The sequence below is a fragment of the Colias croceus genome, chromosome 22 (genome assembly GCF_905220415.1).
Source record: "Colias croceus chromosome 22, ilColCroc2.1".
NCBI lineage: Eukaryota > Metazoa > Arthropoda > Insecta > Lepidoptera > Pieridae > Colias > Colias croceus.
In genome coordinates this window covers 4,647,473-4,719,128 of record NC_059558.1, presented here as the reverse complement: position 1 = coordinate 4,719,128, position 71,656 = coordinate 4,647,473, and the positions used below count along the sequence as shown (strand labels likewise).

The 71,656-nt window shown below is 36.4% G+C and overlaps 6 protein-coding genes and 1 long non-coding RNA gene across 10 annotated transcripts in view; 3 read left to right on the top strand and 4 right to left on the bottom strand.

Moving 5' to 3' along the window:
- Positions 1-3,133: 3,133 nt before the first annotated feature.
- LOC123701979 lies at positions 3,134-6,777 on the bottom strand. The gene is made up of 4 exons (XM_045649612.1): positions 6,325-6,777; positions 4,829-6,163; positions 4,371-4,794; positions 3,134-3,345 (listed from the first exon to the last, which is right to left on the bottom strand). The coding sequence occupies exons 2-4, from the start codon at positions 5,261-5,263 to the stop codon at positions 3,134-3,136; spliced, it is 1,071 nt and encodes a 356-aa protein (XP_045505568.1). The 5' UTR covers positions 5,264-6,163; positions 6,325-6,777.
- A 22,612-nt stretch (positions 6,778-29,389) lies between these two features.
- Positions 29,390-32,392, top strand: LOC123701612. Of its 2 annotated transcripts, XM_045649090.1 has the most exons (10): positions 29,390-30,040; positions 30,118-30,187; positions 30,271-30,383; positions 30,605-30,681; positions 31,032-31,100; positions 31,187-31,236; positions 31,267-31,395; positions 31,487-31,680; positions 31,996-32,062; positions 32,330-32,392. In XM_045649090.1, exons 1-9 carry the CDS (start codon positions 29,852-29,854, stop codon positions 32,038-32,040), a joined length of 936 nt encoding a protein of 311 aa, XP_045505046.1. In that variant the 5' UTR covers positions 29,390-29,851; the 3' UTR covers positions 32,041-32,062; positions 32,330-32,392. The 2 variants fall into 2 exon arrangements, with proteins under 2 accessions (XP_045505046.1, XP_045505045.1); XM_045649089.1 differs by having other exon boundaries at positions 31,187-31,395.
- Positions 32,163-40,908, bottom strand: LOC123701610 (putative nuclease HARBI1). Of its 3 annotated transcripts, XR_006752753.1 has the most exons (8): positions 40,307-40,908; positions 40,029-40,219; positions 39,810-39,942; positions 33,490-33,634; positions 33,161-33,308; positions 32,816-32,966; positions 32,299-32,428; positions 32,163-32,212 (listed from the first exon to the last, which is right to left on the bottom strand). XR_006752753.1 is itself a non-coding variant. In XM_045649087.1 (7 exons), exons 1-7 carry the CDS (start codon positions 40,559-40,561, stop codon positions 32,399-32,401), a joined length of 1,053 nt encoding a protein of 350 aa, XP_045505043.1. In that variant the 5' UTR covers positions 40,562-40,908; the 3' UTR covers positions 32,163-32,398. The 3 variants fall into 3 exon arrangements, 1 of the variants encoding a protein (XP_045505043.1); XR_006752754.1 differs by lacking the exon at positions 39,810-39,942 and having other exon boundaries at positions 33,490-33,638; positions 40,062-40,219; XM_045649087.1 differs by having other exon boundaries at positions 32,163-32,428.
- Positions 40,909-43,901: 2,993 nt separating this feature from the next.
- LOC123701611 lies at positions 43,902-46,232 on the bottom strand. Its single transcript, XM_045649088.1, has 3 exons — positions 45,978-46,232; positions 45,484-45,649; positions 43,902-45,329 (listed from the first exon to the last, which is right to left on the bottom strand). Exons 1-3 carry the CDS (start codon positions 46,040-46,042, stop codon positions 44,547-44,549), a joined length of 1,014 nt encoding a protein of 337 aa, XP_045505044.1. The 5' UTR covers positions 46,043-46,232; the 3' UTR covers positions 43,902-44,546.
- A 1,029-nt stretch (positions 46,233-47,261) lies between these two features.
- On the top strand, positions 47,262-48,647 carry LOC123701788. The gene is made up of 2 exons (XM_045649346.1): positions 47,262-47,358; positions 47,449-48,647. Exons 1-2 carry the CDS (start codon positions 47,334-47,336, stop codon positions 48,249-48,251), a joined length of 828 nt encoding a protein of 275 aa, XP_045505302.1. The 5' UTR covers positions 47,262-47,333; the 3' UTR covers positions 48,252-48,647.
- A 20,688-nt stretch (positions 48,648-69,335) lies between these two features.
- LOC123701689 overlaps positions 69,336-71,656 on the top strand; it is a 2,973-nt gene continuing 652 nt past the window's right edge. The window contains exons 1-2 of the mRNA XM_045649190.1: positions 69,336-69,554; positions 71,004-71,656. The exon at positions 71,004-71,656 is cut by the window's right edge and continues 652 nt beyond it. Of these exons, the coding sequence (XP_045505146.1) occupies positions 69,422-69,554; positions 71,004-71,458 (588 nt within the window). The 5' untranslated portion in view covers positions 69,336-69,421 and the 3' untranslated portion in view covers positions 71,459-71,656. The remainder of the gene's footprint in view (positions 69,555-71,003) is intronic.
- LOC123701690 overlaps positions 69,550-71,656 on the bottom strand; it is a 2,866-nt gene continuing 759 nt past the window's right edge. The window contains exon 2 of the long non-coding RNA XR_006752770.1: positions 69,550-70,488. This is a non-coding gene — a long non-coding RNA (uncharacterized LOC123701690). The remainder of the gene's footprint in view (positions 70,489-71,656) is intronic.

Sequence of the window (71,656 nt, the reverse complement as noted above, 5' to 3'; positions counted from 1 at the left end):
GGCTTGAATCTTGATCCAACATTAAACTATTAAGTAACGAAAATCTGTAAAAATCGTATCCAAATCGTTGCAGTTACTGCTAATTATATTTAAGATAAAGTGCATGTTACATAAAATTAGTGAGCGCATTGGCTTAAAATAAACTCTGTACTGTACAGGGTTGTATTGTACGGGCTGTACAATACAATAAATATTTTTAAAATCCATTATTTATTATTTCAATAGACTGTACAAAAACTTTTGTATTTCAATTTTCATTCCCATGTACAAAAATGTTCGTGCCCCGGATGCTGGCGGCTCTGCACTCTGCACTAGTATAGTAACCATTAAATAAAACTAATAACAGTGCATATATAACAATAATAGTTAACAAATAATAGCAAATACTATACTCATAACTTAGTTAATTACTTACCATCGTCACTTGAGTCACTGTCGTTTCTTATTGTGGAGGTAGATGCGCCGAGATTCTTTTTCGTTGACCTATAATCTAGACATTTTGCTAGATGCGCCCTCATACGAGCGATTAGGCCCACCATAAAACAGAGCTGCAATTCCCAAAAAACCAACGAAAATTTGAATTTGGCGGGCTACCTGTGTGAATGCACCTTAAGCAAATTAGGTATATTTACCCTATTATGTAGGTATGTGTGTAAATTGATTCCTATAATGTATGGAGATAGAAATAAAAGACTGAAGTACGTTATTTATAATTATGTATTTAGGTAAGTTGGATAAAAACGAAAAAGAAAAACAATATTATGTTTGGTATTTAAACATCGTCATTAAATGTTTCGTAAAATTGACGAGTTTGAGACGGTGGCGACGTGACGATGGTCGAGTGTACTGGAGATGGTAAAATTGAAGCAGAATATGAAGAGTTCGAGGGGGAGGGGGAAGTCGTTAAAGCAATTTCATCGGCAATTAAATTTTGTAATTTACTCTTTAATCTCAATTTTTGTACTGGAAATACGGAGCAAGTGACTTTAAAACTGTTTGTTTGTGTGACTTTTGTCTTCTTCAATTTTAAGCATTTTGATTTCAAATTCTGAACAAGTAGATTTTTTATGTTTTTTTCCTTGAGATCTATCCAAAGAAGACGTACTTGCACTCTGCGTTACATTTCGCTCCAAAGTAGACGTACTCGCTTCTGGCTTATTACATTGTGCTCCAAAGAGGATGTACTTGCGCTCTGACTGCATACAATGCGCTCTCGGACAATGGATAAGCCTGGGCGCATACATACTGATTCCGGATCAAGAATCCTGATCAGGTTTCCTAATCAAAAATTCCGTGTGGAGAGCGCACACATTCGGCTTTTTGCATTCGGAATTTATACGATCAGTTCGATCATAGACGCTTCTTACAACGCACGAGAGTGGACAACGAAGACGAATAATTATTGATGTTTATTGCTCTTTTATTGGCGCTAGACAAAAAGGGCATAAAGCGTCGTTATTGGGTGCATCCACTGAATACCCAAAGATTAACTGAGAGTCAATTCTATGTCAAAAGAGCAAAGTTACGGGCATTCCCAGAAGAATTCTTTAACTATTACAGGATGTCAACGAAATCCTTCAATGAGCTTCATAATAGCATACGAGATAAAATAAAAAAGCAAAATACGCCCATGAGATTGTGTTTAGATACAGAAGAAAAATTGACCATAACATTAAGGTATGTATGTATTTATTGTAATAAAAATTAAAATATTGTACAAACACTGCGCTTTAAAGAACAATGGCCAAATTTGTATAGGAGCTGGACTTGACTTTTATTTTTCGTGTCCCAACACAAACTATAGTTAGATTAGTTTGTTTTTATGTTGTAAACACTATAGGTACCGTTTGAAAATCACCTCTAAATAGCCACAATTTATTATTTTAACGTTAACAATACTTTTGAGGTTAGGATCAACAACTACCTTTTACCAGACTGCGACCTAGCCTAAAAGTGTGGTTAGCGATAAGCGAGGAGGATAATTAGCGATTTCGTTTCCATTGAATCGAATTCTCTCCGAGAAAAACCAAAAACTTGTCCGTCCATCACACTTACAGTTGGATGTCAAAAAGGGCCGTCTGTCAATCCGTCTCGTGGAGTCTGGTCTGACTGTATTGCTCAGCATGTAGAATATTATTATACCTATTCCATAATACTCGGGTACCATCATAAGGAAGGTACCCGGTCCTTTGGAAGGCTTACGTGGGGACACGGATCCAACACGCAGAGGCCCTTTAGAGAACTTTACTGTGTTGTGGGACACCAGCCGCAGCCTGCCCATGACTGCACTATAGAGATACAGTCCTAGGCAGTCTGCGGCCGATGTAGGACTATTTAGAGATATGGAAAAACAAAATAAACTGGGCTATGGATTGGGATGTTAAATGGGCCGGTATTTGGGGACTATTGGAAACTATGGCACCTGCCTTTCTACTAAAAGAAAGTAAAAATATGTTGGCAGGTGGTGACTCGCCCTCTCACTGTATGGGCCCCCGAAATAAGTCACTGCAATAGTGCGACAAGGGGGCAACATATTGTGAGCAGCTAAGGGTGGAGAGGCGTCCTTGGACTTTAAACGACGATCACGCGCTCCCTGAGGGTCCAGCATCACGTGCCCACTCGCCACTTACACTTCGCATCCACCCTTCGAGCTAAAAGCTCTCGCGACTCCACTCTGGCCGGCCGGTTAAGGCAAGCCAGAGGTGGGGGTCCTGTCCTCGTCAGGCTTCACTCCGACCGGCCGCTGAAGGCAAGCCGGAGATGAAGACAGGGGCCTCCCCCGGGAGCACTCGGTTCCCGCGGGGTCGCTACTCCCCGAGTGACCCCGACACCCCGCCACAAGGTGTCCTGCGGGTTGACTGATTGCACGGGTGGAATATCTACTGTCACGTAGACAATAGATATTCCAACCGTGGGCGATGGGGTCGTCACATCCCTACGCCCTTATACCTATTATTGTTATCATCACACGGACGTATTTCCTGACAGACTAAATACCAATTGTCTTTCAGTCTTCAATACTCAAGTTGTATATGTATTGACAAATCGAGTAATGGTTGCTTATAGGAGTAAATGAATTGTAATTTAGGAGTAGGTACTTAAATGAAAGAAAAAGGCTTGACAAAAACACTTTTTATTCTTCATCCTCTCTTACAACTACAGCATCGAGAAATGCTGCTGGCGCTGATATTGTCGGCTGATGCCTGGCCCACCCAAGATACCACACAAGCGTCATAACATGTGCACAGCACCCAACCGTTCTTCTACCAACTAAACAATTACAGCAATACTCTGGTATAGCTTCCCTTCCAGACACATTATTTTCAATTAATATATAAACATAATCTGGGGGCACGGTAGTGCCCCCGCCAAGACGAGCAAAGCGAACAAGCGAAGCGCACGGGCACTACCTACCTTTTCTCGAAGCGCTTCGACGTTTTTTTGAACCCTCATAACTTGGGTTTGGATTATGCTAGATCAACAAAATTTTCGGGATATATTGCCAATAGCGGACTTATTGAAAATATTAAGTTTTAATTACATTAGCTTTTATACTTCAGATTTTATTTATATCTAAAAAACGCTAATTTCGTCACTGACTCACTGATGATCATCAAAATTCTTAAGGTATTTCCTAATGTCCTAGAAAGCTGAAATTTTGTATGTAAGCTAGTATTAGCACACAAACAACAAAAAAATTATAAAACTTGTAACTTTCATCCCCCAACCCCTTAAACTAGGGGATGGGAGTTTGTATGAGACCTGTAATTTTAAATTAAATTTTGATGACGCTAGAGGTCTAATCTAATAATCTAAAACTTGGTTCCCCTAGATATATATATGTATAGGTACTCCTTGTTAAAAAAAAATTAAAACTTTAATCGACATACTTATAAAATTTTGTTACAAACAACTTACAAAAAGAAATGAAATCCCACCAAAAACATTTTCATGTAAAATGTTGCCAAGACGAGCCCATTTATGACTCGCACTGTCAAAAAGTTATCAGATCTCATGTAGAGCGAAGCTTCTAACACTACACGCCCTAACTCTACAAGGCCTAACTTCACAAACTCTACACCTTAGTCAAAATATGTGGCTTGGCCGTTCGTTACTACAAGAACTATTGTATAACACAAAAGTAATGCACAGTGAATTAATTTTTCACCTTACGCCGATGTGAATGTAGCGAAATGGCCAAGCCACATATTTTGACTAAGGTGTAGAGTTTGTGAAGTTAGGCCTTGTAGAGTTAGGGCGTGTAGTGTTAGAAGCTTCGCTCTACATGAGATCTGATAACTTTTTGACAGTGCGAGTCATAAATGGGCTCGTCTTGGCAACATTTTACATGAAAATGTTTTTGGTGGGATAAACTTTTCTCGAAATGTGTCTGGATTTAATTTTGCCTCTTATGAGTGAATTGTTTCCACTTCCTCTCAAACGATACTGTGTTACATTAATGTTTTCTTTGCTTATTTCAATTCGATACCCTCCGTGAAACCTGACATGTTCACTATAATAGGAGCTTGCTTGTCGGATCTGATATGTTCCTAGGGCAAATAAAATAACTTCACTATATTCTAGACGGGGAAATAAAATATTAGTATTGGAATGAGCTGTAATACTAGTAAAATCGGATGTTCGTCTATTCATATTTATAGTGGTTACAAATTCAATTAAGTTATTATTTAATGGGAATCGTTCCCTAATCACATTTATGATGTGCTCAGCATCATTCCTATTTTTTAACCGAACACCGAATTTATTTAAAAGGCTTGCAGCTATGGAAAACATTTGCATCACAGACATATCTTTGTATGTCTGTGATTTGCATCATATGTGGAACTGTTTTATTAAAAAAATCTTGCCGGAATATTTTAAAGTCTCGTTTAAAGTACCCGTTAACGACTTCTACGACCCAACGGCATATGGTCACACATCGACTCCTGTTAGCTTGCTCGGTGGTGAGCTGATGCTCACCTTCAACCAAGGATTCCGGCATATACGTTTTATAGCTGCAAGCCTCTAACAAACTAATCGAATCTCTAAATCCCCTGTCTAAAATAAAAATATCATTATTTTGAAAGTATTGTCTGAGAGGAGAGTTTTCATCTCTGAAAAGAGATTTCATTATGTCTGCGTCAGATGTGGTAGCTTTGTATGGGCCAAAGCAGTCTACAATGTAGCCATCTGGTGTCACCAGCAAAAATGGTTTTAACAAGTTTTCGTACTTATGCAAGGAGTATGAATCCTTTTGGAACATATAATTGGAACTCTTGTTTATATAAATATATGTCCCATCACATATAATTATTGTATTTTCATTATTTTGATTATAAATTGCATTGGTATCATTAAATTGTGTTGCAACAATTGTTCACGGGATATGTGTTGGAGTCCTAGATTTCTAGGCACAAAATTCTGTACCAATATCTCTCTAACCTTATCCATTAATCTTTCTAATGTTCGTCTCGGAACCATTAATAACTGGGATAACCGGTCGTCTGAGTCACCAGTTCTCATCTTCATTAGAAGAGCACCAAAACCCAAAATGCCTCTATATGTTTCTATAAGACGCGGAACTTCATAAAGTAAAAGTTCAAATTGGTTTTTATTCATTCCAAGCCAATAATGAAACAAACGTTCATCAATTCTTTCAACACTTTCCATACTCGAGAAATCGAGAAATGTGTTAAAAGCATTTATAAAAGAAAGTGCATGTTCCACTTGGTTAGCCGTAAATGTTCCTTAACTATTTTGAGAATCAAACAACATATCCCAATCAGTACTAAATGTATGGTCTACACAAATACGAGCATTTATAGGCAAGTAATATTTGTGTTTGCTAAGAGTTGTTGCTCTTAGAGGGTCAGAAATCCTGTGCAAATCTGTGTTCTGGCAACCAGAAAAAACACAATGTGCTGCAGTGTTAGCCGCTCGTCTATAGTGTGGTAAACTAATCACCCCAGGTACTTCGTCAGCTTGCTGGTCTGTATTTGGAGAGCTTTCAGGTTCTTGGTTGAAGCTCTGGCTCTGATTCCTGCTCCGGCTCAGGCTCTTGCTCCGGCTCTACCTGCTGCTCAATATTTTGCTGCATATTATGTGTATCAGCTCTCTTGAGTCTCAGCCAACAGGGATGACAAACATGGTCTGTTGAAGTTGCCTGAAACAACCATACAGCCTTGTCTTAATATAAATGTTCCAGCTCATTATTATTAAACTCAAGCAAAAAAAATCATTGTTACAAAACAATATTAAATTGCAGTGATAAATTCAGTATAACATTGAAACAAAAGGAAAAAGTAATAAGCAAATCATAATTACCTGCCGTGGGGCAATTCTATTTTCAAGTTCAATATGTATTGCTTGTTGCAACTGAGATGGATTCTCTCTCACAATAAGGTCATGTTTACGGTTCCGCAGAGAGCTTCCACAAAGTATGCAAACATGTATGTGGCCACGGCAAGATGAGGCACCAGATTCATTAGCTAATCCGGAGTTGACACATTGCATTGCCAATTCTTTACAGGCATCACATATTTAATCTTCTTCAGTGATCTAAAATAAGAATTAGAGTTGTATTATGATGTATGATTGCGTGTGACGGTTTATGTTAGTGTAATAAAATAAGAACGTATGTAAATACGTACTATTATTGGAGAACTCCACTCGCAGATCTTAGAAACCACTCTGGTATCCAGTTCAAAAACGAGATGGTGGCGAAGGGTATCAATGCGTATGTTACAATTAACACATCGCAATCGCAGGGCTAATTGTGTAGCGGTAGTCTGCATGATGTCTCTCACAATTATCTGCCTGAGGAGCAGTGGTGGCTCAGTGGTGAGATCTCGGACTTCGAATCGATAAGTCCGTGGTTCGAGACCAGGCGAGCGCGCAGGAAATAAATTGATTTTTCAATTTATCTGCGCATGTTGTAACATCACCACTGCTCGAACGGTGAAGGAAAACATCGTGAGGAAACCGACATGTCGAAGAATTTAAAAAAAAAAAAGTTCGACGACATGTGTCATCCGCCAACCCGCACTTGGCCAGCGTGGTGGATTATGGCCTGTACCCTCATAGGAGGCCCGTGTCCCAGCAGTGGGAACGTATATGGGCTGATGATGATGATGATGATGACAGAACGAATCACAATCCACAACAACGAGAGAAGCGTATAGATGACGCGATGATTGCCGGGTGTCAATCAATGAATCAATGGCGCGGATCGATGACCACAGATTTTATAACTTGTCGATGACAAATGACGTTCCGTTGTACGTAATTCAGCTTACTATGAACCTACATCATTATTTTTATGACAATAATTCAGTGCATAATAAATATAGTAGTTGATTTGATGCCTACAAACTAATTGGATTGAATTACAATTAACAACTATTCAGAAAAACGGAAATAATTATAGTCTTTCAATATTGAGTCAATTTATACGCGAAATGAATCGTCTTTAGGTGCGTTCTGAAACTATTATTTTGGATAATTTCGAAACATTTACAAAAACAAGAATAAACGGATATCTTTTTTTTGTGGCTACTTAGAGAGGTATTTCTTGTGTTTTTTAAGACCTTAAAAAATAGGGGTATTTTTCATATATATGGCATATTGGGACGCCATCGTTTCGTCATCTGGTACGATTTGGCCAACCTCCTTTACTTAAACTTAAAGAATTCTTGCATTGACTGACTAGCCTCATTGTCTTCAACACTAGTATTTGGTATAGATATCTCAACAGGACAATCTTGCTTGGGGCTTTGTTGGGTAGTTGATGCGGGAGGTCTCACACTAGAGATTGAGTGGATAATAATAGGCTTCCTGGTATTCTTACGTGGCACATTTTGCTGCTGCGAAGATGGATAAAAAGTTGGTGGTGATGGACATGGACTCTGCAAATATATTGGTGATATTTTGGGCACGTGCATATTTATATAAGATGGAATGAAAGTCGGTGATGGAGATGAGTTATTTCCAGCCATTGGAAACGACCCTGAAGAATCGTCACTTTGTTGGTAATAGTTATAGTGTACCGGGATGTTGATGGCGATGGTTCGTTTCCCATGGTAATTTTTTTACCAATTGAAGCATACCGACTTTGAAATCAATTTCTTGATGAGCATTCATTGTTTTCATATAGCTTCTGAAACTAAGAAGATATTTAGAGTCGCCATCTTCGTCAATATTAGCAGAAGATATTTTCTGTTTTTGTTGCAACATACTTAGTATTTGATTGGGGACATCTTTCTTTTTTTTTCTGACTAACCATAGGTAAAGTAGGTACGGGTGACTCCACACGATTGATATCTTCCGGTTCAATATCAGTTTCTGATTGTTGTTGTGGTTGAGTAGATTCTGCATCGTCGATCGGATAGTTCCCTTCTGATTTTCTACTAGCAAACACTGGTGCCATAAAGTAAAGCAAGGAACTATAAACAAGTTTTGGGCTTTTTTGCAGCACTGCCAGTAGGAAGATTTTTGGTATTTCTTTGCGATAATAGTCTCGAATGTTGTTCCAATTTTTCTTCAATTCGGCACCTGAAATAAGTTAAAAATAAAACTATATTGCTTTTTATTTCAGATTTCTGGCAACTGGTTGCAATTTTGAAGAGGTTGAAGAGGGTTGAAGAGGTGCACCAACGTTTAGAAATGAGACCACCGTCATCAAATGAACGTTGGATGGAAATTGCGGACAATTATTATAGAAATGCCAACTTCCCAAATTGTGTAGGGGCAGTAGATGGGAAACATATTCGTTTGATTTCTCCGCAGCGCACTGGGTCTGCTTTTTATAATGTAATTTCACACTAAGGTAAGTTAAATGAATTTATTTCGGTAATTAAATAAAACAATTCATAATCATATTATTTTGTTTACTGGCAATATTGACTTTGTTTAAGTAAGTTACGGCCCTGCCTTCATACAAAACTGCTGAATACACCGTTCGCACGGGAATAGAATGTGGGTGCGATTTCCCTTAGTTAGCATCCAAGCTTACGTCTTTATAATTATTATAATGTATAATTTCATTCTTTGACTCCGGTCCGCATCGTGCGGACATGGGTGTAAAGTCTCACTTTAGTAATTAAATGTAGTTTCTAAGTACATCTGAGTTTTCTTTTGGGGCCTCCGGCTGCGGGACATGTAATTGGCGCAGTCGGTAGGATCCTCATAAAACGTGGCATAGATAGTAACCTTGCTATCGCTACGGAGCTGAGGATCCAGAATCTACGGTTTCTGCGGCCTGGAGGTTAAATCAAACATCGATCCCGAAAAGTAACCAGATTAATAATTGGTAAGTACATAGAATAGTTCTGTGTTGCTTCCTTTTACTAGTTTATACCTATTTTTTTAGTCCTAATTTCCTTTCCATGATTTTCCATCCGTGAAAGTCTAATTCCCGAGAGCACTACATTGAGTTAGGCTGTTCGTGGACTAGTTTTAGATAATAGTGGTACTATAAAATTAATTATATTATTAACTAGATTATATACTTATTAACTAGGTTATAAAGTTATATAAGTACTACTGAAGGTAGTGAATAGCTTAATTTCTTAATCAATGATAAATTGAATAAAATTACCTAATTTCATGACTTTCATTTCGCTTCATGATTCAGTAGTAACCACCATAGAGGCAAAACGTACATTTTATATAAAAAATATATAATAATTCTACTTAAGCCTTTATTCGCGGTTTATAGGAGGCCTTAGGTTCAATATATGCGGTCGATTTCAATTGTAAAAGTGTTAAAAATTTGTGAAAAAATAAATTTTTCATTTCATTTAATTGAATAATTAGAATTTGTGTATTAAGAATTAAATGCATCTTATTTACAGAATAAAAATAATTTTAATAATTAGTAAAAATGATAGAAAAGAATTTAATTCGAAACCCATTAGAGATTACCTTTAACACAAAATTACATATTTGAAAATGCATGAAATGAATATGCATGAATTATATCCACCTGAGTACGGCCCTGACTTTTATTCCAAGAATTATTCGTATTACAATATAGTGAATCGCCTTATCGGTATACCACATACATATGATCCAAACTTTACACACTATGCTAGTAATAGCTTTACTGACTCTGAAGATTAAAATCGATCATCATAGGTATTACCGGTATTAATTTGGGTTGCAATGATGCTATAAATTATAAAATATGAAAATTTCATTTAAGATTTTCAAAAAAAAATCAGCATTTAGTTTATATATCATCTAATGATTTAAAATAGCCATCATAGTATTCTTTCTCAGATAGTGGAAAATCAATAGAAAATTAATTTCATATTAATTCAATTCTTTAAAAAAATTAAATGACAATTATTAGATATGTTATCATCATTCAATGTAAGTTATGGAAACAGTTAGGTAGATGATTAAGAAATTAGGTAACATTTTTAATAAGAATAAAATATAAGAATTAAAAGTTACAAGATAGGGAATATTATAATATACTTAAGCCTGGATACTACTTTTCGAATAAGCAAATTTTAATAATTTTTAAATTTCCATTAGTTTCTACAGATATTCTTGATTTATTTCATTTAGCTATTTTTCCAAATAAGAATAGGCAGGCCCTCATCCCTTCCTATCCCTATATTTATAGCAACTAACAGTAACTCATTCTTGTACATAGAGGCTGAATGCCCGAAGTATAATACATTACTTACTATATTTACCACGCTCATTTAAAATCTCACTATAAATGCAACAAGAGGACTTCGTGATACTCCAAGGTACATTCTTATTAACTATACCTACTGGATGTATGTTCGAGTCGGAGAATTTCAACATCTATAATGTAGATGACAAAATTAAGGAACAGCCACTGACTGAAGATACGCGGTACATATATCAAGGACATTAGAAATAAATATACAAGATACGCAATTCTCAACTCAGTTAATTTGGAAGATACCCCTATCGCTATAGAAAAGGATCCTGCAATATATCAAACAACTATCCCTATATACATAATTCTGGTTGGTGCAGTCTTAATTTTGGCGATTTGGTACACAATGTGACGCAGATCGACACATACTTTATAGAGGACCACAGATGAGCAGATGAGGAAGCAGATGAGCCCCAGCTTCCAGCAACATTTTTTCACAATATTCAAAAATGGTCGCTGAACTTCGGCGGGAGGAGTTACGGCCCTGCCTTCATACAAAACTGCTGAATACACCGTTCGCACGGGAATAGAATGTGGGTGCGATTTCCCTTAGTTAGCATCCAAGCTTACGTCTTTATAATTATTATAATGTATAATTTCATTCTTTGACTCCGGTCCGCATCGTGCGGACATGGGTGTAAAGTCTCACTTTAGTAATTAAATGTAGTTTCTAAGTACATCTGAGTTTTCTTTTGGGGCCTCCGGCTGCGGGACATGTAATTAGTAACAAAATAAGGCGGTAAAACTAACGCCGCCACTACATTAAAAATAAGAAATCGACGAGCAAATCGAAATTAATAACACTGGTCTGCAAAAAAATTTTTTTTCGCGCTCCTTCTTATTTTTGCACAAGATTATTATAGAAGTGATACTTCCATAGAAATCTAAATAACAAGATACAGAAGACATAGAAGAAGTGCTACAATGTCATAATTCGTATGAAAACCGCTGTCGCCAAAATCAACACATTTAAACCGATAGCTAAACAGTACACACAAGTAAACTATGCCTTTTATTGGACAGCTTGATTTTAGTGAAAACTAACTTAAATATTAAATTAAGCTTTTCAATATGTATCCTAACGCACGAATTTACGGTTTATTTTAGAATAACACCCCTAAGTATATGAGACGTTTTGTTTCTTTTTGCTCCAATACGAAAAAATTCGGGTTTTCTACAACAGAGGTTGTCAATTTTCAATAGATATAACTTTGAACATAAACTCATAGAAATAAGGTTGAAATTTGTGTTAAACGTGATAATAAGAATGGTCGGCTGTGTCATTCATTGTTATTTCGATTACTATGGTGACACTCGTAATACTTGTAAATATTCTTTAATTTTAAGGAAAAACGGCATTATTTCTAAAAAAATATTTATCGATGAAATGATATTCCTTTATCAGTATAATTACAACTTGTGGAAGTATTTCCGCAATGGGAAATGCTGAAACACACCATGTTTACACACGCACGTCTCTAGAGCAACTGAACAGCGACGAACGCACTTGTGGTATGGTTACCACCTGAGCGGCGAAAATGTCACGCGCGCTTACGACTTCTAGTGTCTTGTTATTTAGATTTCTATGGATACTTCTGAACAGAAATTAAGTTTTAAAAAATTTGTATCACGTCTAGATTATTTGTGGTTTAATTTGAAAGAAACCCATTTTTTGTTCTAAGAAAACATCGTTATTTTAATAATTCGGTTTAAACATTACAAATAATGTCAAGAAAACTATTAAAAACTATAAGATAATATAATTACACATTATTTACATTGTTTCAATTAGTAGTTTTCTTTTCTTTTAATATTTTATAAGGAGTTTCGCGACGAATCGATCAAGTAAATTCGGCAAGCTTTGCTGCCAACTTATTATCTATATTTTACTATATTTTCAGTTAGCTTTTCCGTATCTCCTCTCAAACTTCTGATGAAATGTTTCATAGTGGTCACCAGATACTTTTTTTACAGCTTTAGTCTGCTTAATTTCATAATTTAAATCTTATCTAAGCTCCCGCATTTGCAGTCCCTTAGAGACCACACTAAAGACTCGCGCTTTCGATGTTGCGCCGTTTAAAAATCCATAACACGTGATTCAATTTTGCTTTACGGTTGAAATTATATACAAATTTTCATCAATATATCAGTACAATATAAAAAAAATTACCAAATTATTAGGATACAGTCATCAACCATCACCTTAAAACTTTACTTTGAACTGAGCGCAGCGCAGGAAGCCCATAAATTCCCTACAACTTAGTGTAAAAATAATGTATTCAGTAGATATCGTTCTAGTTTTATAAATTCAAGTCGTTTTTGTGATGAAAAATATCATAAAGACAGAATAAAATAGCATTATTGCAAGAGAGACTATCAAACAATACAGAATTTTGAGGTATTTAAAAACGACAATAAAAAAATTTTTGACGTGATACAAAAAACTGAAAGCAGATCTAGATTTAGCATGTTAAGATCTCCATGTTTATCATATTTTTATTCAAAGGAGGATTTCTTTGCAGACCAGTGTAATCGAAAACAGTAAATCGGTAGGTATAACATAAAAGTATGTTGAATGATTGCTGTGGGGGTTGTGTCTCTCGTTGCGAGTTGTATGCGTGGTTTGTTTGCTGTGGTTGTATTGAATGATTGCTGTGGGGATTGTGTCTCTCGTTGCGCCAAGACCAATAATTCCATTTCAGTAACGATGTTACAAACTTGTGCTCTGATTTGAGCTATTTTGTCTGGAGGAAATTGACAAACTACGTCGGCCATACTCCTAAAGAATATGTGTACTGGAGTATTGCCTTTTTCTGTAATTTGTCTCAACATGTTTGTTCTTTCTAAATTCTTCGACAAGGCTGTCTCTTTTTTTCTTTTTCACTTGTGATGTACCTTGAGTTTTGTTTAGTGTTATTGATTGATTAATATAAAAGTTTGAGAAGACGCGAAGATAATTTTTTTAACTATACGCGAATGTCCACTTCTTCATTTGATTATATTTTGTCAATGATAAGGAATAAAATTTCTGGGAAAATACGAACATGCGTCCTTGTATTTCACCGGAAGAAAAGCTTCTTGTGACCTTGAGTTAAGTAAAGAAAAAAGACACATTTTTCCAGTATAATTTTTTATTTGTTTTAAATAATCAGTCATTATTATTATTGATAAACATCAGTCTTTTTATATTCATTAAAAAAAATGTTTTGTTCCCTCAATTAGGCTAATGAAGTATTCTTTTTTGATTAACATTTAATTATAATTACCAATATTTATTTCTTATTGAGCAATCAAATCACAGTTGTTTTTCTTAATCACAGAACCATTACAAATAATTAATATCTACCTAAAACGAATTTACATAATCATAGCTTTCTATCTTATAAGTTCAAAAACAATGGAAAAATCTCCGATTCATCAGTAACATTTGACACAACTGTGGCTGGTGTTGCCGGTATTCCTTCTGTAATATTATCTGTGTTTTCGAAAGCAGAGGTCCTTTAGACATTTTGTCCGTTGTACTGCATTACTTCATTGCGACTGGAATTATGTGCATACAATGTAGTCCATTGAAATGTTACATTTTTTTAGCCTAAGCTTGCGTTTTTTAGAGGACGCAATTTTATTTTTTGGATGTGTAGGGGGGTTCAATGTGAAGCTAAAACCAAGTTTGTGGGGTCGCCACCCTTGTACCACGGCCGCCATCTTGAAAATAGTGGTTGAAATGGTTTTTACGATATATCTCTTAAACTATTTATCTGATAAAAAAAAATTGTTAACATTATTTGTTGCAAATTAAATTCTCTACAACTTTGGTCCAGTAACTTTTTGTCGTAGAACTATAAATAAAAAATTTATAAGCGAAAATGTTCAGAAATTAGAGCTATTTAAATGTTTCGATAAAATTGTTTTTTATCATTTTACGAAGAAATGAAATCAGACCATTTTTGTAGATTGTTTTTCGAGGAACAACTTTTACATACAACATTTTTTCATTACGTCAACAGCTAAGGTTTTACAGCGCTCTGAAGTGAGTACTATTTTTCAGTACTCTTAACTATACAATATATATTGGCTATTGGCTCTTTTCCCATGCAGCACTGCAAGAACAGAACATTTCAGCCCTGCTTTTCGACGTAAAAAAAAACGTGCTTCCAGACTACCTCCTGGGTGGTGGGGAAAAGAGTCAATAATTAATTATTAATAATATTGCAAAATTAATTATTAAAAATATTATAATAACAAAAAAAAAAAACAATTACTGATGACAAATAATTATTAGTACACACATAATATATGTATAACGTATAGCTAAGAGTACTGAAAAATAGTACTAACTTCGGAGTAAATATATGTATGTAAAAGTTGTTCCTCGCAAAAAAATCAACAAAAATGGTCTGATATAATTTCTTCGTAAAATGATAAAAAACAATTTTAAAATAATTGAAAAATATTAATATCTCTATTATCTGATCATTTTCGCTTATAACTTTTTTATTTATAGTTCTACGACAAAAAGTTACTGGACCAAAATTGTAGAGAATTTAATTTGCAACAAATAATGTTAAAAAAATTTTTATCAGATAAACAGTTTAAGAGATATATTGTATAAACCATATCTTCCGCTATTTTCAAGATGGCGGCCGTGGGACAAGGGTGGCGACCCCACAAACTTGGTGATAGCTTCACACTAACCCCCCCTACACATCAAAAAAATAAAATTGCGTCCTCTTAGAAATGCAACCCCAAATGTAACTTTTCAATGGACTAATGAAGAATTCGTATAATAACCCTGATTTTGGTTACTAGTATAGGACATTTCAGCGTTGCTTGGTTCTTTATAATTGTACGTTTCATCATGAGCTTGTGATATGCATTTAATGATATTTATTTTTACGACTGACCTGTCTTATTGTTTTATGTCTGATGGATCTATCTAAGGGCAAAAGATTAAAAATTACTCGTTAAAAATGACTTTTAAGTGAAGTATATTTTCCTGTGCGCACTAATAAACGCAACCACTATCGCCAGCCAGACAGCCCGGACTCTAACCGAAATAGTGGTCACCAATTAGTTATGCTCGGGGTCCGTTTTAAGAAATGAAATGACCATCGCGGTCCGCACATTTTGTAGAAAAAAAAAATGATTAAAGAAATGTAGTTACGGAAATAACAAAGATAATTTTTTACTTTTCAATGGGAAAAATGATTTTTTCTGTTGTGGACTATCTGTCTGAAGTTTGGAGTATAATTGGTGCACGCTATTGTCATTAAATCCTGGAGATGTTCATTAGTAAGTTGAGATCGAAATTTATTCTTAATGAAATTCATCTTTGAAAATGCTGCTTCACAAATATATGTTGACCCAAACAAAGTAAGAAGTTTCATAGCTATTTTTTTTAGTTCTAGATATTTATTACCACACACAAATTTTATCCAGAACTCTTCACAGGAAACTTCTGCATGTTTGTGTTTTAAAACTGTGTTTTCTTGGAAATCGATCATTTCTATCTGCAGAGTAGCTTTATCACTCCCGAAAACATTTGCAGCTTCGTTGCTCCATTCACCATCAGGATGCAGAGAGTAAATGCTGCTGAGGATTTCTACAACATTCTCAATTTTCTTAAAATCTGCGAACCTGTTTTCAAATTCCGATTCCAGATCTGTAATGAACGTCTTGTATTGGCCGACATCAATCTCGCTATCACTGCTGATTATTTTATTTAAATTAGGGAAGTGTAAGCGTTCACTACCAACATCATTAATAAAGAGATCAAGTTTTCTCGTAAAACTTTTTACTTCCGACATGAGCTCCCATACAAGCTTTCCCTTGCCTTGAAGCTTAAGGTTCAGGTCATTGATATGTTTAAAAATATCCATCAAAAAAACAATGGCAGCTACATTTTCTTTTTCTTTTAGGAAACTTAAATAGGCGTTTGCTGAAGTTTGATCACTATTAAAAAGGTATATTTTTAAGTGCTCTAAAATGCTGAAGAATCTTTCTAAAACGCAGCCTTTGCTTAACCATCTCACATTGGTATGCAACAGTAGATCGTCATATTGTGCATCAACTTCTTCAAGAAATGATTTCAATTGACGATGTTGCAGTGATGATTTCACTCGGAGAAAATTCACTATTTTCATCACTTCTTGCATAATACGCTGCAAGTTACAATTGAGTTTGCATCAAAGCACAGTTTGGTGAATAATACAGTGGTAGGAAATTGCATGTTTGTCGAAATTTGTCGAATTGACGTTAACAAAGATAGTGCGGGAGATACATTTTTATTAAATTTCGTGCTCTGTAGTGCAAGTTGCTGTGTTCTTGCGGTCCGCACAAAATGGGTTGGCTGTCCGGATGCGGACCGCGGTCCGCCATTTGGTGACCCCTGTGCTAGATGATAGCAGTATGTAGGGCTAACCTTTCTTCTGTATTGAATTAACCCACAATACTTTTTACAGGCACAATTACTTAAAATATTCTTTTACGCATGATGTTTTTATTACGAGCACCTTCATATGCTTGGCCTGAATTTTTAAGTTTCTTTTTTTTTATTATCTCTCCATTCACTTGGGTCTCACTTTTTCTACTTAGCTTCTATAGCTCTATATTGGCGTCTAGAATTAATGTTATTTAGTTGTACTGTTTTTCGCTGTACTCTAGTTAAAAACCGAGATAAATACAAAACTTGTTTGTTGTGGTCACCCATTGCCCAAAATAGTGTGAATAAGTTTGTTCGGTGATCATTAGAAACATTTGTGTGACATTTTCTTATGCAATCTTTATCAGTTTTACATCCGGGTCCCAACGCTCTCTTTTCAACTAATTTTCCTTTTTTGTTAGTATATTCTAATCCCAAATTTCGAAGTGTTTTTAACTTATTCATTTTGCATTTTTTTGGATCTCTTTGCCTTTTTCTACCAGGACAACTTTTTTTGGATATACTCTTTTCGTTGACTTACTAACTTTATATGTGTGTGTACATACACACACACACCACACATACATACATGTCACATACATATGTGATATGTATGTATGTGTGTGTATTTTAACTTCTAGATGCTGAAAAACCTATAAAATGAAGAACCCCGTAATAGGTCATTACCGGATTATTCGCATGGGACGTCGATATCCCCTCACGAAAGATTAACCGCTACTTTAAGGTTTCTGGCGATCGTATCAAGATTTGAGGTTTTCTGCGGTAATTTCTGAACAATCATTATCTAAAATAATTCCAGATACATGTAGACTGTAGAGCCATTGTCAAGGTGTTGAGAAATGAATACATGAAGGTGAGTTATAAATGTTTATTTAAAAAATGTAAAGGTTAATAACCACACAAAATTATCTAAAGTATCTATGGTATATAACTCAAAAAAAAGTTTCTAGCAGTAGAGTGAGATTTGAGGTAAAATGTGATATCCCATTATCACGATTATACCTAAAAAAGCACGAATTTCTTTTTATCAACCGGTGTCCAATTAGGAATCCCTTTCTGCTCAGCATACAGATTTGTTTGTGTAACTGTCACTTGGTATACTTCATCATCAAAAAATTTATCTAGATGTGCAACTGGACGGCATCTATTGCTAAGCAGATAATTGGGTGCTATCAATATTTCGTCAAAAACTCCTGGATCTGGACGACTGACCCACATTTTTTTATTCCAGGGTTCATCCTCATCAACTTCAGATTCAATTGACTCTTCTGTTTCACATTCACTTGATTCCTCAGGCTCCGAATCTTGATCTCTCTCTAGTAAATCTATTGAATCAGACATACATTGAGGCGACATACTTTGAGATTGAGACGGGACACTGGCTATTATTGGCTCAACAGTTTCATCTGGATCAGGAGAATCTTCTAACACATGTCTTAAATTTTCAGAGTTATACTCTTCATTTCCGTCCAGCTCCAAATCATCTTCCGAGTCGCAGTTGTCCGGAATTCCAAAAATTTCCTCTAAAACCAATTCAATGTCCCCATACTTCAGATGTCTTTTTCGTGACATTTTGGCACCAGAAGCCTGAAAGATACCGTAAAACGGGGTGAATAGGGACGATTCCCTTTTTGACTACTATAGAGCTGTTATATTTTTACAAAGAAGACATTATTATTGTTCCGGTGGCTCAAACTACAAGATTCCAGAGCCTTGTATTAATTTATTTCAATAGTTTTTTAAAAAATAATAAAAAATGAGTCAATCCCTAGTCACCCCGCCGTTGGGGTCAATAGGGACGAGACAGGGGTAAATTGGGAAAATGCCAAGGGCTGGCACAAATAATTTTAAAAATTACTACCTAATAAAAGTTTAATTTTAAAATATTTAATAAACATTTAAAGGATGACAATTAGAGATCAAACTTTGCTGAATCAGTCGTATTACTTTTACTTAAATAATAATATTTCACTTTTTAAAATAATTATGAAAGAAAACATTTTTAAGAGATAACAATTAGAGATCCATAATCAATTGTCTTCTAAAATTTTTAAAATCTCTTCTTCATCATCGTAATAATTTTTCGACAGCCTTCTTCTCTTAGGCAACGGCTTTGTTGTGGATTTTGGCAAAAGCTGTGATTTCTTTGGTAAAGGCAAAGACAACGGTGGTAATGTAATATCTGAAATAATTTTAATTTTCTCTGTTTTAGAATCTGTATTAATTCTTTCTTTTACTGTACCTTGCTTTTCAGTTGATATACAAACTTCTTGTAATCCAGAATCTACATCATCACTAAAAATAATGGGCATTGAATTAATGTCAACTAAATTCATATCATTCTCTATAATCAGGTAATCATTTATTTCATCCACGGTTCTTTTATGTCGGTTTTCTTTATTTGTTGTTACATTATTTTCTTCATCTAAATCTTTTTTAATCTTTTGTGTATGTACCATCTCAGCCTTAGTTACAACAGTCTTAAAGGAGATTTCATTTTCTGTATCTTCAATATTAATGCATTTTACTCTGTTTGTAATATTTTGTTGTTTTTTAAATACTTTTTTAGTAATTATAATATTAATGTTTTCGTTTTCATTATTTCCACCATCAACTAGTACTTCTGATTCTCCCTGTTTACACGGATTACTCATGTCTAAGCCCACTGATTCATATTTCTCATAACCACTCGTATTTTGTGATACATTTTTTAATGGTTTTTTTACCGGTTCCTTTCCCTTTGCCCGATGTCATGATTTTAGAAGCTGATGAATTCGCTTTTTTGTTGCTTTTGGGTTTTCCCGCGGCTGTTTCAGACGTTTGACTATTGACTTCTTCTTCACTGACGCTTCTACCGGCAATTACATCTAGCTGTCTCTTTTTTTTCGGCTCGGTGATATTAATTGTACCATAGCGCATTTCTTTGAGTAATTTTAAAAATGATTCATCTACTGCATCTTTAATTACTTCTGGATTTTCCTTTTCTGTAGATAGCCTTGTCAATACCGCATTTATGTCCAAAGGCACAATGCCAGCTTTTCTAAACCCTGCTTGAATATTAGCTTTCGAGTTTATACTTATTTTATCAATCAAAAGCTTCAGCAACCGAGGAAAACAGCCCTTTGGCACACATGTTAATACTCTTCCATCAGTTTTCTTCCATTGATCTAATATTTGTCGCCAGGCTACTTTCGTGGGTCTAAAAAACGCTACATCTAACGGTTGGGTGATGTGCGTGGAGTTGGCGGGCAGAAACACGAAATGAATATTCTTCTCTTTGCACATTTTTATTACTTCTAATGATAAGTGAGATGCCAAGTTGTCACCGATCAGTATCTGGGGGCACGGTAGTGCCCCCGCCAAGACGAGCCAAGCGAACAAGCGAAGCGCACGGGCACTACCTACCTTTTCTCGAAGCGCTTCGACGTTTTTTTGAACCCTCATAACTTGGGTTTGGATTATGCTAGATCAACAAAATTTTCGGGATATATTGTCAATAGCGGACTTATTGAACATATTAAGTTTTAATTACATTAGCTTTTATACTTCAGATTTTATTTATATCTAAAAAACGCTAATTTCGTCACTGACTCACTGATGATCATCAAAATTCTTAAGGTATTTCCTAATGTCCTAGAAAGCTGAAATTTTGTATGTAAGCTAGTATTAGCACACAAACAACAAAAAAATTATAAAACTTGTAACTTTCATCCCCCAACTCCTTAAACTAGGGGATGGGAGTTTGTATGAGACCTGTAATTTTAAATTAAATTTTGATGACGCTAGAGGTCTAATCTAATAATCTAAAACTTGGTTCCCCTATAGATCTACGTACATGTACTCCCGTATATGTACTCCTTGTTAAAAAAAAATTTAATCGACATTTAAAATTTTGTTACAAACAACTTACAAAAAGAAATGAAATCCCACCAAAAACATTTTCATGTAAAATGTTGCCAAGACGAACCCATATGACTCGCACGGTCAAAAAGTTATCAGATCTCATGTAGAGCCAAGCTTCTAACACTACACGCCCTAACTCTACAAGGTCTAACTTCACAAACTCTACACCTTAGTCAAAATATGTGGCTTGGCCGTTCGTTACTACAAGAACTATTGTATAACACAAAAGTAATGAACAGTGAATTAATTAATTTTTCACCTTACGCCGATGTGAATGTAGCGAAATGGCCAAGCCACATATTTTGACTAAGGTGTAGAGTTTGTGAAGTTAGACCTTGTAGAGTTAGGGCGTGTAGTGTTAGAAGCTTGGCTCTACATGAGATCTGATAACTTTTTGACCGTGCGAGTCATATGGGTTCGTCTTGGCAACATTTTACATGAAAATGTTTTTGGTGGGATTTTTTTTCCTTATTTGTCTTCAAAGTACGGTATCACTATATTTTTAACCCAATCAGTAAACGATGCACCGTCAAACCACCCAGATGCGGTTCTATTGTACCTGGTACCAGCAGGTCCATTTTTTACCCAACTATCATATAAATGTGTCGATTTGTAGACGACGTAAGGTGGCAATAAGTCCCCTTCTGCTGTACCTGCCATCATAATTGAGACGGAGCCTTTCGAATGATTTAACACTCTTTCGGGGTATTTGCAACCGCGCCTAACGATAACTTTTTTCCGCCCAGGGTCATCTGTGAGATTGGTCTCATCATAGTTGATTATATTAGCAGTTGGTACATCTTGCAAAGACTTTTCTAGTTCACCAAAATATTTTTTAAGCGTATCTGGACTTACTGCGGCGTATCGGGACCGTTTAATATTTTGGCAAATTCTTGTGGATATTTTGCCATGGTTCCTTTTTAGGAAACCCTCGCCAAAATCCGGGCCTGGAAAGTTATTTTTGAATTTTTTGATAGAAATCTGAGCCGTGTCTAAATACATCTTTACAATGTAGCGGAGATCAGTTGTATCCAAAGGATAGCCCCAATCAGCACATATATTTAAGTTTTCAACGATATATTCCTCAGTATCATTAGTGAGCGCAGTCTGACCTCCGAGAGGTTTCAAACATTTAGTCTTATGACGATGAAGTACGCTTTTGGATTTTTATATTTTTCGGCCACGATTTTCAAACTTGTATTTGGTTTTTCAAGTTCCATAAGTGCCTGTTGGATAATTGTCTCATCATAAGTTTTATAAACTTTCCTTCCTGGTTTGGGTACGTGGCATGATTGAATCCTAAAATGAAAAAAAAAAACCAATTATCAACCTAGATTCCGCTAGACTATGCTATTCAACTTTGAACAAAAAGGAGAACCTTCAAGCTTCATATTTTATAAACAAATATCAGCGCCGCGTGGTTCTACCTGCGTTGATCTGAGACCGAACGAGAATGTGATACTCTTCTCTTTTCTCGCCTGAGACACCCTTTGACTCGGGTCAAAATACCGCCACCGATCCGAGAACGAGACAGGCGAGCGATGGATCTCATTCTCGCTGCTCGGCTGTTCTCGAGTGTTCTCGGCGTGAGTCTGGAGGCGCTATTACAATTTCAACAAAAATACGAAAGTGCCAACCCTAACTAGAAATACCTAATCACCCCTTAGTCGTCTCTAATCACCTCTTTCCCGTCCGGATACACCCCGTTCGCGTCCTTAGTAACCCAGAGTTTAGATCTAGTCACCCCTTACTGGTTCCTATTCACCCCAAAATGTAAGAAAAATCTCCCTTGAAACTAAAATAATTATTATGCACATAATCAATTCTTGTTTGTACTTACTTTTTATTTTAGAGAGCGCCTCTTGAATCAGAAAATGATATTAAATTGTATCCGCTGGGCAAGAATTACATTAACGCAAACAAAATCAAAAGTTTTTAAAGCTGAAAATCACACGACTTGTAAGCCTCGACTTTGACAGTGACTTTTTTTTTTCTTCTGCATTTGGATACTTGGTGTTGCCAGAACTAGGACTATGCATAATTTACTATAATCGTATAAACTTGCCCAAATTATGCTGGTAGCCAAAGCGTTGTAAAAAGTATTACAGAAAAATCTTGTTTCCGTCCCTAGTCACCCCGCCGTCCTTAGTCACCCCGTTTTACGGTACAAGAAAAGTATAAAAAAAGAACATGCATCCCTTCTAAATATAGTGATCTTGCCGGGCAACGGGGGATATATTCCCACCAAAATACCTCAATAATTATATTCTAAGAAATAACACGCGAGGCCGGGTTAAATATTAATTTGAATGTAATAAGAATTTACTGCGATTTTACACAGCTACCTAATTGATGTAGGTAGTTGATAACAAAACGCAGCAAGTCAACGACTATTAGCAAAGTGAAGGTAGTTGGTTCGAACGTCGTATAAACAACGTCCGAACCCTAGGCACGATTCGTACGAATGCGCCACGAGACAAAGGAAAGCGGCTTTTTATAGTCTTCGACAGCTACTTGAAATAATGACAACTATATTGACAACTATTCATCAACAAAAATATTAAATCAAAAGTTACGTCTAACAATATATATTTCTGTTGAATTTCCAAAAATATTGCCTCTAATGACTAGTATATTGACTAATTTATCGAAATAAATGTACAACGGTTTATAATAAATGTGCAACACTTCCAGTACGAAAATTATAAGATGTACGGTGATATATTTTACTATTGAAAAAACCTCGTTTTCGCAACAAAAAACAGCTGAGACCGCCATGACACTTCAAACGTCAATTTTTTTTAAATATATTGTTTGACATATATCTGTGGTGTTGCTAGTGTTCAGAAAAATACTCCGAACAAGTAAATTTTATCAGAATCTACCAAAAAAGTTGGTGGTAGAAATATTCCCTATGCCCATTAAAGGGTTAACCGCTACTTTAAGGTTTCTGGCGATCGTATCAAGATTTGAGGTTTTCTGCGGTAATTTCTGAACAATCATTATCTAAAATAATTCCAGATACATGTAGACTGTAGAGCCATTGTCAAGGTGTTGAGAAATGAATACATGAAGGTGAGTTATAAATGTTTATTTAAAAAATGTAAAGGTTAATAACGACACAAAATTATCTCAAGTATCTATGGTATATTACCCAAAAAGAAGTTTCTAGCAGTAGAGTGAGATGCTGTAGATGACTCTAGGTTCACATTCACAATGTCGGATCCACAGTTGAATGCATAGTTACTAGCAACAGTGTCAGGTGCTGGCTGTAGGATCATAGTGTCAGTTCCAGAGTTTACTGCATAATTTCTAGCAGCAGTGTCAGGTGCTGGCTGTAGGGTAATAGTGTCTTGTCCCGAGTTTACTGCATAATGTCTAGAAGTGTCAGCTGCTGCTGACTATGGGTTTATAGAGCTAGGGTTGAAAATATATATAAATAAACAATGACCATTTAAATTTTCCAGTTCTCCTTCAAATATTGCTTCATTAATAAGTTTTTCAGCATATATACGCTGTTCATTTGTCATGTTTCTCAATTAAAATGCAATATTTTGTCCAAAAATATCATGCCTGGTCAGGCTGTGATTGTGAGAATTTATTAGTGATACAATTACCGACTTCATTTATCATATTATCGAGGTTATTGTCATCCCTTGTCCTTTTTTTACTCTTCGAGGTGGTAAAGATTGGACTACAGTAGAAGTGGGTGCAAGGTAAGAAGATGACGTGCTCGTAGAAGCCTGAGATTGCGGACGAGGAAGAGGTGAATCCAAAGTTGCATCTGTGTTTGTTTCATCCTGAAAAAAAAAAATTGTTTCAGATATCAAACTCACAAGAAGAATGGAAACAAGTGATAACTGCGTTAAAAACAACCGACTTCAAACTTGCACTTGCAAAATTTACAAATACCTACAGACAAAAATGCTCATAAAATAAAAACTACTGGGCCTATCCGAATAAAATTTTTATGGAACCAATTCAACACCATCCCGCATCGAACAAAAAAAGAATCACGTAAATCGGTTCAGAAACCTCGGAGTAATCGGTGTACATACATAAAAAAAAAAAAAAAACATACCGGCCGAATTGATAACCTCCTCTTTTTTTTTAAGTCGGTTAACAAATAGCACATGATTTGAGCAAAAATGTAATTTTCCCCATTGCTTGGGAGCAGTTGATGGAAAGCATGTACGAATAATACCAGGAAGTGGTTCCTATTTTTATAATTATAAGGCGTTCTATATTATGGTCTTGTACGGAGGACACAATCTTTGTTACAAGCTAAAAATTTTCAACTACCGATTATCAAGAACACGCCGGTATATCGAATGTACATTTGGGATTTTATCAAACAAGAGGAGGATTTTTCACAGGCCAATGAATGTAAATATAGATTTGGCAAAAGCGATTGTCAGGACATGTTGCATATTGCACAATTTTGTACGTTCCAGAGATGGCTATTCTTAAGGCGGAAACATACTTACGTGTCGTGGCGTGTCGTGATGCTTACTGTCGTGACGGTGACTGTGCACACTAAAATGTCGTGTCGTGGCGTACTCTGGCGTTATTTCTGAACAGTAGTTGACGAACCTTTGCAGCGTTCAAACATAAATAATGTTTTCTTCTGATTCGGATAGTGATTTTGATGAAGACCGTCAATTTCTCTTAGCAATGAAACTTCTTAAGAGCAAAAAAAAGAAAAGAAGAGACTGGGTTCACCCTATAAACAGAGGGCTGAGGGAGACAAGACAAAGATGAATTTCATCGTCTTGTTAAAGAACTGGAGAGTGACGATGAGAAATTTCATCAGTACTTTAGGATGAACAAAGCACAATATGAGGAAGTCCATTCGCGAAGATTTCAGTGATTTCTTCCCAAGCAGCATTTCTCATGAAATGATCCTTGTAATCTTTACACTTAGAATCATATATAACTTTTCTTTGACGTAAGAGTTCTATGAGATCGTCAGTCATTTTTAAAATTAAAATTTAATTCCCGCTAGATGTTTGCGCCACGAGCCACGCGCCAGTATAGAAACACATTTCAAACAACCGCGCCACGACAGAACGCGTTGCGTCACGACACGACACGCAAATATGTCCCTAACCATATTAAATGTATGAAACCGATATGCTCCTGGCGCGCCACGACACGCCAATGTTTCCGCCTTTACGACGATACTCTGACGGTGACGGATTTGAACCAGGTACAAGTCGAAATCGCGATAGAGGAGGAAGAACGGCACTCTGTGAGTGCCGTTCTTCCGAGACAAACTAGCAGATTATTTTGTAACTGAAAATTGCAAGACAAATATAAAGTTAATAAATGTACACTTACTTACCTAGTTCTTTTTTTTCTTGGGTTGTCATTTCATCTTTTTCTTTAAATATGTTTACTATTTCATCCCAACATTTAATTTTTAAGTTACGGTCGGAATACTCATTAGATGAACTATCCCATATACAAGGACAGTTTTGAATTTCTATTATAAATTTTTCAGTATCGAAACTCATTATTATTTACAACATCAACTAGGTACTATATTTCGAGTGAGCGTCCAAAATAGCGGCTGTCTGGCGACTGAGTGAGCGAGGTGCAGTTTAACCGTGTACATTATAGTGGCAACGTCGCCAAGCCGCCAGAGTATCCAGAGCCACTTAGAGAACTGTAGCTCGTGGCCACGCTTCCTATTTGGCGACGTTGCGAAACCGTCGCCAAGTGAGTTAGGTACATACATTTTTTTTATGTATTAGCGGGCAAACGAGCTGGCGCGTCATCGGATTAATGCGATGATTGGCGCCGCCCATAATCACCCACAATACCTGTACGGTTGCAGGTGTGTTGCCGGCCTTTTAGGGAAGAGTACGCTCTCTGTTTGAAGTAACCTAAGTCGTATCTGTCCGGAAATGCTGAGCTCGGAAGGTCGTTCCACAGAGGAGTGGTCCGTGGCAGAAAGTTCCTCCTAAATCGCACGGTGGATGAGCGCCAAGTATCCAGATGTTGAGGGTGATATTTCAACTTGTGGCGAGCAGTTCGATGGTGAAATTCAGCAGCTGGTATTGTTCCGAACAGTTCGTCAGAGCATTCGCCGTGGTAGATGCGGTAAAATACGCAGAGAGATGCAACATCTCTACGGAGAGCCAAAGAGTCCAGCCGATCAGTTATACGAGGGTCGTCCACTAATCGTGTAGCTCGTCGCTGGATTCGGTCAAATGGAAGGAGCTGATACTTAGGTGCTCCGGCCCAGAGATGGGAACAGTATTCCATGTGCTGCCTGACTTGAGCCTTGTAAAGTTGTAGGCGTTGGCCGGGTGTGAAATACTGTCCCGCTCTACAGAGCACACCAAGTTTTTGGGAGGCTAGCTTAGCCTTTCCTTCCAGATGACAACGAAACTGGACATCATTCGATATTTCGACTCCAAGTATACTAATGCTGGCTGAGACTCTGGTGGGAATGCCCTGAAAAACTGGAGATACGACGAAGGGAGTTTTTTTGGTGGTAAACGCGCAAACTTGTGTCTTTTTTGGGTTGATTTCAACAAGGTTATGTTTTCCCCAATTGGAGATCTCCACAAGAGAGTTCTCGATTTGAGACACAAGCTCGTTCCGGTGCTCAGTAACGGTATCCCGAGAAATATTGCATCGGCCGGTATAATGTGCGTCAACAGTGCTGTCGTCTGCATAACAATGAATGCCACTAGGCAGTAGCATGTCATTGATATGCAGAAGAAACAAAGTTGGAGAAAGAACGCAGCCTTGTGGGACCCCAGCATTCACAGGCTTAGATTCGGAGCACGAACCGTCGACAACGACTTTGATACTCCGCTCTGTGAGGAAACTGGTGACCCACTGACACAATTTCTCGGGAATCCCGTATGATGGTAGCTTGGAAAGGAGTGCCTTGTGCCAAACCCGGTCAAAGGCTTTCGCTATGTCCAGACTGACTGCTAAAGCTTCACCCTTGCTCTCAATAGCAGTCGCCCATTTGTGAGTCAAGAGCGCCAAAAGATCGCCAGCTGAGCGACCCTTACGGAAACCGTATTGGCAATCGCTAATCAGCTAGCGCTCCTCAAGAAACTCTAGAAGCTGGCGATTGATAATGGACTCCATTACTTTTGAGAGCAGAGAGGTGATAGCAATAGGTCTATAATTGGACGGGTCCGAGCGATCGCCTTTTTTGGGAATGGGATGCACTAGGGAGGTTTTCCAAGAGCTTGGGACTATGCCTGAAGAGTATGAGCACCGAAAGAGACGCGTTAAAACTGGAGTTAGTTCTGGGGCGCACATCTTTAACACAATGGGGGGAATACCGTCGGGACCACATGACTTATTCACATTTAGAGAAAGAAGGGCTTTACGTATAGCTTTTTGCGTGAAACGGATTTCCGGCATTGAGCATGTAGAGTGCGATATGTGCGGTGGTATTTTTCCTTTATCCTCCAATGTAGAATTTTCTGCAAAAAGAGAGCCCAGAAGATCGGCTTTCTCTTTTGCAGTGTGTGCCAACCGGTCATTTCCCATGTGTAAAGATGGAAGAGATGGGCGACAGAAGTTGCCTTGAACGGCTTTGGCGAGAGCCCAAAAAGCTTTTGTTCCGGAAGGAAGGTGGGCTAGTTTATCGCCTAGTTTGGCAATATACTCCGACTTCGCTTTTGCAATTGCTTTTTTGAATGACCTTGAGGCAGAGTTCAACTTCTTTTTGAGGGTTCTGGAGTTTTTATCTCTAGCCGCTAGTCCTGTAACCCAGGCCTGGTAGCATTCTTGTTTCCAGCGAGCAGCCGCTTTACAGGAACCACCAAACCAGGGCTTTGATTTGCCACCGATGGGCACCTTAGTGCTAGGAACAAAAAGTTCCATGCCCTGCAGCAAGACATGAGTGACAGATTCTACACAAGCGCTAGGATCATTGTCTGAGAAGCAAACCCTGCCCCAGGGATACGAAGAAAAGAATGTGCGCATTCCATCCCAGTCTGCTGACTTGAAGTGCCATAAGTGACGAGAACTCGCACAAGGTGGGCGGTGACAGAACGTTATTGGCACTACACACCGCACTAGGCAATGGTCTGACGAGCCGATGGGTGCATCGACACTAACCTGATAGCCTTCAGGGTGGGAAGTCAGCATGAGGTCTAACAGGGAAGGCAAATGATTCTCCACGTCGGGCACTCTTGTAGGTGAGGGCACCAATTGTGTCAAACCATAGGCAATGGCGAACTCGTAAAAAGATCTCCCTGCATGGTCGGTTGTACGAGAATTCAGCCAATCTGTGTGGTGGGCATTGAAATCGCCCAGTATCACGACTTCAGCAGAGGGGATCTCACGGAGTATGCGATCTGGGCCCCAAGTCTGCTATTTTTTATAAATTCGTCATTCCAACACGATCCCATTGTCATTTTGATAAAAGTTTGTAATCTGCTAAATTCATAATGGTCGATCAGTGGTCGGTCAGTGGTCTCGTAATGGAATCGTGGCAGAATGACATTGTCGTATTGCCATTATTATAAAACCCGGTAGTAGAAATGATTTTCGAAAAACTACTACTAAATTTTAACATTTACTCATGCCAGATTTCATTTTTAAACATTTTTACATATTATTTAATAATGTTATAAGCAATCTGAAGTAGTAAGAAGTTCGTAAATAGCAAAAACATTAAAATGTGTAACGCGGATAAAAGTGAAACTCAATAATGTTTTATCTGTTTAGCTGTCAAAGTCAAATGTGACATTACTACTTGTTTACAATTCTAGCGGCCGGTGTTTAGCTATTTATTTTCATTGTGTTTTATTTATTTATAATATTGAAAAATGGTGCTAATAGAGCAAATTTCGGCTCTAATTGATTTTTTGGAAAACCACCAAGACCTGGCGCTTGGCTACTGCAGCCGCACCAATGAAGGGCGAAGTTTAAGCAAAAGATATTGGATGGAATGCGCCCAAATTTTAAATTCCATATCGGTGGACTGCCCCAATAAAACTCCCGCAGAATGGCGCACAGTAAGTACCTATATACAGTATTATTTAATAATAGGTATGCAAAATGTATCATTAATATAATTTTTGCACTTTTTTAGTTCTACAATGAATACAAAAGCAAAACCTTAAAGAAAATTAAATCACAGAAGAGTGAAATAAGTGCAACAGGTAAGCAATTCTTTTCTTCTGGCAGCCTTGCTGAATTATAGTGGAAAGCATATAGTAATAATATTGTATAATTTGCATTTAAGGTGGTGGTCCTGCAAAAAAAATATCATTAACCCCACTCCAAGAGCGCTTATACTCAATATTAGGGCGAGATGTAGGAGAGCCACTTCCAGGTGTCCGACACAACCCACTCACTGTAAGCATTTGGACATTGGTTTTATCTTTTATCATCCATAACTGTTGTATTGCACATTATGAAGTACTTCTAACTTGTGAACAAAACTAATATGTCACAGTCTGTTGTTTAATATGTGCTTTTTTATTTGCATGCTTAGGTATCTATATTATTTATTTGTTCACCATCACATTTTGTGGACTTGCTTACTGTTTTAACAACTGCTTTTTTTTGTTAAATAGCCTTCTATCACGCTTCCTGTGGTGCCTGCTAGTCCTACTACTAGTACTAATTTTCAATTTGAGAACAATTCTTTCTCGTAAGTAGTACTACCTTGGTAACTACTTTCTTAACTATTTTGATTTTTATTTATTTATAGCCTTATATCAGAATGCAAAGTGTATGACATGTTATAATGTTAACAGTTTATTTCATACTACGGTAACTGATTCTGTGTGCCTGCGGGCAAAGGCCTCCCCCATTCTTCTTTATAGTGTGGTAGTCTAGTCCAGGTTTTCGTCTTACCAGCCATTTCAATAATTTCATCAGCCCATCTTTTAAATTGCCTACCCTTATTTCTTTTGAAGCCTCTAGGGTACCATAATGTTATAATTTTGCTTACATTGATAATCGCTAACTATTTTGATTACATTGTTTTTATTATTACAGAATATTAGACAATTACGAAGTGCCTGTGACAATTGTCACAGATGAGCTTGGGGAAAATGTAGAAATAAGGTATACTTACTACAACTTTTTGCAAATGGGTCTAAATAAATAGGATAACATGTAGACTAATGTCATTGTAATTGTTTATTTTTCAGCATGGAACAGGAAAATTTGGGTGAGCCATCTACCACCGACCAGCCTTTGGGTCAGCCATCTACCACCGACCAGCCTTTGGGTCAGCCATCTACCACCGACCAGCCTTTGGGTCAGCCATCTACCACCGACCAGCCTTTGGGTCAGCCATCTACCACCGACCGGCCTCCAAAGCGACGCCATCGCCCTGCACGGCGTTATGCAGCGGAAGGTAAAGATCTTGCAATTATTTGTTTTGACCATTATTGCCGCGCTAGGGCAAAGTGTGTTGCCTGATGTAACAAAATAAAAATTTTTTTTAGATAGAGATAGAGACCATACAGCTCTCGAAGCTGCTCAATCAAGGCTGGAGGCTATTGAAGCCAGGAACGCCGAGGCTACTTTAAAACAGGCTCAGGCAACCAACAACTTAGCTGCAGCCATTGAACGACTGAGCTCCACCACAGAAAAGATGGTGGACCTTATAGGCCAACTTGTGACATCTGTGCCAAAAAAGGTAATTACTGTTGATTTATAGCTAATTCATCTTTATGGTTTCACCCAAAATCTGAACTTCTACTCATCATGTGTGCTACAAACATACCCACAAAAGTATTAAGGAGCATTGAAAACAATACAATAAAAATTATAATAATTAATATAAACCCCTCCAGCTAAGCTTAAAAGCTTGTGTAATGTGTGTAGGCTCACTTCAGTAGTAGCATTGGTCAGAATTTGACATCTTGATTGTAACTCTGATACTAAACACTAGGATACACATGCTGTAAACGAAGTTGCATCTTTTGTATTAAAGTTAAATTTGTTTTCACAGAAACTCCGCAAAATCCTGATATCATCAGATTCTGAATCTGACTAAAGCAGAATGAAGTATGCAAGAGGTAATTTTGGCAGATTATTAAAAGATAAATGAAATCTATTTTAGGAGGAGTCTATGTCCAGCAGTGGATTCCAAATAGCTATATATTAAATGAAACAGTGTTTACAAAAAGAGAATTTATTTTAAATCTGTTTTGTGCAATACTGTGGATCTGTAACAAAGAGTTAAATCATTTTAATAATAATTAGAGCTTTTTCGTACTGTACTAGAATATTGAGGTGGGTTTACATTACATACCTGCTAATTTAATTTATGCATTTCTCCACAGTCTGTCAACAAGAGCCTGCTGCAGTGCCCGACCTTCAAGAAGATCCCGGTTCACCCTTCGATGGTCTTGCTAATTAGGTGCTGCATAATTATTTTCCTCCTAAATTAAAAGACTGATTAGTGATTATCATGTTATTCTTTTTATTATAATAATATAAGGTGAAATTTGTGTTTATTAAAATATTGAAGATGTTTATATTTTGTATGAAGACTGATTATTGATTTCTTATTATTATTACAACTTGATATTGTAACTTGGATTTTATAATTTAAATGACAAAATGTCTTTTTGGTTTTAATATAGTATATATCTATAGATAAGTATCAGACTTTTCAATTGGTTTGAAAGTCTAGTTTAATATTATAAAATAAATATTTAGTTTATGAGAAATAAAAAGTATTTTAAATGTTGATTTTTTAACATAGTAGTTTTATTTAAAATTTCAACTTCATTATATTTCAAAATAGTGGAATAGAGATCACATACCTGTTGCAAGCGGAGTGCTTCTGCATAAACTTCATCAGGTGGCAACGGTGCTCTTGCCATGTTTGCAATATTGTGCAATATGCAACATGCATTCACAATCTTGCCTGCAGTTGTTGGGCTATAATGTAAAGTACGTGCTACAAGCAAACACCTGCAAAAAAATCAATTTACCTTTATACAGCCCCATTTAACTAAATGTCTTAATAGATTTACTTTTATATGCTTACTGTTCTTGACATTTACAAGAACTATTAAATCGACATTTCTAAAAGAAGAAATTCATACAATATAAAAATAGTCACTCTTTTTGAGCCTATAAAACAAATGCCTAGAAATGCTCTTTACCTGAAACGTGCTTTTAATACACCTATGCAACGCTCCACTGTATTACGTGCAGTCACATGTTTCACATAATAATGGTGTTGTGGTGTCCCATCTATAGTATTAAGGATTGGAGTCATCATTGTTTTCCTTAGTGGATACCCACTGTCACCTGAAAATTATAATCATTTTTCCAACAAACACTAACACATGAACATGATAAAGGTCATAGGATAATATTCATCAAAAAAATATTGTAATACAAACATAACAATCACGCCTTGTTTCCCCAAAGGGTTAGGTAGAGGTGTACCTATAGTACACCCACAAAAAGAATTGTAATAAATATGTACCTAATAAAAATACTTGTTCATTAGTATTTTCTGTAATTTCCTTTAAGTGGTGACTGAGTGGATGATTCTGCCATACAGTGGAATCATGTGCAGAGCCTGGGCTGCTTGCGTCCACACATAAAATATTTAAATCAGCATCGCAAATCTGTAAATGAATTAAATATTACATATAATTACTTATTATTATATTACATATTATAATTGAGGAGGTGAAGAACAAAACCTCACTTTTCCATTTATAACAAAAATGTTTTTTTTTAGTGGATGTGCAAAATGATGTTAAATTGAATAAAGCAAATAAGTAAAACCTTATCAAAAACACCTCTTTTCTTATATAAATTTTCATTTGAAATAGAGAGTTTCGAACAAAACCACACTTTATACTTTAAAAAAATCAGTCTCCCTTGATTATTTTCAAAAGCTCACTTTATTGGAGTAAAATTCAATGTTATCACTGAGACTTCATCAAAACCACATAAAAACGTTGAGTTTACGTTGAGTTTAGAATAAAGGTGTTAAACTTCTAATGCATGGTCTTTTTGCTAAATAGTTTATGGTAGTTTTATTAGTCTTAAGTGTGGCAAAAAAAATTCAGTTAACTTACTTTTCAAGTTGTCAAAGTTTTTCGGATTAGAACTTTTTGTAGTCGGTGGTTTATCTAAGTGATAAAGTGCGGTTTTTACTGTTATTTTTTATTGAAATGGATGAAGACGGGACTGCTGAAGTTGTAACCATCAATAATAATTGTGGCACAAAAACAAGGCCACGGCGAGGACGTACACGAATTACAATATCAGCTTCCAAGTGAGTGACATTTTTTTTTTTTTTTTTTTTTTTTTTTTTTATGATTCCTTACAGCTATTTTTACAATAATTACATAATAATTGAACAATACGCCAATGAAAAGGAATTCCATTAATAGAATTATAAGAAAAAACTGTGACAAAGAAAATTGAGAATGTAGGAGGAAAAGATATACGTTAAAGTAATAAAGAAAATACGTTTGTGATGAGTGTAGGTGTAGGAATGGTGTGTAGTCTGTTATGAGTGAGTGAGTGTGTGAGTGAGAGCATATATGTATATAATTTAAGTAACTAATAATTATGTACTGAAACCTATAGTTATTATGATTTATTGGAAAGTGATTGCTTTTTTAAAATTTGAGCGGGACGTCTTAAATATGTCTACATTAGAAAATTTCTTATTATATATATCTGGCAAACGAAAAAGAGCTGAGTGTTGGAGATGCCTGGTTGACGCAAGTGGTACTCTGAATAAGTGTGTGTGTCTAGTGCGGAGCGATGGCGCCTGAATAGATATATTGCTGAGAATATTCGGGCAGTCCAACTTATTATTTATAATGTCATAAAAGAGCATCATATCAATAATATCCCTTCGCTGTTCTAAGGTATGTAATTTGTGGAGAGCACAAGATTCGAGATAATCAGCTGGATTGGCATGACATAAAAAATTTAGTTTTTTTACAAAGATTTTTTGAATTTTTTCTAGCCGTTCAATATGACAACGATAAATTGGACGCCAAATGGAACTCGCAAATTCGAGCACACTACGTACATACGCGAAATATAGTACCTTTAAACATAGAATGTCATTAAATGCATCACTAGTGCGAAGTATGAATCCTAGATTTTTATAAGCTTTTTGTATGACAAACTCGACATGATCATTATGTGACAGTTTTGTGTCGTGGATAACACCCAAGTCCTTAATTTGATTAGTTCTTTGAAGCATTTCATCATTTAATCTATAATCAAATTTAATAACATTGTTCTTCTTACGTGTAAACGTGATTATTTGACATTTGCTGATATTAACCGATATTTTATTATTTTTGTAATAAAGGGAAAGGCGATTGAGATCACTTTGCAGTTTGAAACAGTCTTCTATGGTGCAGATTTTTTTATAAAGCTTCTTGTCATCGGCAAATACGAGGAAATTAGAATTAAAAAAGCACTCAAATAGATCATAGATAAAAATGTTGTAAAATAACGGTCCGAGATGTGAACCCTGAGGAACACCTGATGTCACTGTAATAAAATCTGATCTGTAACCCCCTAATACTGTTGCTTGACTTCGATTCTTTATATAGGACTCCGTCCATCTTAGGAGGTTGCCTCTAATACCAATGGCAAAAAGTTTCATTAAAAGAATATTGTGATCCACCTTATCAAACGCCTTCTCAAAATCCGTATAGATAACATCAATTTGAGAATTGTCATCTAGGTCTCTGTTTATGTCATGTGTAAACTCAAGCAAGTTGGTGATAACGCTTCGCGATTTAATAAAGCCATGGTGATTATTAGGGATGCATCTTGAAGCACTAAAATATATGTTGTTAAAAGCAATACGTTCTAGAAGCTTACCAAATATATTCAACATTGATATTCCTCTATAATTCGTTATATCGGTTTTAGACTTACTTTTATGTATTGGTACGACCTGCGCCTCTTTCCATCTGTTAGGGAAAATACCTTCCGAAAAAGAGCGTTTAAATAATATTAAAAGGGGAGATAACAGACCAGATTCACACTTCCTTATAAAAATTGCAGGTATGCCGTCAGTTCCAGCCCCTTTACGAGGATGAAGTTGTTTAAATATTTTTTTAAGTATAGTCACGTTAACCTCAATGGAATGAAGGTTATCGGACATATTAGCTTCCTTAGCGTAGTTGGGGATAGATTGATCGCTTGGCTGGAATACGCTTCGGAAGTATTCGTTAAATGAGTCGCAAATATCTTGTCCGTTTGTTAATAGACGCCCTTTATAAGACATTGTCTGCGGCAGACTATGGTCAGACCGCTTGTTTTTTATGTAAGTCCAGAATGCTTTCGGTGAATTTATAATGCTATTTTGACAGCGGTGTATGTACTTATTATATGATTCTAATTGTAATTCTTTAACACGGGCTCTGAGAAGAGAGAAAGCGGCATAGTCACGTGGATTATTAAACTTTTTCCATTTCTTATGAATTTTTGATTTTTCCTTAATAAGATTAATTAGTGCTGGTGTATACCATTTAGGATAATTATTATAACGAGACGTAAGTCGGACACTAGGGATATACTCGTCAATACAGGAATATATAACCTTATAAAATGCATCAACAGCTTCATTGACAGTACCTGAATATAATAGCTCGTGCCAGTTAATATGTTTTAACTTATGGTTGATCCCGTCATAATCACCCTTAAAAAATTTCCGTACCACCCGGGTTTTACAATGTAAAGGTTTTATGTATAAATCATTAATGATACATTCGAGTGGACTATGGTAAGGATCAATATTTACTAGCGGCTTAGAGCTTATGCTACAGTGTAAGTGTGTATTAGAAAGAACAAGGTCCAGAATATTACCGCATGTATTCTGAAAAAAGTTGTATTGCTTTAAACCCAGTAAGTTAAATGTGCCTAGTAAATTCAAAGCAGAGTTATAAAGTTCGGAGTTGCATTGTTTTGATATATTAAAGTTGTCATTTTCCCAACTAATAAAAGGAAGATTGAAATCGCCGGTAACTAAAAAATTGTCATTAATATTATTACTGTAAAAATCCTTTAAGGCGTTATCAAAGTCTTTGAGTAAATGGGGAGCGTCAGAATTAGGTGGTATGTACACTGCTATAATGTGTAAATCTTTGCTATTGTAGTGTGAACTGGTATTAAAAGAGGATTTTGGAATAGTTAAGCAAATACTCTCCGATTGTGTGCAAAGTGTAATATGACAAAAAGCCGAAAGACTTTTTTTGACACATATTAACACTCCACCACCTCTCTTTTTATGTTTTCGGTCGTATCTAAAAACGTCGTAATTATTATTGTTGCAGATTTCTGTGTTCAATATACCATCGCAAAGCCAACTCTCAGTAAAAATTATCAAGTCGTAACTACTACTTTCAATATTTTTATAAAGTAAATGTAACTTAGTGCGCAAACCACGAGCATTCTGATAATAAATACTAAGAGTATTTAATACTACCATTGAATTTAGTTAAGAATAAAAATAAATAAAATAAACGCTGACGAGAGAATAATATATTAACAAGAATGTCGTGGTTACGCAAAGTATATTTCGGTGCTACTTTATGTTTTAAAATGTTGCAGTACAATATAAATATAATAAAAAGTAAATGTATCGTTAGAAAATACATTGTACTCAAATAAATCATAATATTGAGGGTAGTTTCAAATAGTGCTTTATAACTATGCGGTGTTGTAAAATGTGGACAAGCTAACAGGGGTGATAAACACTTGGTATTGTGAAGTAATAGATATAAAATTGTGCAAGTTTCGAAATTAATATAATTATATTTTAAGTTGTGTATGAGTAGAAAGTTATAGTGTAATAATATAATGTTGTACATGGAAAATTTGTAGAGTGAACTGATATATCTTAACCTCGTGAAATTAATCTTGCAACGTAACAAAAGGCATATGAACAAAAGTTTACATTTTAAGATTTGCCTAAAAAATCCAACAAATCATTTTCCGAATTAATAGCTTTTGGTGGAGACTTTTCGTTGCGACGAACATAAATAATACAGTTTCTCACCCAAACGTATTTAATATTGTATTCTTTTGCGCGAAGTTTGCAGTTGTTCAATAGGATTTTATTTGCTATTGTAAGGTGTTCGTTAACAAAAATTTTTGTCGCGTTGTCGGTGTAGTTGAGATCACTCGCGTTAAGTCCCTTCTGTTTATTGAATAATTTGAATTTAGCCAATAGATCGTCTTTACTCCTTCTGTTTTTGAGCTTAGCGATAATTTTCCTAGGATGACCTTGTTTTTGTCGAATCGACTGCACCCTCGTAATGAACTCGATGTCTTCTTGCGCAAGAGTGGATCCGATAGTTGAAGATAGGTGTAGAAGTATCTCAACCAAATTTTCGCTCGACTTTTCAGGAATGCCCACCAGTTCTACGTTTAAAAAACGTGATTTTTGCTGCGTATTTTGGTGTTCTAAGTTGATAACAGAAACCTTTTTCTCGAGATTTGAGATTATGATATCTTTTTTTGCAAGTTCTGAATTGATATTTTGGATTTGACTGCCTAAACTTACTATTTGAGCCTTAGACTTTTTTAACTCGTCTTTTAGGGATTCTACCATATTTAATTTCAAATCAATGTCGGCTAGTCTAGTGAAAATCTCCTCCATAACATTGGCATTAAACTTTGTAGTTAGTTCGTTTACTTCAAAACGCAATTGAGATACATTCTCCGGCAGAGAGGTTAATGGTGCGAGCATCTCTTCTATTCTATTTAGTTGAACTTGATAAGGCGCTGGCTCTTCATGCACAGTAATATTCTTTGACGCGGTATTAATTGGTTGCGGGCTCTTTCTGCAGTCTGGACACGTCCATGATGACTGTCTGTTACCCAACCGTCGCCAACCAATCTCCGTTAGGCTGACACAGTAGAAGTGGTATGTCATGCGGCAAAGTGAGCACTGGGCACCATCCAAAACATTTTCATCGCAGCGTTTGCATAAATTATCCATACCAAGGGTTTGTAATCCCAGAAGAAGCACGGACTGGTGATGACGTTGTGTAGATAAGAAATCGCCGGCAGTGTTCGTATGAATATACACTGGTTAATACGTTAATTGCGTATGAATGTTCGAACTTAACACTGACTTCACTTTTATCTGGAATAATATTGAAATGTTTGTGCAAAGTTGTAAACGTTTAACTTTTTCGAAAAATTGAACGGTAAGAACGTCTTTGTCACAGTAGGCTGACAGACAGACTGACAACCTCACATTTTACATCAATTTGAACGGGAATTTTATTTATAAACCTAAATAATATTCTATAATACCTATTTTTCCCTGTTACAGGTAAGTGGATTCTGATCCACTTGCACTTAATTTGCAGAGAAAGTGAAAAGTGTTTTCAAATGCAATAAGTTAAGCCTTCCTATAGTACTCAAGAACAGAAAGCTTTTTTTCAAAACCACACCTTTTTTTTTGGTAAATATCATAACCTCGCTTTTCCAGAAGTCTTTATCAAAACCACACTTTTCCAAAAATGTTTAATCAAAACCTCACATTTCCAAATTTAATTTCAAAATCTTAGCTAAGATTCTCATCATTTTTATCAGTAATTTGGTACATCAGATTGACTGAAACACTACTTTAGATGACACAACTAAAACAAAATGCAGATGTTGTAGTCAGTTAGTTATTTACATTTTACTGTTTTCTCCAAAATCAGAAAAAGTGGAAAAGTGAGGTTTTGTTCTTCACCTCCTCAATTAGTAAAAGTTTGGGCAGTAGGTAGAAATTTCTACTTTCTACCCAATACTTACAATCATAACATTAAGAGAATGGAAGCCCTTTCTGTTATAATATCGCTCCTCATGTATGTGTGGTCTTAATATTGCTACATGTGTGCCGTCAATACAACCCAGGACGCCAGGAAATTTAAATTTCTGATAGAACCTGAAAACTTTTTAACTAAGTAATTCTGATAAGGTACAACAAACAGGCAATACAAACAAAACATCAGGGTATATTTAATTTCTCACTTGGCCTTTATAATATTCCTTTCATCACATTGTGTAGGCCATTTAATATATTTGTGGTATATTTTATTGAGTGCCTTTGTCACTTCATTAATTGATCTTGACACAGTAATTTGTGCAACATTATGGAGGGCACTCTGTCCAATCAAAGTTTGATAGGACCCTGATGCATAAAATGCAAGTGCTATTAGAATCTGCAATAAAAAATATAACAAATCAACTATTTCGTGTTTATAGCTACAGAACAATAAATCAATGAAAATCAAATTCAGATTACTAACCTTCATTTCTGCCGATATGCTATCGTTTCGACGCGGTCTGGCCATAAGGGGAATGAGTTCTTCAATTAACCCCCTTACTGAGTCCTTTCCAAGGCGAAACGTTTTTACAAATTCCGCCTCGGAAATATCAATAAAGGGGTTTGTACTAATTCTCGTCAAGCGACGGGCTCGACGACGTCTTTTGCATTCCGCCCGTCTTCTTTCTCTAGCATCCACTGCGGCTAGCTCGAGAATATTTGCTCGTAGTGAATACATTTCTCCACTCAATATTTCACAAAGTACAATACAAACACGATAGATAACAAACTCTTTTCGACAACCGAGCTATTATAAGCAATGACTGCACAATGACGATCCAATGGTAGGTCAATGATCAAAGGAACTGTCAAAATTTTAGCAGATTACCCCATACGTCAGTCATTCATTTGTCATTATGTACGAGATTACCATTCTAAGCCATTTCTTTCAATGGAATGTCAGTGGTTGACCATTGGAAAGTCATAATGACACCATTATAATAGTAGATTACCAAACTTGTCAAAATCAACAATTTTGAAATCAATGATAGACCATTCTGACACTATTGTAATAGCAGACTTGAGGCCCTGTCACGGATTCGATGTGCTCCACAAGTTTGTTTGTCTCCGTGTTACCACTGTGGGATCTATAAAGGCACGCATAGATGCGCGGGTGGTCGTCGCAATCTATACGCAGCCAGAAGATTGAGAGGTTCTTGACTTCAAGGTTCCCAAGGCGACGAAAACACAAGTCCTGACGGATGTACGCGCATACACCGGCACGCGGCAGGAACTTATGTTCCAGACTGTAGCCGGGGTAGTGAAGATACGAGGTATCGAGTGGGGAGGAGATTTGTGTTTCCGTTAAGAAGAACAACGCTGGCTTCGTGGATTCCAGGTGATAGTGAATGGAATTTATGTTCGAGTGCAGACCCCTTACGTTACAGAAGTCCACCTGTAGTGTGGAGAGGGGTGTGGAAAGACGTTTCTTCTTGTTGGCTCGGGAAGAGGATTTGAGCGAAGTTTTGCCCACCCCAGAATACGCTGGGCAGCCTGAACCTGAGAGCTCAGGGAGGGATTTTCCTGCACAATCTGTGCTGGTACCCTCCTGGGGTATAATACATCTATTTAATTTCGCTGCCATAGTTATACGGGGGAGGGGGGGGGGGGGGGGGATGGGCGCCCGGTTATCACGCTGACCTATGCGAAACGTTTTAAGAGGATAAAAACTTCACGCCGGTGCAGAGCTACCGCCCATTCGTGCTACTTACAGAATATATAAGTAACTGTAGCTCTACCACTATGTAAATTGGTTGCCAGAGCCTCGTTCGTCGATCAGCAGGGTGCACCGCGAGCAGGTGAGGTTGGCTTTGGCTATTAGGTGTTATACAGCCATGACACCCCTTTTTATGTGTCATTATCTTGTATCTTTATGATTAGTTGAGACACGAGTAGGCTCTCATTGTAGTATCGATCTACTTCCTCGTTTGTTAAACACTGTAGTATCGAAGATATTATTGAAGGCCGATTTGAGTGCCGTCCTAAGCTCACATATAGGGTATTGAATGGCGTATGTTGCACCACATCAAGCTCTCTCTCTCTAGTTACTTTTTTGAATGCACCTGCGAAATTGATAGCCTCGCGTTTACCATCTACATTTAGTAGTACATGTCCGAATGCAGTCTGATCAGTTAGTTCCGAGAAACCATTCCATCCGCTGTTCTTGGTTTTAACAGTCTACTCGCTTTGGCGACTCTTTTAGTATATAAGGGGTCATCGGGTTCAATTACTCTCGCTGATTGCCGCATGTTTTTGCGTACAAGCTCCTTCATTGATTCCATTGTAATGAATATTACTCCTGTCAAGTAAAGATTATCAGTGGGTCAGCATGCGCTACAGCCCGCTCAGAAACGTGTGAAAAAATTTTACGATTTCAAAATTACGACATTTCAAAATTAGCTGTTTAGACGCCATAGCGACGTCGCCATCTTAATGAGGCAGAGCTCTAAACGTGTTGACGCTCCAGCTCTTCTTTGAGCTCTGCCTCATTAAGACGCCATGGCGACGTCGCCAGCGGCGCAGGCCTGGCTACTTCTGGCATCCGAAGGTCGCCAGGTCAAGTGGCCATGGCGTCTCGACAGTCAGTTCCTTGATGTCGTCAGGAATGGATGTAGAAGAAATCGCACTTATTTCTTATCTACGTCGTAGAAAAATAGAAAAAAGAAAGAAACTATGGGTTCATCCTTTTATATCAGATCGAAGCCGAAGTGGTATTTTTTTAGACTGTATGGAGATTTACGAAAATATCCTGAAAAGTTTTTCAATTACATGAGAATGTCGATAGCATTATTTTGACGACGAATACTTTTGACGAATTATTGAACTTATGTAGGATTTAACTAAACAGGATACAATATTTAGAGAATCGATAAGTACGGAAGAAAAACTATTTGTGTCATTCAGGTAAGTAGAATTTTAATCAAATTTATGAAAATGAAACTAAGTTAATCTTATAAATCTAAAATAGATGAATCTTCTGAAGCATTTGTCATAATTGACGGTGGTGGGCTAAACGGTGCACTAGATAATGACTCATTGTTGTAGTTCATCATGGGTAGGGTTTTTGGGGTTTCTCCGCGAACAGTAGAATATCTAGGGTGAAAACTTCGTGACGGCGGCGGTTCTGTTTGTGACCTGTAGCTTTGACGGTATAATGCACTATCATCAATGTTGGGCACAGAGCGGGTTGCTTCTAATCTCAGTTACAAACAAAGCATTTTTAACTATCGTTTATCTAGAGCACGCCGTTATATCGAGTGCACATTTGGTATATTATCCAATAAGTGGAGGATATTCCACAGGCCACTGAATGTTCATATAGATTTAGCAAAGAAGATTGTTAAGACATGTTGTATTTTGCATAATTTTGTACGTTCTAGAGATGGCTATTCATATGACGATACTTTGGTAGTAACGGGGTTCGAACCTGCTACAGATCAGAATCGTAATAGAGGAGGGAGAACAGCTTTAACAGTTCGAGACAAACTTGCAGACTATTTTGTAAATCATAACCCACTACCATGGCAAGATAGAAATGTATAAGTTTAACAAATTATTAATAAAAAATTGCACTTACATAGTTCCTTTTTTTCTGCATTTGTCATGTTTTCTTTTTCTTTAAAAATGTTCACCATTTCATCCCAACATTTAATTTTCAAGTTGCGGTCAGAGTACTCTTTCAATCTGTTGTTCCATAAACACGGCCGATTTTCAATTTCTATGATAAATCTCTCAGTATCGAACGACATTTTGCTCTCAGTACGACGTGCGTTCAACGCGGCGTCTGGTTGGCGACTGAGTGAGTGACGGAGCATACAAACACGTGCAAACAACTGGCGGCGTCGCCAGGTAGCCAGCGTCACCAGTCGCCGCATGCGGAGCGGTCGACTCTGGCTACTCTGGCTACTTGGCAACGCCGCCAGTTGGTCGCCAAGTGAATTAGCCGTCATACATCTCAGTATGAACTAGTTGGCAAGTTGCCAACTAGTTCATACTGAGATGTACAGTTCTCTTACAGATTCCTTTTTTGCTTTTGGTACCCACTTCAGTTTGAACATGGGATGAGAGACTGAGGCTAATATAGCATCGTTTGCTGCTGGTTCCAGCTGCATAAACCGTTTAAACCGTCTATCTACATTTTCTTCTATTACATCTAGCAGAGGGCTGCAGTATTTCAGATTTTCTATTCTGAGGCTTTTGATAACATGTTGGATTCTGTATAATTCCGGTAACAGACAGCCGTAGTAAGTGTCTTTTTCCCCTTGCAGGCTTTGAATAGCTTCTGCTATTGGCTTTGAACAGTCCACATATTCACTTAAAAAGTGAATTTCATTTTCTTTCAGCGGTGATAACTTTAACATTTTCATGGCTTCACTAAGATGGTTCTGCACGGCTAATAGATCTTGTATTGAATTATAGTAGGAGTTCCATCGAGTTGCGCATGGAGAAGTTGGTGACTTTCCTGTTATTTCTAAATATGTCTCACATGCCTTTGGGGATCTAGCACACAAGTTCCACAGTGCTTGGCACTTTGATAACGCTGTGTCATGTAGTTTCTTATAAAATGTATTTTTGGTTCTTGCTTGTTTGAAATCAGTACTAGCAATCAGGTGTACAGTGTGCGTAGCACATCTTTCATGTCCGGGCAGAAGGCAATCACCTTCTTAGTCTGATGAAGCATCTGGAAAAGCTTGTAATACTAAAAGAGAATCATCATCTTCACTACCTTCATCAATTGACGATTTTTCAACATCTCCAAATGCATGTGAAACGTGTTCATTTTCAACTGCCTCCGAATCAGACTTTCCAAATACCTCAAAAGCCTTCACCATATTTGAGCCGTTATCTGTAACAGTTTTAACAATTTTTGATAGTTTCAGATTATAGTCTGAATGTATATCAGCTATTATTTCAGCCACCTTATCATATGTGTGAGCCCCTTTGAATCTTCTGCAAGCAATTGCAGCACTTTTCCTTTCAAAAGTCTCACTTTCAATCCAATGGACTGTAACCCCCAAGTAACTTCTTTTAGACGAAGACCAAATATCAGCCGTACTACACACAAATTCAACATTATCCAACTCCAGCTTAAGGTTTTTCTTTAATTCATTGTACTCATTATTAATTTTATTCTTAGCTGTAATACGGCACATAACCTTTGGAGGCTTAGTGAGTTGCTGTGAACCTTCAATCAAAGCTTTAAAATACTTGTTCTCCCCAATTGATACTGGTGACATGGTGTCCACAATAAATTGTACAATCAACTTGTCCAAATTAACAGATCTTGAACCGCTTGTAACATCTGTAAGAGTAGACTGCTTCAATTTTTTAAATGTTGATTCTGAACCACTGGCACAACTGCTACTAATCTCAGTAAGTTTTCTTTTTTTAAGAGTTGTATTTTTAACGTTTTCATAATTTTGCAACAGATCTGAGTGGCCCTTAATCTGTAATAACATAAAAAAAGTATATTAGTACAAGTAAAAATGGAAAATTACAAGAAATGTAATATATTTCAGAACAAAACCTAGTAAAGAAAAATGTAGCATACAGTGAATATAAATTATTTCTTAAACAAATTCATCTGTTTACAAAACCTACCTTTAAATGCTTCAGGAAATTTGTAGTAGAAGTAACACTACCCTTTATCGTTTTCGAACATACATTGCATACTGCAGATACATTCACATCACTTCCATCCACTTGCTTAATATCTTTAAAGCAGTATTTTAATATGAGTGGTAAACTCAAGTTATTCACTTTATCCCTGAAAAAACAAACTTTGTTAAGAAAAAAGTACATATTAATATAAAAAAATCCGTGGCAGTTACGAAATAACGGGCTAAGTAGCCAGAATAACACCTAACCTCACAGAATGAACTTTCTGATTCGAATCAAACTTATAATTTTAATATTAATCCGCTTACTGACGCTGACACATATCTGTGATCACTAAATTAAAATTAAATGTGTAAAAAGATCAATGATATTTGTCTGATGATATTCCCGTTTTGTTCGCAACGCATAGGTATTGTTACATACACATTTCTGACGAACATGTAATAAGGAACTTAACGAAATAAAATAAGACTTACGTTTCCATGTTCGCGATCCGGAATCTCACAAAGGCGATATTGAGCCATTGAGGGGTTTGACGCATTTGGTGCACTTCTCAACTTGTACACCATGCTCAATTGGTGAACTTAGCAACTGATGCACTTCTCAAATGGTACACTTCGCAACTTGTGCACTTCTCAATAATTGGTGCACTTCGCAAAATGTGCACTTTTTATGATGAGTGGAAAATTTGGAAAAAAAATAGACTGTTCGGAAACATTCACTTAACTTTTTACTCCAACTAACATGGTGGTAAAAATATTCCCTTTATCCCAAAAAGGGATATTGTAGAGGCAAGACTGATAGTCGTTATTTGAATACTAAACTTAACCTATTAAAAATGTATGATTTATTTAAAGCTAAATATCCGACAAATGAAGACTTATCGAGTCTTGCAACATATAAGAAAATATTTCATTAAAAATTTAATCTTATAGTAAACCGTATTCCTGTTGCTACCCGCGACTTGCCCACAAGTGCCTCTCGCGGACGCTTGCCTACAAGATTGATTGGGAGTGTGAGTGCCCTCCCGCACCCCTTCTCAACGGTCGGTACGTCTCTCGCACATGCCGCCGGGGAGGCAGTCGAGTATAAACCGCTAAAGCGATACTACGCCTAACTTTAACGTTTCCCGCGCAAACACACGACATCGTAATTTGATTAATTATTGTTTCTTTATTGTATTTGACTTTGTATCCTAGTGACATTGTGTTGTAAAGGTACCAACTAATCCACAACGTTATATTTTAGTAAAGAACTGAACACCCACCCCTGAGTTATCATTTTCTGCCTGCTGGCAGTGGCGCAATCCCTACACCTGACGACCAACGTCCATAATTTTTTATCATGGGCATAACGAGGGGGAGGCAGGGGGGGGGGGGGGCAGCTGCCCCCCCCTAGCAGGCGGGCGGGCTGGCGAACTGAGCGAATTTTATTTCACCTGTTTATAGAAATTTACTGAGCTAAGCTATGTCATACTCATAATTATGGTAATATTGTTATCTTTCGCGTCGCTAGCACAGTTTAGTGTTATTCTATAGTTTCGTTGAGTTTAGTAGCTTGGTAGACAGACGTTCGTTCCTGCCGCGCCGCGCCATCGCCGGCCGCACGCGCCGCGCCGTCGAGCCGGAGCGGGGTGCGGGTACGGGGTGAGAGGGGAGGCAGCTGATGCACAACGCGCGTGTCTCGGTGGTCCTCTTATAACGTCTGTTCGTAATTATCGTGCAATTCGAAGTCGTGAATCGAGATTTTTGTTGTAATTTAATTTGTTTTTTCGCTGTCGCTTCGCTGGTGTTTGGGTGGGTGTGTTGGACGACTGGTGTTTGTTTTAAAAAATGGATATAAGAAAGTTTTTCAAAGGTGAGGTATTTTTTATTATCACAGTTAATTTTAGATTAATAACGATATGATATTTATATTTATTTAAAAACGCGTGAATTTTTGTTTAAGGGACTTTAAAAAGAAAAAAAGCAGAAACTAGTAGTGAAAGTAGTGATGACGAGAAAAAGGAAGAAAGTTCGCTGGCGCTGGCTCAAGCTGGATCTTTTAGAGTTCAAAATACACCTGAAGTGGCTGCAGATGAATTCGTTTGTGATAACGATTTAGGCAAATGGGTAGGGCGAACTTCTTTGATGACCACAAGTCAAAAATTGGATATGCTTAAACGTTGTTGGGTGCCCCCTGAAAATTATGACTTTTCTAAGGATGCCAAAGCTGCTGATCTGCAGCGAAAATTCAATCATAGTTGGTTGCAAACTTATTCGCCCTGGCTTGTTTATTCGAAACATCTTAAAGGTGCGCTGTGTTTATATTGCGTACTATTCCCTCCAAAGACAGTTGTTGGAGTTTTGGGCTCATTCGTAATTCGACCTTTTTGCTGTTTCAAATATATTCATGAATACTGCGTTAAGCATGTCTCATCACAATATCATAAATCAGCAGTTACCGATGCAAAACATTTGTCGGAGAAAATGCCTGTGGATATAATGATGAATACTGCTCACCAGAAAGAAATTGAGACAAATAAAAAGATACTGGCATCTATAATTTCTTCAGTAATTTTTTGTGGCACTCGCGATTTACCTTTGAGGGGTAAACAGAATCATGAAGGCATTCTTGAAGACCTTCTAAATCTAAAAATTGAATCTGGTGATCAAGATTTAAAGAAGCATTTAGAACGTGGCAAAAAAATGCTATGTATACTTCCCCACAGATACAAAACGAAATTATTGAATTGTGCGGTTTGGTCGTAGAATGAAATTATACAGGAAGCAAAGAAAGCTTATGCGTATAGTGTCATGGCAGATGAGTTATGTGATATAGCGGGTAAAGAACAACTATCTATCGGAATCCGTTTTTTTGACGAAGATCAAAATATAATACGTGAAGAATTTCTAGGATTTGTAGAATTAGAGGCCATGGATGCTAATACAATTGCGACAGAAATTGATAAATGCTTAGAAAGCGCCGGACTAGAATCCAATAAGTGCGTAGGCCAAGGCTACGATGGCTGTTCGACTATGGCGGGGAGTATTAGCGGCGTACAAAAAAAAATAGAGATAAATATAAAAAAGCCTTATACTTTCATTGCGCTAGCCATAGCCTTAATTTGGTAATAAATGACTTGAACCAAGTTCCAGAAATTCGTAACACCATCGGAACAATCAAAGACATAATAAATTTTTTTCGAGAATCTGCTTTACGTAGAAAATAAAATAAATAAATAAAAATAAAAAAGCCTTTTTATTTCCTTAATTAAATATATTCTAAGAAATAACACGCGAGGCCGGGTTAAATATTAATTTGAATGTAATAAGAATGTACTGCGATTCTACACAGCTACCTAATTGATGTAGGTAGTTGATAACAAAACGCAGCAAGTCAACGACTATTAGCAAAGTGAAGGTAGTTGGGTCGAACGTCGTATAAACAACGTCCGAGCCCCTAGGCACGATTCGTACGAATGCGCCACGAGACAAAGGAAAGCGGCTTTTTATAGTATTCGACAGCTAAGCATGTTCAGAATTGAAATAATGACAACTATGTTGACAACTATTCATCCACAAAAATATTAAATCAAAAGTTACGTCTAACACGGCCATACTGACAATCGTACGTCCTCGTACGCCTTTTCTCGTATTACAGTACAACGGTAGTTCATCTCGGGATTACACAACCATCCTGCCTCGGCCACACTGACCTTACAGAACAACAATCACATCCACATGACATAGGCACTACGTTCGCGTATCATGGGAACAACGCCTACTCATTTGTGACATAGGCACGACGTTCGCTTAACACAAATGAAGGCTCAACTACCCCGGACCGCAGGGCGCAGTTCGGATAGCACACACAACTCCTTCGATGAACTACATTCCCGTTACAATAATCCACGTAACAAACTTTTACTTTACACTACGCACGAAAAAACACAAACGCCAGTATGCCGTTACAAAACTACGTAAACTCAAACACATTTAAATAAGTGTAGGCTTGAATTCTATCCCGCTTCTGATCTAAGAAATAACACGCGAGGCCGGGTTAAATATTAATTTGAATGTAATAAGAATGTACTGCGATTCTACACAGCTACCTAATTGATGTAGGTAGTTGATAACAAAACGCAGCAAGTCAACGACTATTAGCAAAGTGAAGGTAGTTGGGTCGAACGTCGTATAAACAACGTCCGAGCCCCTAGGCACGATTCGTACGAATGCGCCACGAGACAAAGGAAAGCGGCTTTTTATAGTATTCGACAGCTAAGCATGTTCAGAATTGAAATAATGACAACTATGTTGACAACTATTCATCCACAAAAATATTAAATCAAAAGTTACGTCTAACAATATAGTTTTACAAAAGTTTTACATTTATAGTGTTCAAGTAAATTATTATAATAAACAGTAAATACATAGCTTTTTATATTATTTGTTCAAGTAAATTGTTCTAAGTTAAACAGTAAATACATAGCTTTTTATATTTTTTGTTCAAGTAAATTGTTCTAAGTTAAACAGTAAATACATAGCTTTTTATATTATTTGTTCAAGTAAATTATTCTAATTTAAACAGTAAATACACAGTTTTTTTTTTATATTATTATTAAATTCTTATTGAAATGCTTAACTAATTAATCTTTATTAAGGACCTCTTAAGAGTAAAGGCCTCCTCCTGTTTTCTCCATTCTAGTCTGTCATTTGCTTTTTTCATCCAATTTTCTCCAGCTAGTTGCAGAATTTCGTCTAGCCATCTCTCAGCCGGCCTGCCACGGTTTCTCTTACCACTGGGTCCCTTCCATACCGTTATTCTTTTGGCCCACCTGTCAGCCTTCATTCGAGCGATATGTCCGGCCCACTTCCATTTCAGTTTTTTACATTGTTCCACGTAGAAAATACGTACCTAATATTCCGGCGTTATGCGAGATCCGCTGGTCTCACAAATATAAAAGTGTGGCCATGTTTTACAAGCAATTTGAGGAGATCATTCATGGACTCGAGAACATATCTAAAGACGGAAATGCTGCAGCCAGAAAAAAGGCTTATCAATTACATTGTGCTGCAACGAAATCAGTATTCATCATATGTGTGACACTGATAGCCAAATATTCTGCAATACTGGAACCTGTTGCTAACGCACTTCAGTCGAAATCTATTGATATGCATACATGTACGAACCATAACCATATTAAGAGAATTATTTCTCTAGTAAAAGATCACCGTCAAAACGTAGACACAGAAAGTGAAAATATAATTGAAACTTCTCAAGGAACTGCATCTGCCCTTGGTACCGACTTACAAGTCCCACGCATTGCGTCTCGGCAACAACATCGGTCCAATCACCCGCCACAGAGCTCTTCAGACTATTGGAAAAGATCCATTATAATACCCTATTTAGATTCCTTAATTTCCGCACTCGATCAACGCTTTTCGAATGAGCATCTGCCAGCCTTCAGCCAAATGTCATTGCACCCAAACACAATGTTATCAATGACCCTCAGTGATTTCCAAGAGAATTGCAAAGCATTCACCAATTTTTACGAGCTCGCTATCGAGCCTGATAAATCCAAGCTATACAACACCTGCATACTCCCAGTTCTAACCTACGGCTGCCAAACTTGGGCGCTCACTAAAGCACAAAATCGGAAACTGGCAACCTGCCAAACAGCAATGGAAAGGAGCATGATGAGCATAAGAAAATGTGACAGAATAAGTAACAGAACCATCAGAAAACGCACTAAAATTGAAGATGTAACAACTAGAATCAGAAAGCTTAAATGGAGATGGACTGGTCATACAATAAGAGGTATTAATAAGTGGAGCAAAGATATCATCTTTTGGTACCCAAGGAATAGGAAAAGGAAACGAGGTAGGCAGTTTCGAAGATGGGAGGATGAAATTAAGTCTATAGCTGGAAAAACATGGTCAAGGAAAGCACTTGACAGAATAGAGTGGAGGAAGATGGAGGAGGCCTTTGCCAGGATTGGGCAAACAGACCAAGTTGTTGGTGTCATTGACTCATCAGAGTCGTCAGATTAAGTGTTTAATATTATGTATCATATTTTGTGTCTGAATAAAGGCTTATATTATTATTATGTCTCTCTCCATAATACACGGGTATCGCCGTAAGGATGATACCCGGTCCTTTGGAAGGCTTATGTGGGGACACAGGTCCAACACGCAGAGGCCCTTTAGAGAATTTAATGTGTTGTGGGACACCAGCCGCAGCCTGCCCATGGCTGCACTATAGAGATACAGCCCTGGGCAGTCCGCGGCCAATGTAGGACTATTGCAGAAAAATGGAAATGAATAAAACTGGGTTATGGAAGGGGGTGTTAGATGGACTGGTATATTGGGTCTATGGGGGCTATGGACGTCTGCCTTTTCAATATTAAAAATTGAAAATTATGGCAGACGGTGACTCGCCAGTTCGGTCGATGGGCTCCCAAAAAGGTTACCGATAATGGCAACAAGGGGGCAACATCAGCTGAACGGCTGGGGGTGTAGAGAGGTGCGGCACCGGTTTCACCATCGCGAGCCCGGGGGCCCGGAGCGGGTTTCCCCGCTATTACGCCATTAGACACTTCCACCCCCGAGCATATAGCTCTAGCGGCTCCACTCTGGACGGCCAACAAAGGCAAGCCAGAGGTGGGGGATCCTGAACCTCGTCATTGTTCACTCCGAACTGCCACCGGGACAGCCCAGAGGTGAGGACAGGGACCTCCCCCGGGAGCGCTCGGTTCCCGCGGGGTCGCTACTCCCCAACACCTCGCCACAAGGTGCCCTGCGGGGTGACTGACTGCACGGTTGGGATATCTATTGTAGATATGCCAACCGGGGGCGATGGGGTCGTCACATCCCTACGCCTTTATTATTATTATTATTATCGAGCCTGAAGCAGAATTGTGGTATAAATTGTGGAAAGACAAGGGGATTCCAAATGAAGAGTTAGAGAAAATGGATTTTACCGACACGCTTATAGAGGCAAATACATTCTTCCCCGCCACAAAGAGGGCCATACTTATTTTACTGGCGCAACCATGCACCACGGCCAATATAGAACGGTCTTTTTCCACCTTACGGCGAGTAAAAACGTGGTTGCGGTCTACAATGTCAGAAAATCGTCTGAACGGCCTATGTATGTTAAGCGTACATAGGAAAATGGTAGAAGGAAAGAAAGGCGAAGTTATTGAAAAAGTTTTAAATAGATTTTGTGAACAACCACGCAAGTTACTGTTTAAGTAATTAAAACTATTCTGTTTCTGGTTAAAATTCGTTTTTTTATTGTTACACTTGCTGACCCGGCGGACGTCGTCCTGCCCAGTAATCAATCTTACACCTACCCTAACTAAACTAAACCTACCCTACACCTACCCTACCCCTATCTATGTATATGTTATTCTGAGTCTTCAGCTACCTACATACCAAATTTCATCGTAATGTGTTCAGTAGCTTTTGCTTGAAAGAGGTAACAAACATGCATCCGTCCACACACACTCACAAACTTTCACCTTTATACCTAATGTATGAAAACATAAATTCAGTTTCTCTATAATAATAATAATACTCTCAATCCACTATCAAACATTTTAAATGCCCACGACTTAGGTTTCCCTCTTAAATATACTTCTAACATAAACGCACAAATATCCAGTATTAGAAATAATGACGCTGTAAAAATTACGCACCTACTCTACATGGATGATATAAAACTATACACTTCTTCACAAAATGATATGAATAAACTTGCACAACTGACTGAAAATTTTTCAAAAGACATCTGTATGCAGTTTGGTATTGACAAGTGCAGGATAAATTCTGTTAAAGCGGGCCGTAATCATGAACACTTTTACGTTTTAGATACAGGAGATAAAATAGATCCACTAGACCAAAATAGCACATACAGATATTTAGGATATAATCAGGCAAAACAAATCTTAAACAAAGAAACCAAAATAGATCTTACCAACCAATTTAAGAATAGACTAAATGTACTTCTAAAATCCAAGTTAAATGCAAGAAATTTAATAAAAGCAATAAATACATATGCAATACCTATCCTCACATACTCTTTTGGAATTATAAACTGGTCAAAATCAGAACTTAAAAACATCCAACGCATTATCAACGTAAACATGAGCAAAAATAGAAAACATCATCCAAGATCATGCAGCCAACGTTTAACTTTGCCAAGAATTGATGGAGGGAGAGGACTTATAGATATTGTCAATCTTCACAACAAGCAAATAGCCACTCTTAGAAAGTTTTTCCATAATAAAGCAGTTACAGTAATATTGCACAATGCCATCGTACAAAACGATAAAAAGTTTACTCCACTTAATTTATCTGACCATACAACCCAACGAAATGAGACCCTGATAAGTAATAGTACTAAAGTAGCGGCATGGACCCAAAAATCACTTCATGGAAGACATATCCAACATCTTAATTTACCTCAAGTAGATAAGGCAGCATCAAATACATGGCTTAAGAGAGGAGAGCTCTTTCCTGAGACTGAGGGCTTCATGCTAGCTATACAGGACCAAGTTATCGAAACACGCAATTATCAGAAGTATATTATCAAAAATTTATCATCAGATATTTGTAGAAAATGCAATAGTGCACCAGAAACCATCCAACATATAACAGGAGCATGTAAAGCAATAACCCAATCCGACTACAAACACCGTCATGATCAGATAGCCAGCATTATCCACCAGCAATTAGCGCAAAAATACAAACTTATTCCATACGACAATACACCATACTATAAATATATACCAGAAACCATCATAGAAAATAACTCTCATAAATTATACTTTGACAGAACTATATTAACTGATAAAACTGTACACTACAATAGACCTGACATTACACTTATTGATAAAAAAGAAAAAAAGGCATTAATAATAGATATAGCTGTACCTAATACTCATAATCTTCCAAATACTATAGCCGAAAAACTGAATAAATATATAGAACTTAAACAAGAAATAACAAAAATGTGGAAACTACAAAATGTTAGCATAGTGCCCATAGTGATCTCCACTACAGGGGTTATACCCACTCAACTTCACAAATCCATAGAATTACTAGAGTTACCAAAACATACATACATAAAATTACAAAAGGCGGCAATATTAAATACATGTAGAATAGTACGCAAATTTCTTCAGACAGAGAATGAATGATAGACAACAACTATAAAAATATAATTATATAGCTTACACTTGGTTTACGCCCGTGTATTCTATTAATACCAGCTGAACATAAGCTGAGAATGCAAAGCATTAAAAAAAAATATAATAATAATAATAAATTCTTTAATTCAGAACAATTTAGTCCCATAATTTACATGTACTTGTACAATTTTAATAATTTTTAATACAGAAAAAACCAATGAACACATAAAGCCAATACTTAATTAAATCATAATAATTGAGATCCAAGTTTTATACATACTACTAGTTATATTTCTGTCAGCCAGACTGCGTACAATTTTATTTCTACACTTGTCAACTCTGGACATAAATGTAGCAATTCTGTGTCTCTGGATGGCATTCAAGGAGTTTACTCTAAAGTTGGTATACATCTCCGAAGCGCTGCAAAATTTGTCGAGCCCCATCAAATATCGGAAGATGTTATTGTGCTCTACTCGAATGCCATCGTATGCTTTTTTGGTGTAATTAGTCCAAAGTTGACAAGTATAGAGGGACTGACAGAAGGTCTTAAATAAATGAATTTTAACGGAATTGGATGCCCTACGAAATTTCCGGATGATCATATTGCCGACGACACAGAGTGCACGTCGTTGTCGCTCAATATCGGCATCATCTTTTCTTTTGGATGTAACAATGTGGCCAAGATACTTAAAGCTATCTACTATTTTAATAGGGTGACCGTTAATGCAGATTGGCGGAATGTTATCCGGTCCCTTACCCGATCTGAATATCAACATTTCTGTTTTCTTTACATTGTACTGTAGACTATGTGAAAGAGCATATATTTCACATATGCCAACAAGTTTTCGAAGCCCTTTGATTGAGGGGCTGAGCAGGACCATATCATCAGCATAACTCAAATTATTGACATATCTGCCATCTAGTTTAAGTCCAACTTCAGTCCTACTCAGCTCCACAATCAAATCATTAACATATAAGTTAAACAGATCGGGGGAGGTTACTCCGCCCTGTCTAACACCACACGAGAGAATATAGCTGTCGGACAGAGTACTGCCCCACCTAACGCTGTTCGTCTGATTATCATACCAATATGTAAAAAGACCAACAACGTCAGAAGAAACATCACTGCTGCGAACTTTTTTCCATAATATCTCATGGTTCAAGGTATCAAAGGCACGACTTAAGTCTAAAAAACATGCATAAACACTAGTATTCTGATTATTATAACAGTCAACAATTTCTTTTAATGTATATATAGCCATGATGTACATGATGTATTTAATGTATATATAGCCATGATCTATGATTTTCTCAACCTGCCCCCCTGTACAAAATCCTGGCTACGCACTTGTTTATTATTATTATTATTAGAAACACTTTTGACATGCAAAAAACCAATCCACTTCCAAAAATACCAACTAATATAGCTTATTATAAACGGCAGCTAAATTTGTATAATTTGGGGATTTATGTAGGAAGCAGCAAGCGCTCAATTTTTAACTTATGGCTTGAGCATGAAGGCGGAAAGGGTACGCAAGAAGTTGGATCCTGCTTGCGAAAGTACATTTTAAATAATATAAAATCCCCAGTAACGGAACTCATTTTATGGGCTGATTCTGGTGGGGGGCAAAATCAATACAACCTCAGGTATTAATACAAAACAAATATTAATATAGTGGTTTATTATTTATATTAATTGATAAACTACAAAGATGGTAATTGAATCAATTAGAAGGTAAAGTTTAATAAATAAATATTGACAGAAAAGTAATTATCTGAAATGAAAGCCATAAAGTTCACAAAAAGTTCAGAGACATACCAATTCAGAAACAGCTATAAATCAGTCATCTGGACAGAAGCTTATGTCAAAATAGGCCCGGACTGCTAATAGAAAACAGCTGAAAGACATTTAAATGTGTTGTACACTGAAAAGTTGCCGATCCCCGATCGGAAAAAAGAAGACATTCGTCAACTGATCGCTTCAAACATTGTTCCTAAATTCTATGAACAATTTTATAATGGTTTATTTTAAAGACATTCCAAGAAAAAGTTCATTGTTAGTTACGTACAATTAGGTAGGTTAGAGTACTTCCTGTAAGGATTAAGAAAATAAATGATTTTGCAAAATAGAGTATTGATTTTATTACATAAATCATCTTTTAGAGGGGGGTTTAAGTATTCAGCCACTAAGATTTGGAATGATTATCACACACCCTCCTCCGTTAAGGTTAGATATGGGATATATTACTTTAAAAAAAAAATTGAAGATCTTTTTATTTCAAAAGCAAGTTAATGTTAATAGATAGGATTAAGTTTTAGCGTTGAATATGCATACGTGACCTTAGATATCAGTGTTGTTTCTTTTTTTTGTTTGTTTTGTGTTGTTTTGGGTGTTATTGTACTCCGGTTCCAAAGCAGTTTTGTAAGAAATACGTAGGCAGATTTTTTGGCGGCGAACCTCAATCCTGAAGGCCAGACTGAAAATCAGCGCTGTTGCACTCTTTCGAGTCAATCAGCATAGCTGAGTCTGGACCTTTTGTCACAAACTATTTTTTTTTTCTTCTTTTCTCATTGTTTTTTTATAATTATTTTGTGTTCTTTAGGTTAAGTAGATTTAAATGTATATGTATCAAGCTTGTTGTGGCAATAAACGTATTCATTCATTCATTCATTCATTCATTCATAATAGTACGGCTTGTTAACTTAATTACGGTCCCATCTGACAGAAAGCATAAAACTTAGCATACATGTAGCTTTTATAGTTCAGGATACATCGCACATTTTTGCAAGTGACTACTATCAAGCTAATTTTCCGTTTGTAGCTTTATTTTGATGAGACGCCCAATAATTTCGTGTACGAAAGTCTCGATTGTGGTAGCTAACAGAGATAAAAAGGATAAAAATTTTTGATTTGATGGTTCTCAAATATTTATTAAAATAATTATTACTAACTGAATTTTTTTTTTGGTTCAATCTCAAGATAATTACCTAAATTATTCGAAAAAATATTTGTCCTACAAAAACTATGGTTGGTTCAAAGAGTCCCCCTTTCCAAAGTGTATCGATAACGAGGTCATCATAAATGATTACTAACAAGCTGATTTTTTTGTTTTCACTTAGTTAATGTTTATATAATTCAACAGACATATTGTCCTACAAATTGCGTAATAAATATTTGAGAACCATCGAATCAAAAATTTTTATCCTTGTTATCTCTGTTAGCTACCACAATCGAGAGTTTCGTACACGAAATTATTCAGTGTCTCATCAAAATAAAGCTACAAACGGAAAATCAGCTTGATAGTAGTCACTTGCAAAAATGGGCGATGTATCATGAACTATTATATATGTGCTTTAATTTCGATAAGGAAACACGCTGAGAAATGTTCCCCCTCCCCTTTCCCCCGCCTTTCTCCATTTTATCTCTCGCATTCTGTTTTTTTTTTTTAATTTCTACAAAAACGATAGGACTAATGACCTTACTTTTTAAGAAACAAATAAAGGTCGGTAAATTACCTACTCAACAATACTAAATTTATAGTGATAAGACATAATATTATACTTTTTAATACAACCGTCAATGTATTGTAAACTTAGAAAGAATTTTTTTTTCTTCACTTAATGGAAAATTAAAAGTGTTGTGATAAAATGAACTAAAATTATTAAAAACTGTACACATCAAGCTTCAAAACGATACCTAACAAATTATTGTATAAGGTTTGGTTCCCGAGTTAGAAGCTCACGGCGTCTAACTCAACTGAATAACTCCTTTTTTTGCTTCTGCACAATATGTTACTGGAACTCGTTCCGAAGCAAGAAAGCTATCTTTATTGGTATAAGTACTAGGATTCAAGTAAGTAAATAAAACAAGCAGTTAGGTGAAAATTATACATTATATATTTATTTTAAAATCACAATTATCTCCCCCGCACTTACAGAGGCCAGTACACAGAAGCCCTGACTTCCTATAGAGGCATCGACCTGTAATGCAACTGTGACAGGAACACTTAGTTAAGTCCGTTACGGATGCTGCGGTTTCTTTGATAGTGCTCCATAATGGAGTCCATACACCATTTTCTTTCTTCCATTCCCAATCTTCAAAGTTGGGATATTCAGGGTTTGCTATCAAGCTCTAACCCCAGATGAATCCCGCTTGCAAACATGCCCGTTTTGTATGCTCTAACAGAGCACTAGACGTGGGTGGCAGCCTATCCATGGCATACCCTTTATAAATAATGCCTTCCTTGCGTTATTGATGTCTTCAACATCACTTGTTTTATCATGATAACATATCTAAACAAAAGATCCAAATGATGGTTTTCAATCGCATTTACAGGCTGTGATAATTCTTTGAATATTTCGGTGACTTCAGGGAAAGATTTCTAGGCTTTCCAAAACGACTTCTTTCATGCCGCTACATATTTCTGGACCGAGCGTATTAGCTAGCTGATGGATAGCAATACTGCGTGTAGCTTTACCGACACCGAAAGATATCCAAAAATCTTCTAACTTCATTTTTTTGAGTTCGCCATACAGGGAAACAGCTATCACAACCACATCTGTATCCACAGTTCTTACCAAAATCTTCGTGTGACCGTGATGCACAGCATGAAAAACATGTAGGAGGATTCTTGAGTCAGCTTCTTCTTGTTTCGACTTCAAGCTAGCTACTATCTAACAGCGGGTTATCCATCTCCAGGAGTGTCGAAACAAGAGAATTAACGTGCTTTATGAATCTTATTTGATGACTGTTTGATTCTTCATGGTGGACTTCTTCAATATTTTCCTTATTACCTCGATCATTTTCGTGCGAGGTCTCGTATTCCCGTTTGAAAAACGAGTAGTTGTATTGGCAGTTGAAAACTGTTTCATATTGTCGCTTTGTCCCCATTACAAATATCTGTGTAGCCTTGCTGTATAAACCACTCAGTATAAAAGCGATACATTTTCGTGATATTTAAATTTTCTGAAAGATATTCTCTTTGAATCCTTTCTCGTATAGTGGGATTCCACTTTAGGAAATAAATCAATAGAAAGAAAGAAAGAAAAAAACATTTATTCCTAGAAAAAGGTACACACACAAGAAGAAAACACAAAATAGAACAAGAAAGAAAGTACGATACATAAAATTAGACATAAAATTAGACATCATGTTCGCTGAGAATTTCGTACTGTGTGTGCACTGCATTTCCAGAAAAGGGTCTTGACTCAGCTTTCTGCCATAGTCGCAGCAAGCTGCGACTACAGCGCTGGTATTCTGTCAAGACCGATTTGAGGGTATGCTTTCGACTTTCCACTGCTATATAATAATCATAATATAGATAGTAAACAGATAAATATAATAATAATAATAATATAATAACATAATAATATAGATAATAAACAGATAAATAATACAAAATAATAGATAATAAATAAATAAATAAATAAAAATGAATTTAAATAATAAGTTGATCAGTTTATTAGTTTATTGGTGCTTTAAATACTATGCTGTTACTCTACTGTTTTGCCAAAAGTAGACGTTTTAACTGTTGTTTAAAAGTAATTTTGGAACGAACTTGACGCAGAGGCGGCGGTATATTATTCCAACATTTTGTGGCACAGTATTTAAAGCAACCACGAAAAGCCATGCTACGATGCTTCGGCACTGAGAGCACATCAACATTGGGTCTTATAGGATTCCGGCTTGTGTCCTTACGCCAGACTAGCTTCTCAAACAGATACAATGGGCGTTTAGTTTTGAGAAGATCAAACAAGAAGCATGCTATGAAAAACTTGTGCCTATTTCTCATGTTGAGCATCTTTGAAGAGTTCAGAAAAGGTGTTATGTGGGACCTGGCAGGAATGTTAAAGCAGAATCTGGCACAGGCGTTCTGAACTCTTTGCAAAAGCCTCCGTGACCGTTCCAGTAGACAAGACCCGAATACGTTAATGCAGTAATTGAGTCTAGAGAGGACAAGGGACTCGCACAACATAAGTCGGAGATCCGTATTAATAAAGGGACGCAACTTATACATTACTTTTAGACGATAAAAGCAACCTTTAACAATTTCAAGAATATGGCTTTCGAATTTGAGATTACTGTCAAAGATCACTCCCAAATTACGAGCCTCTTCCACTTCTTGAATCGGGAACCCATCAATGGATATTGACAAATTCAGATTTTTTGCTTTATGAACCTGCCCCTTTGTCCCGATAAACATATACTTGGACTTGACAGGGTTTAATAGCAGAGAGTTGTTAGATGCCCAGGTTGCAATACGACTCAAATCCGCTGAGAAACCAGACATAGTCGCTGCGACGTTATCGTATTTTATTCGAGAGTATATTTGCAGGTCGTCCGCATATAGATGGTAGTTGGAGTTGATAAGGCACCGCGTAATGTCTGCCGAGTAAATTATGAACAAAAGGGGGCCCAATATCGAGCCCTGAGGAACACCACGTGTCAACAGGAGCTCCGAAGAGACGCTAGAAGAGCCATCATTGTTGTTCAGAATTACCCTCTGTACACGGTCTCGCAAGTAACTATCAAACCATTTGCAAGCGCCGTCATCAAATCCATAAAAGCGAAGCTTACTGATCATGAGTTCAAGATTGATCGAGTCAAAAGCTCTCGAAAAGTCCAACAGTGCGAGCAAAGACGCGCTGCCCATATCTTCATTAGATAAGAGATCGTCTACAACATTCAGCAAGGCCGAGCAGGTGCTATGGCTCTTCCTTCCTGCTAATATGTGCTTTAATAGTGGCCTCTGTAGCAGTGTTCATTTTATAAGTTCCCCTTTTGTCTTTTAATCCCTCATCGGCTCTCGTAACTTTTTCTACTGCTGTGTACACGACTTGCTGGTTTTGGTTTCAACATGTATACAACCATTGGTGTTCACGGTCAGCAAGACCATAAAATTTATCAAAAATTTTTTGTCTTTCTGACTCACTGAATTTTTGTCCACAACCTTTTTTACACACACATAAGGAACCTGGGATTTTTTTAAAGTGAAACTTTTATTACATCGTCTCAGACTTTTTGGTCTGTGTAGCGCATGTCGCGTGACGTACGATAATTATCGTACAAATACGATAATTATCGTAAGATTCACTTTTACCGTGGTTTTATAAAACCACACAACATTTTTTTTTTGTATTACAACCTTCATAGGCTTGGCCAGAATTTTTAGAACCTTATTTTTGTTACGGCGCCATTCACTCGTATTCTGTTTACGTTTTCTAGTCAATTTCTTTTCTTCTTCCGATGTAACTAATTCTTGCTGATTTTGTTGATTAGATTCATTACTATTATGATCTGTTTCTTCAGTATTGTTTGCCGAATCCTCTTGAACTTCAATTTTATCCTCGTTATTGCTGTTGACTTCCTGGTCTTGTGAACAATTTATATTTTCTGTCAATGTTTATTATCTTCATTATGCGGTATAATATTTTGTAAAGTTTCTTCTGGCTTTAATGTTTCGTCTATTGTTGTGTGTTCTTGGCTGTCTTCTAACGTTTTTGATTCAATATTTGACTGGTTTATTGTTACAGTATTTGATTTTTTTTAATGGAGACAAAACTGAAGTTGCTTCTTATATGATTGAAGGGTGAAGCTACAAAATTGACGTTTGTTAAAAACACTGATATATTAGAGATCGTTGATGGAGTGCTAGTAACATTTGAATTAGTTATCACTTATCATATTAATACATTGAGAGTCAGCGCTAAGACTTGAAATGTTACTGAACGGGCTTTTCGGCATAATCTATCACTGTTTGATTATTATTAGTAATAGAAAGAGAGAAATGCGCATTGCAAAATGACGCGCGGCTAGTCAAAAACTGTAATGGTCGAATACAAAGTAGGGGTATGGGGCCTAAAGTGGGCACAGAGCCCTAAAGCGGGCACTCAGTATAGTATCGGAATTTTAAATAATGGCACGCGCGCGACGCGTGTGCACGATCCCCGCACCCTTCCCACCTCGTGGCAGTCGTTCGATTCGCTTGCGAGCACGCATTTACAAGCTGAAACAAATAAATGTTTTTCGATGATTTTTGAAAAATATTGCAAGGTATGTAATATGTGTTCTTTTTATTTTGGTGTTTACAATCTTTTAACCAAAATTTGTTAGTTATTAAGTGGCTATCTGGCCGTATTTTGGTTCCATAAAAATCCACGTGACTAAAAATTTTGAGTTTAGAATTTCGTCTGAACCTTTCAAATGTCGAAAAAGGCAAAGCGGGCAGGGTATAGCGGGCACGCGCCCGCTTTGCCCCGTCCGCTAAAATGTTACATTCTTTTGTTAGGTAATTTGCTTTTTCCTTTCAGATGGTTAGTAAATACATATGTATAAGCGTAAAACTTCACAAGCCTCATGGCAACGCTCAACTATGCAGCAAGCAATGCGAGAAGTGCAAGAGTTAGGAAAACCTGTCAAAAAAGTATCAACTAAATATGGGATTCCAAGAACGACATTGCAAAGACATCTTAAATCGTGTTCGTGTAATGAGCTTGGTAGGTTTACTGCTGTCTTTTCTACGGAACAAGATATGGAGCTTTTGGAATACGTGGACTTTTTATTTTACGGGCTGTCTAAACAAGAATTTATGGAACTTGTATACCTACCTATTACATTATTTTAGAATTTATTTTGTTTAAATACTTGTCGTTCACATGTTATGCCGACCTTTATAATTTGTTTCATCATTAATGACAATTATAAATTTATTTCTAATTTTGTATGAAACTTTTATTTTTTTAAGTTCCTTTGTTTCATATATAAATTTAAAAATAATTGTGTGACTGTTTGAGTTCGGGCAAAGCAGGTAATCGTAGGCTTTTAGTAATCTGTTAGTAATTATTATATAATTTAACTTTTGACAAATTTAACCACTTAGCATTCAAAAGTATTTATTAATGGAACTTTTTGCAAAAAAATAAATGGTTTAACTTCTTTTCAAACTTCATTTTTTTAATTTTCCGGTAAGGTGCCTTTGGGCCCTCTTCCTCTACGGCATGTCGATTTTTAATAAATTCATAAGTATTGACATATTAAATATATGTATATGATTAGTCCAATTATTATCTGCAATAACATTCTTAGTGTCTATTACGAAATTCATGCATTTCAAACCTTTCGACAAAAATCCTGTATTAGAGTTTACCAAAACCATAATGAATTTATTTTACGGCAATAATCCGGTAACCGGATCTTACCAAAACAAGATATGAAAATTATTTTTGTAAGATTGTGTAACAGTACTTTTGCTGGAATAATTAAGTTTTTTTATAAGTAAGTTTATTTCCGTGCAATAAACATATATTTAATAGTATCTTCATAAATATAATTACGAAAAATCTAAAAAAAATTGACAAGATGTATCCCAGTCTATAGATTCTCAATTCGTCAAAACACGAAAAAGTCCATAATAGCACTTTACCGACTTTTTGCTCGGGGGCATCGCTATACAACATTTGACAGAATTTGAGGACGTACTTACATGAAAAACGCGTTCTTTAGTTAACCTTACAGGCGGTGTAATTAATTCTAATGTACGAAATTTAGACTCTAAATACTGTAAAAAAGTCGTTTTAATAAAGAGGTAACAATTAAACGTTTATTTCCGTACCTTATTTTTAATGTTTCCCAAGCCTGTGTATAATTAGCATCGGTAATTCTAATACATATTACGTAATTAACTTTCTGCCTCACCTGATACACTGGATTTAAGGTAGTGTAGTTTCTGTACCTCGGACAGCGTGCTGTTGTTGTGCACTAAAGTTAGGAATAAATCATTGAATGTCGGCCATTCCTCATAACTCCCGGCGAAGGTAGGTACGACAATCCGCGACAACCTCACGCGTTCGTTGATATGTACTACGGTGCTGTCATAGCTCGACTCCAGCGTTCATGCACTAGATTCCATGTTCAATAATTTATCCTTCAAATCAGCTAATATGCTTAAATAAAGGTCCTTGTGAATGTAAAACTGTGGTATTTGGTACGTACCACTTAAGTACAAAATGGTGATTTTTGAGTATGAGCGTTTGAAAGTTTTCACGGTTGCTACCCTGTTGCTACAGATCTAGATCGGAATAAACACTTGAGTAAAACCAATTTATGATATTTAAATGTCTATTATGTTCAAGTTTTGAACACTTACAAAAAAAAAAAAAAATGTTCAAGTTCAAGAGTAATTGTTACTTAACATGTTTGTACCAAAAGAAAAAAATGTGAAAATGATGTGAAAATGTCTAAAACGTGTGTACTTAAGTGGATTAGAGCATATTTATTTGTACTCTTAATTAATATTTATTCCTATTTTTACCTTAATGGAAAGGATTTTTCATTTTTTTTTTCAATGGAGACATAAACAGACATTAAAAAACCAAATATTATGGGGAAACGTCTTCCATACAAATAGATTTAACCATACAAAAACGAATAGGAGTGTGATTTGCCACAAATAAGTACTCATAAAAAAGCCAGGAAATATTGTGATTTTCGTGCAATATGCAATTCTCTGATACTCCCTCTACAAAGTAAAATCCAAAGATTTACTGCAAAGGTATCTACTCATGTCTTTTATTTTAATTTTATTGTTAATATAATTATACAAATAGGGAGCAATATAATATGCAAAATTTTTCGCAAAACGAGTTTTACAACCCGGCACACAGTAGATCTCTTCAATGCGGGTTTTTCTTTTTGTAACAACGTAGAAGATGGAAGAGCTGTGTGCTGCTCCAGGACTATTACTTTTATAAACAATTGCCTCACAGTCAGAACGCGGCATTCGTTGTACAAGAGATTTGTTGGATATCTAAACGGCTTAAATTGCAGTACTTTTAAGATACATCTCTGTGTGCGTTCAAGCTTAAGAAGTGTTGTTTTATTTGCGCCACCCCAAGCCGAGATACCATAATTAAGGAGTGATTGGCATAAAGACTGGTAGACGATTTTGTTCGTGGTTTCATCTTTAAGTCGTCTTATTTTTTTAAAAATTGGGATAAGTTTACGTACCGTAAAGTGGGGTATTTTGGAAACCATGGGGTTAATTAAAACTTCAGAAATAAAATATTTAAGAACTGATATTTTATTTTTTTCTACCAATAGAATATTATTTTTATCATCTGGCAACACTAATACTAAAGCAGTAGTACGAGACAAAATTTTGAGGTTATAAACGCATTGCGTGTGTCGCAAAATGATTGTTTAAAAAAAGTAAAAAAATGTGCTAAATTTATGGGTGTCTTACTTTTGTTTATTTACAACAAAATTTTGGAGGTAAGTTGAATATAATATTTGTCATTTATCATGTGTTTTGTTGTGATTTCAATGCTTATTGCCGGCTTTTTCTGAAGAGGTTATAAACACTTTATTTTTTATCTTTTTCTAAATGGGGCTTTTTGAAACAGTTTTGAGGCTATTTGAAACGAAATTCCAAATAGCCCCTTCTATGTCTGGTTATTATTTTACTCGGAGTATGAATGATGTACCAAATAGCCCCTAGTACCAAGTAGTACATTTTTTTGTATTTAAGGGTATGTTGACTGCATTTTTGTTTCAGTTTTAAAACCATGGTTCGAACATACACTAGAAAATATTCAAATATAAGAAATGGAAAGTCACATTTACCGTATCAGAACTACTACCAACCGGAAAACTTACAAGCCGCCATCAATAGTGTAAAAGAAGGAAGAATGAGTCTTACAGATGCAGCGAATACGTACGGTGTGCCAAAGAGTACCCTGAGTAGAAAAACTAGGAATATCAACTGCTCGCAAGAGAAGGCTGGTCATCCGACCTTATTTTCACCTGAAGAGGAGAGAATTTTCGTTAAATTTATTTTAGTAGTAGGCGAGTGGGGCTTTCCATTTGATTCGACTGATCTCCGTATTTTTGCCCAGAAATACCTTAATAAGATTGGTAAAAAAGTATATGGGCTTAAAGACAATATGCCCGGGGTGGATTGGGCCCATCAAAATCCAATTGTGCAAATATCCAGAGCGAATCTTTAACACCTCAAAAACGGCAATTTCACTTATGTTTTCTGGCACTGCATCAGGGCATCTGTTACCTGTGTACGTTGTTTATAAATCCGAAAATCTTTGGGACACATGGATGGAGGCAGGACCAGAGGGCACAAGATATAATCGCTCAAAAAGTGGGTGGTTCGATTCTGTATGCTTTGAAGATTGGTTTAATACTATTATTGTCCCATATGTGCGAAATAAGCCCGGTCCAAAGGTGTTAATTGGTGATAATTTATCATCGCACTTTTCAGAAAGCGTGTTAAAGACTTGTGAAGAATTAAATATTGCATTTGTGTGCCTACCACCTAAAACAACTCATCTACTTCAACCCTTGGACGTCGCGTTTTTCGCCCCATTGAAGGCTTATTGGAGAGACGTTCTCACTAAATGGAAACTGACTGAGGGAAGAAAACATAAAACATTAATAAAAAGTGCATTTCCTAAACTATTATGTAAATTAAAAAACAAACTAATTGAAAATGATGCCGAATCTATCAATTTAAAAGCTGGTTTCAATAAGTCCGGACTGTACCCTGTTGATCCTAATAGACCTAAATCTAGATTACCTCAATCCCAGACATCCAATTCTGAAACAGAAATAGAGAGTACTGCGTCTTCGGTGATACGCGATATCTTAATGGATATGAGATGTCCTGAGGTTCCAGAGGGAGTAAGGAGGAAAAAAAGATTTGTTGTTGAACCGGGTAAGAGCGTAACTGCAGAAGATTTAGTCAAATGTCAGCAAAAAAAAGACTCTAGAACAAAGCGGTCGGGAAAAAACAATAAGTCTACTTCCAAAGTAGTATTAGATCCAATTGACCCCGTTCCTGGTCCTTCTGGACTACACCAAACAAACAACATATTAGAAACTTATGACAGTGACACTTCCAAATCTTCGTATGAACAAAGTACTCATACTGTAATGCCTGTATTACTGCAAACAAAAGACTACAATGGTAAGGGTAAAGGTATCGGAAAGAAAACGAAACCTTGTGAAACATTGATTAATAAGAAAAAGCAAAGTGAGAATTCAATAGAAATATATGAGGATGATAATATAGGTGTGCCAGTGCAAGAAAGTGACAATCCTGGTGAAGAAAATCTGGTCTTTTTGTCAAACCTTTCCAAAACAGATGAACAGAATCAATCTTTTTCTACCTATCAGACTTTACCAAAATGCTTACAATCCAGTCATGATAATCAACCTACAAAAAAAACTCAAAAAATAAATATCATTTCCGATGAAAAAGTCAGCTTTGAAGAATTTTTACTTAAAAGAGTATGCCAGGATAAGAAGGAAAATACTACGGCAAAAAAGAAGCGAGTGGCTAAAAGAGCAGAAGTTATTACTGTATCTACAAGTAAAATAAAAGAAAAATCTTTCGGAATTACCAGAAAAGACCTTATCAATAATACCATAACTAAAATTTCGAATAAAAAACGGGTAAGAAAATCAAAGGATTCATCTACAAGCAATTCAGATAGTGATATTATGAGTACCCACAGTGACTCTGATATATGCGAGTATGCTACCGACACAACCATAGAGGCTGATGACTTTTTTTTTGTTGCCAACTCAATTTCTAAAGCTGATGAAACATATTTAGCTGGTAATAAGACTGATATAGATAATGCAACTAAAGAGACTGACTTACAGAATAATACTGAAAAAGTAGTTTTAAGTGAAATAACAAATATAAGAGAAAATTGTAAAGATAACAATGAAGACGAGTTGTTTTTAGATCAACCAAATGAAGATCCTTCATATTGCATTAATGATTTTGTTTTGGTGCGTTACCTTAGTAGAAAAAATTGGACATATTATGTTGGTATTGTTCAAGAAATTACCAAGGACATTAACGGGCAACACAAATATACAATACTCTTTTACAAAACTGTAAAAAAACCTGTTCTGTTATTTCGCAAGACAAGATTAATTGATCGTGATATAGTTGACAATGTTTCTATTGTAAAACAAATTTCATTAAAAGAATCACCAAACAATTGTAATGACCTATTGCTTGCTGAAGAGGGTGATATGATATATTTTATTTAAAATATATCACATCACCCTATTCAGTTCGTCTATCCAATTGTTCATTGTGTTGCATATTTTTAATGTGCCGACATAACTAAGCACCTATTTAATAATGCATCAAAGAGATTATATGCATATTGTTTTTAAAAAATGTTTACTGGTTAATGTTTCTAAGATCCTTTTTATTTTTGAGAATTTTATTACGAGATTCTAATTTTGTGATAACTTTAGTCTTTACACATTAATTTTATTAAATTGAGGCTAGATTGAATTGCCAAAAATTGTTTTTATGTTCCGAAGTTTTCTATCGTTTTGTCAAGTGGGTTAGTGAGGTCTAACGACCCTACGCCCGCTATTTTCTAAGTTTTTAAACCGCCTCAAAAACCACGTCAGGCTATTTAGCGACCAGGACCAACGGTTTATACGTGCCTATATGTTTATGTTTGATTTTCGTTAAATATTTTTTCATTGTCCTAAGAAAATCTTTCCGTAAGGTTATGTTTTCAGTTAATAAAAATATATTAGGTATTCTACTTTTTAAAACATCTATTTGCGGCTTCCAGCTTAAGTTTCTTCTTCTTTTCTTGATCTTGCTAGTACCGTGCGCGCGAGCACACGCTTTTATCGTGAATAATTTGTGCAGTTTGTATTTTTCAACGTAAACAATTAGTTAATTTAAATAAAACGTAATGGATGAACAATTTATTGAATCAGTAAAAAAATATCCATGTCTATGGAACACATCAATAGATACCTATAAACTTACTGACGTCAAAGATGCAGCTTGGGAGAACGTTTTGAAAGAAACTCAATTATCTGACGGTAAGTGCAATTTATTATATTAAGTATTTCGTTCAAGTAATGTTGTAATACGAGTGTCTTGCCATGGAACGGCGCCCTCGTTGTTGAAATAACTACAGAATTTTTCTCGAACTTGATAGGCATCCATATTGTCATTCGATAATAGATTTTCCACGTTTGTGTCGTTAAGCATAGTCGTGGCCAAACCCGTTTCATTATTATCTAGATAGCCAGGCATCTTGTCAATTAAAAAGTTGTGTAGAACACACGTTGCTTTTATCACTTTTTCCACTGTTTCTATTTTACATTCAAATTCTTTACGGTATACGTACCATTTCCGTGATAATACACCAAATGTAGCTTCCACAATACGACGAGCTCTTGAAAGTCTATAATTGTATGTTCGTTTTTCGTTATTTAAATTATCGCGTGGATATGGTCTCATTAAGTTAGTCATCAAAGGGAAAGCTTCGTCTCCAATAAAAACAAACGGTACAGGTTCTCCATTTTGGTACAAGGGTTGTGGCTGTGGTAGATTTAGTCTGTTTTCTCTCAAACGAATTCCGAATATACTATCAGCAAAAATACCACCATCGCTGAACCTTCCCATTGAACCTATATCTACCATAATTATTCTTCGGGTAGCGTCGGCTACGCACATCATTACAGTTGAAAACCTGTGTTTATAACAGTAATATGAGGCCCAGATTTTGGGGGTGCAAACATGTACACATGCTTGCCATCAATGGCCCCGACGCAGTTTTTGAATTGCCAGATTTCTTCAAATTGCTTTGAAAATTTTTTCCAATCATTTTCATTAAGTTCTGGCATAACCAAAGGTTGTAATACTGTCCACAAGGCATCGCAGACATCTTCTATAATTCTTGGAACAGTCGATTTTCCAATCCTAAAATTTTCAGCTATTTGTGAAAATTTTGAACCAGTCGCCAAATACCTGTAATAATTATAATATAGATTTATATTTATGTGTCGTGGTTTCAGTTAGAATAGAAGGGTCATTTCAAAATAATATCTTAATCAGTGTCGTGTTGTTTCCGGAACTATAAAAGATTAGGCATTACTGAAATTATGTATTTACAGAATTTTCACTCGTTCAAAAGTTATAGCCATTTTTAAATAATAGAAAAGAAACAATTAAAAGTCTAAGATTCACACGAGCACAACACATTGAAATCAAACAAATAAAATGGATTTATCACTCGTTATTTATTAACATTTCAAATTTCGACGCCGCCGTCTGCCGCGACCACGTACGAGAGATACAATCCGTTTTGTTTGTTTGATTTCAGATATTTTTTTTTATAAATTGGTTTCCCTTGAAACTCTGGTATTTTTTAAATATTTATAATGGTTATAAATTCTGCATGAGTGATAATGCGGTAAGTATATTTTGACTATGGCAATGTCAACATTTAATATTTATAATGATTTCAATTATTTGTATTTCAGTAAAAACGGCTAAATCTAAGTGGAAAAAGTTGAGAGACAGCCACCGGGACGCATTAAAAAGGAAGAATGCCACTAGAAGTGGACAGAGTGGTAAACAAATTCGTGAATGGAAATATGAGAAGGTAATGGAATTTTTGATACCATATATGACGAATAGAAACAGGACTACAAATTATACCTCACAAACAAATATAAATGAACAGGAAACAAATTCATTGGAAAGTAATGTAACCGATGAGTTTTTTGAAACATCAAGCAATCATACAAGAAGCACTCCAGAAGATCGTCCATCTGTACAACATTCGCCGTCACCGACATCAAGCGTCTCAGCCTCGACATGCAGAAATGCAACAAGAAAATCGGATGAAATAAGTAATTTACTTATACAGCACCATGCAAACCGTGAGAATACGCCAAGAAAAACTAGAAATACAATCATTGATAGAGAAAAATAATACCCTTGACGAAATGGACACTTTTTTCTGTCGATATCAAAAAGTGTAAAAAAGCTTTCTCAATATATGCAGCTTCAGGCTAAACGTAAAATTTTCAATGTTCTTTTAGAATTGGAAGAACTTGAGCTACAAAACACATGGTATAACACAAATGAAAATAATTGGTATTCCCCCGGTTACACTTCAGCACCGGGTCCA

Coding starts and splice junctions, on each gene's coding strand:
- LOC123701979 (XM_045649612.1), bottom strand. CDS start 5,263: ATGTTCCAAAAGGATTCATACTCCTTGCATAAGTACGAAAACTTGTTA. Junction 4,795..4,828: donor CAGTTCCACATATGATGCAA/ATCACAGACATA, acceptor TCTGTGATGCAA/ATGTTTTCCATAGCTGCAAG. Junction 3,346..4,370: donor ACACATTTCGAGAAAAGTTT/ATCCCACCAAAA, acceptor CCGTGCCCCCAG/ATTATGTTTATATATTAATT.
- LOC123701612 (XM_045649089.1), top strand. CDS start 29,852: ATGGTGCTAATAGAGCAAATTTCGGCTCTAATTGATTTTTTGGAAAAC. Junction 30,682..31,031: donor TTTGAGAACAATTCTTTCTC/GTAAGTAGTACT, acceptor TTATTATTACAG/AATATTAGACAATTACGAAG. Junction 31,396..31,486: donor ACGGCGTTATGCAGCGGAAG/GTAAAGATCTTG, acceptor AATTTTTTTTAG/ATAGAGATAGAGACCATACA.
- LOC123701610 (XM_045649087.1), bottom strand. CDS start 40,561: ATGTATTCACTACGAGCAAATATTCTCGAGCTAGCCGCAGTGGATGCT. Junction 33,635..39,809: donor ATTCTCTTAATGTTATGATT/GTAAGTATTGGG, acceptor ATTCATTTACAG/ATTTGCGATGCTGATTTAAA. Junction 33,309..33,489: donor TGAACAAGTATTTTTATTAG/GTACATATTTAT, acceptor TATAATTTTCAG/GTGACAGTGGGTATCCACTA.
- LOC123701611 (XM_045649088.1), bottom strand. CDS start 46,042: ATGCGTCAAACCCCTCAATGGCTCAATATCGCCTTTGTGAGATTCCGG. Junction 45,650..45,977: donor CGGATCGCGAACATGGAAAC/GTAAGTCTTATT, acceptor TTGTTTTTTCAG/GGATAAAGTGAATAACTTGA. Junction 45,330..45,483: donor ATTTCCTGAAGCATTTAAAG/GTAGGTTTTGTA, acceptor ATGTTATTACAG/ATTAAGGGCCACTCAGATCT.
- LOC123701788 (XM_045649346.1), top strand. CDS start 47,334: ATGGATATAAGAAAGTTTTTCAAAG. Junction 47,359..47,448: donor TATAAGAAAGTTTTTCAAAG/GTGAGGTATTTT, acceptor TTTTTGTTTAAG/GGACTTTAAAAAGAAAAAAA.